The following is a 62,022-nucleotide window of genomic DNA, read 5'->3' as shown; positions in this document are numbered from 1 at the left end:
GACTGATCAAGCCATTTCAAAGACTGGAAGTGCAAATGGGTCATATGGCAAAGGAGCTGAGTGAGAGGAAGTAGGGAGAATTTCCAGCTTAAACAATACCTAATTCAGGGGATCAACAGCAGCTGAAAGCGATCATAGTTCTCAGAAATGGCAAAGTCATAGGAACTGAAGAGCCACCTCAAGCATCTCCAGATGAAGCATCAACTTCCATGGTAAATAAAATGGAGAAGGTGAATGCACCCCCCTTTCCTCAAAGGTTAGTCAAACCGAAGAAAGAAAAGCTCATCATGGATATCTTTGAGACCTTACGGAAAATAGAAATCAACATTCCTTTATTAGATGCAATTAAACGGATTCCTTCATATGCTAAATTTTTAAAGGATTGTTGCACTAACAAAAGGAAGTTTCAGGAATATGAGACAGTGGCCTTAACAAAAGAGGTAAGTGCAGTCTTGTTAAGAAAATTGCCACCAAAGCTAACAGATCCAGGTAGTTTTACCATTCCTTGCAGGATAGGAGACCATTCTTTTGAAAAGGCACTACTGGATCTAGGAGCAGGGGTGAATTTGATGCCTTACACTGTATATGAAAAGCTGGGATTGGGGGAGCTTCAACCAACCTCTATCACCTTGCAATTGGCAGACAGAAGCATCAAAAGACCAAGAGGTATACTTGAGGATGTTTTGGTAAAGGTAGGCACATTTATTCTACCTGCTGATTTCATTGTATTAGATGTGGAAGAATCTCCTATGTCATCACCTTTACCTATTATCTTAGGAAGATCCTTTATGAGAACTGCTGATACTACAATTGGTGTGAAAAAGGGTATTGTGAGCATGAAGGTAAATGGTGAGACAATAGAGTTCAAAATATTTGATGCATTGAAATTATCTCAAGAAGATTTAGAATGTTTTGATATTTGTATGATCCAAGATGTTAGTGAGACAGTTTTGCAGGACCAACATAAAAATCCAGTGGAGGCCACCCTCACCTATAGTTTCACAAGGCAGGACATTGAGCCAAAACCTGAAGATGTTACTAATGACATCATTGAAACAGTGCATCATCTTGAGGCCTGTCCAAAATACTCAAGTAAGTATACTCTTCCCTTTGAGATTCTTAAGCCTACTAATACCTCTCTTGTTCCTTCTATTGTCCAGGCACCCAAGCTGGAATTGAAGCAATTGCCAGACCACCTAACATATGCCTACTTAGGATAAAACAAGACACTACCAGTCATAATTGCATCAAATATGAGCTATGACGAAGAAGAAAAGCTGTTGAGAGTGCTTAGAGAGCATAAAACTGCTTTGGGGTGGACCATTGCTGACATCAAAGGAATAAGTCCAGCCAAATGCTTGCATCAAATCTTTCTTGAAGATGAAGCCAAGCCAACTAGGGATGCACAAAGAAGACTCAACCCACACATGAAGGAGGTAGTCAAGGCAGAGGTATTAAAACTACTAGATGTGGGCATCATCTATCCTATCTCATACAGTAAATGGGTCAGTCCAGTCCAAGTAGTGCCAAAAAAAAGTGGGATCACAGTGGTGAAGAATGAAGATAATGAGCTGATACCTACAAGAGTAACCACTGAGTGGAGGGTATGCATTGATTACAGAAGACTGAACAAGGTAACCAGAAAAGACCATTTTCCATTACCCTTCATTGACCAAATGCTAGAAAGGTTAGCTGGCCATAGCCACTACTGTTTCTTGGATGGGTACAGTAGCTATAATCAGATTGCAATAGCACCAGAAGATCAGGAGAAGACCACCTTCACATGTCCTTTTGGCACATTCGCCTACAGAAGGATGCCATTTGGCTTATGCAATGCCCCAGCCACATTCCAAAGATGCATGACCAGCATTTTTTCAAACATGGTGGAGAAAACCATTGAGGTATTTATGGATGACTTTAGTGTCTTTGGGTCTAGTTTTGATGAATGCCTCAACCATCTGAAGAGTGTCCTCAAGAGGTGTGAAGAATGCAACCTAGTGCTCAATTGGGAAAAATGCCACTTCATGGTTCAACAAGGCATTGTATTGGGTCACTCTATTTCGAGCAAGGGCATTGAGGTAGATAAGGCTAAGATTGACATCATCTCCAAACTTCCTCCACCTCTGACAGTGAAAGGGGTGAGGAGGTTTCTTGGACATGCCGAATTTCTCCAAGATCTCCAAACCCCTCTGTGCATTGCTAGGGAAGGAGGCCAAGTTTGAATGGATTAAAGAATGTATGACTGCCTTCAACAAATTGAAAAAGCTGCTCACATCGGCACCAATAATGAGGGCACCTAATTGGAGTCTACCATTTAAGCTCATGTGCGATGCCAGTGACTTTGCCTTGGGAGTTGTCTTGGGTCAAAGAATCAATAAGGTACCTCATGCCATATATTATGCTTTTAGGACATTGAATGATGCTCAGCTAAATTATTCTACCACTGAGAAAGAATTATTAGCTGTCATATTTGCTTTAGAGCAGTTTAGATCATACCTAATTGGCTCTAAGGTCATTGTATTCACTGATCATGCTGCTTTGAGATATTTGTTTGCTAAGAAGGATACAAAGCCAAGACTGATCAGATGGGTATTATTACTGCAAGAGTTTGATCTTGAGATTAGAGATAAGAAGGGCAGTGAGAATGTGGTTGCAGATCACCTATCCAGACTACTTCATGAGGAAGAAGGAGATGAACTTCCATTGAATGAAAAGTTTCTAGATAAGCAATTATTTGCAGTTGAGGTCCAACTTCCATGGTATGCAGACATTGTGAATTATATAACTGCCAAGGTTCTTCCCCCAGGAATGTCTAGTCAAGAAAGGAAGAGGTTGATATCTATATCTAGACAATACCATTGGGATGACCCTTATTTGTTCAAATTTTTCCCTGATCAAATCATTAGAAGGTGTGTCTCAGAAGAAGAGCATTGGAGCATTCTGCAGCATTGTCATCAGTTTGCTTGTGAAGGACACTTTGGGGCTAAGAGAACAGCACTTAAGGTACTACAATCTGGTTTCTATTGGCCTAATGTATCTAAGGATGCCTTTTTGTTTTGCAGCTCCTGTGATAAATGTCAGAGGATAGGTAACATCTCATCCAGAAATTAGATACCGCTGCAAAATATTCAGGAGGTGGAGCTCTTCGATGTATGGGGTATTGAATTCATGGGTCCATTTCCTAATTCATATGGTTATTTGTATATCATTGTGGGCGTGGATTATGTGTCCAAATGGGTTGAGGCTGTCCCCTCAAAGACTAATGATCACAAAGTGGTTGTGAAGTTTTTGCAGGACAACATCTTCACTAGATTTGGGACACCACGAGCAATAATTAGTGATGGAGGCAGCCACTTCAATAATTATGCCTTCGCTTCTTTGATAAAGAAGTATGGCATCACTCATAAGGTTGGAACTCCATACGATCCCCAAACCAGTGGCCAAGTGGAGATCAGCAACAGAGAAATCAAAGGTATCCTTGAAATGACAGTAAACCCCAATAGGAAGGATTGGTCCCTACGCTTGAATGATGCACTATGGGCTTATAGGATTGCTTACAAGACACCTATCGATACGTCTCCATATCGGTTAGTCTTTGGGAAAGCATGTCATCTACCAGTGGAGTTGGAACACAAAGCATATTGGGCCATCAAGCAGTTTAACTTTGATATGAAACAAGCTGGCAACAAGAGGAAGCTACAACCCAATGAACTGGAGGAATAGCGACAGGATGCTTATGAGAACGCCAAGCTCTACAAGGAAAGGACCAAAGCATATCATGACAAACAACTAGTCAGGAAGGAGTTTCATGTAGGAAAAAAGGTGTTGATTTATAATTCAAGATTGAAACTTTTCTCTAGTAAGCTTAAGTCAAGATGGTATGGGCCTTGTATTATTACTAAAATTTTCCCTCATGGAGCGTTGGAGGTTCGCAATCCAGAAAGCAATCGCATATTCCAGGTTAATGGACACAGAGTAAAGCCATATCTAGAAGTGAAATTGCTACCAAGAGATGAAGATTTGGCACTCCAATCTGCCCCTATGCACCACAACATTCTGGAGCACTACTTCTGGATAGCACTGACAGGGGACCACCGTCTGGCTGAAGACGTAAAACTTAGCGCTTATGGGAGGTACCCCATCGTTTATCCTTTTCTTTTGTTTAGTGTGTTTTCAGTTCAATTTTTATTTAGTTTTAGTTTTGTTCCTTTTTACTTGTTTGTGTGTTTTCTTATTTTGCAGGGACAAGTGTGCTTCACTTCAAGTTTGGGGGTGTGCTATGAGCCATGCTTTCCAAGATCATATCGACCATCTCCCAGGTACATTCTTTCCTTTACTTAGACACATTGGAGACAATGTGTCGTTTAAGTTTTGGGGTATGGGCACACATGATTGTTCACACACTTTGTCCCAATTTCAAGTTATTTGTTTTGTATGTTTGTTTGTTTATGTTTAAAAAAATAAAAAATAAAAATAAAAATTTACGCATGTTCATGTTTGCTCTAAAATTTTAAGTTGATCTAAAAAAATTGTGGCTTGAATTCATCAATGAACTTAAAATTTTGAACACATGATCTGATGAGTAAATCCGTTAGTTTGATTACTTGTTAAGGATAGTTGAAAAATCAAATGTTTGATCTGATCACACAAAGCACATTAGCACATAATTTGTGAGGTATGACATGAAGTCTGATATGTGTATTTTTGCATCTTGGATGAAATTTGATGACTTATTAGATGACATTTTGGCATATTAAAAAAATAAAATTAAATTAAAAAAAAAAAAAAGAGAGAAAGTATGAAAGAAATGATCATTGATGATTTTTCACTGAGTAACTGGACCTCTTGTCTCAAAGCATTGAGCGTTCACGTCAAAAGGTGAAAAATGTTGATTTGATCAATGTCATGGTTAGTTGGTTTTATAGCCTTTTTGACTTGAGTTAATAGGTCCTTAGGGGTGTCTCTACACCTAATGCCATAAAACCACCTGGTTTGGCAGTCATTGACTTAACACTCGCTACAAGGGTCAATTAAAAAGCTTAAGGGAACCAACATTGCACAACCTGACCAAAAATATATATATATATATATATATATATATATATATATATATATATATATATATATATATATATATATATGCCATTGTGTCATTCTAATAGGGATTTTAGTGAATTCTGAGATATGGAGACATTACACATTGGAAAGATTTGGAAGCCTCATAATTTTGTGCTAATTCACTTCACACTATTTTCAAACTTGTGATGTTTTAGCATGTCCTTTGAAAGTAATTGAATTTTCAGATTCCAATTCATTGTGAAGATGGAGTTCATTTTTTTAAGCTTGCTAATGAATGAGAATCAGGGCTTTGAGTGATATTATAATTTTTGAGATAACATGAACTGTGCATGATGTTTGTGGGTAACATTTCTGGAAAACTCTCACGAGACTTCACTCGTCCACTAGGGAATTCCTAGGGGTTTAAAAGGCTTGTTGCATACGCTAAATGCAATCGTACATCCCACGAAAGATGGATTTATCTTTTGTTTTCTATTTTTCCATTCTTGTTTTTAGTTTTGTATTGCTAAGGGACTAGCAATATGTAAGTTTGGGGGTGTAATAAGTGCTAAAATATTCATATTTTCAACCCTTAACTTGCATGTTTTAATCCTTTGGTTTTGGTTAATTAGGTCATTTTAATTCTTTTTTTGTGTTTTTCATACCTTTGTAGGCTTTTGGAAGAAAATAAAGTAAATCTCGATGATTTGGGCTCAGAGAGAGAAGATGGGAAAAATGGGAGCTCTCTAACACTGCGATCAATCACAGGGTACCTGCGATCGAGCGCAGTACCCAAGAAGATCAAACACAAATCAGGCCAGGAGCGATCGAGCGCATGACAAAAGAAGGATTTATCGCAGACCTGCAATCGAGCACACACGGGTTGCGATCGATCACACCCGTGCGCATGAGACACATCAAGTGGCGGCCAGAATGTTTTTCTTTCCATATTAGGGTTTTCCAACTCTCAATTGTAATAGGTTTTGAAACCCTACGAAATCCCTAGGTTTACTACTTTGTCAAGGACTTCTAAAGCCTATAAATAGACCCTTAAGCCTCTAGAATATATATATATATATATATATATATATATATATATATATATATATATATATATATATATATATATATATATACTTTGTAAGGAGAAGAATAGGAGCTCTTCAAGTTCAAGTCTCGGGTTTATTCTTTTCCTTTCTTTTCTTTTCTTTATGAAGATGTTTAACATCAATTTTATGTGTAGCTAATTTAATTAGTAGGGCTTGATTGAAGCCCTAGTTATGTTTAATTAATATTTCAATATTGGCGCCTTTGTAATGATCTTGTTGTGCTATTTAACTTGATTAACACCTACTTGCATGAATTCCTCATATGTGTGTGCATGATTAACATATGTAGGTGGCATGGACTAGTTAGTTAAATCAATTTGGATGGCCGAGTCCTGGGTTTCATAGAAGTAACAAAAGAATCCACACCACGATTCTTGGGTTAATCAACATGGGAAACTGGGAGTATATGCCATGCCCTAGGCCTCATATGTTCGTCGATTTCTATAGAATATATGCTTTCCTAAGGAACAACTTAGTATACATCATGCTAAATCCCTTAGAAAAGAAAAGAGTTAGAGTATACGCCATACCTAACTCGTTGCTTAGGGAAATCTATAGCCTAAGGAGTATACGCCATGCCCTTAGGTTGACAAACATTATATATGCATAACATGATCAAAGCATTGGCATATTGTTATATTAGCTAAATATAATTAGTGGTGGATATCAAAGCCCTACCTTTTATTATCATCACTTAGACAATCAATCTTTGTTTTACTTAAGGAATTTATTTGTAAACAAAAATCCAGCAATCCTCATGGGAATGATCATGTACTTGCACCATATACTACTATGTTGACCTTGTGCACTTGTAGGTAAAACGTACAATTATTTACCTATTAATTTAGGTAAATATTTGCACAACAAATGGGTCTAACCCATTTGCTCTCAGAAATCAACTCGAGCGGCTCAACTATTGATGAATATGGTGTGGAGAATGATATCTTAGTGGTTTACTAGTTTCCCCAAACTCCGGCTGCATCTCATGAATGGGATCCAAAACTGTCTGAGCTTGCTCAACCAACTCATCCAAGCCCAGATCATCTCCATCTTGAGTAAAGCTTTCCACCTCAAGGTCCTCCAAGCTTAACTCATTTATCACCTCATCTGTTATCTCTTCAATTAAGCACACATTGCTGACTTCATCATCGTCAAGTGGCCGCTTATGGATTTCAAATATGTTGAGCTCCACTGTCATATTTCCAAAAGAAATTTTCATCACCCCAGTTCTGCAGTTGATTAGAGCGTTAGCCGTGGCTAAGAAAGGTCACCCTAAAATCACCGAAATTTGGCTCCCAACATTATACACAGGCTCCGTGTTTATCACTATAAAGTCCACAGGGAAATAAAACTTGTCCACCTTGATCAATACGTCCTCAATTATTTTCCTTGGTCTCTTTACTGACTTGTCAACCAATTGGAGTGTCATAGATGTGGGATTCAATTCTCCCAACCGTAATTGTAAGTAGACTGAATAGGGCAAGAGATTCACACTTGGTCCAAGATCCAATAAAGCCCTTTCAATTGGCTGACTGCTATCATGCAAGAAATGGTAGGACACCCAGGGTCCTTATACTTGATGGGAAGCTTACATTGAAGGATGGAGCTAACTTGCTCGGTTAGAAATGTTTTCTTTAGTACGTTGGTCTTTCTCTTGATAGTGACCAAATCATTTAGGACCTTAGCATAAGGAGGCACTTGCTAGATGGCATCCAAAAATAGAATGTTTCTCTGAACTTGTTTGAATACCTCGAGGACTTCAACATACTGCGCATTCTTCTTCGGAGCCTTCAATCTTTTTGGGTAAGGAGCTTTTGGGATAAAACTCCTAGGGGGATCATCAACAATGGGCTGGACCGTGGTCGGCTCAACTTCTTTCCTCTCATCTTTGCCACTTTCTTGCCCTTGTGGCTCAGCAAGGTCCTCTTCTTCTTGATCCACTTTATTGTCCACTTGTCTCCCTCACCTAAGTGTGACAATAGACTGCACTTGTTCATGCCTGTGAGTAGAATTTGAAGAATTTCCAATCGCATACACCTTGGGATTGGGCACGGGCTGACTTAGTAACTTCCCCTTTTCTCTCTCACCCAAGTGATTTGCAATTTGACCCATCTGACTCTCTAGCTTGGCAATCGCTTGGGTGTTTACCATGGTCGCATTCCTCACTTCACTTATGGATTGCCAGTCATCTTCATGAAGTCCTAGAAGGTCAATGTAGTCTGAGAGTCGAGTTCCTTGATAGTGTCTTCCAAGGACGATTGGGAGGAAGAAACTAACACTTGAGTGGGGGCTTGGAAGGCATGATTTTGAGCCCGTGGAAGAAATCCATGAGGGTCTTGATTTTGAGCATGATGATGAGCTCCTCCCTGATTTACCAGTTGGTTCTGCTTCCATGAGAAATTTGGGTGGTTCCGCCAACCTGGATTGTAGGTCTCTGAGTATGGTCAACTTGACTGCTTCCAATAGTCGTTGAAAGCGCTCACTTGTTCCATAGGATACTCGACAAAAGCCGGCATAGATGGACAATTCGGTGTTAAGTGCATAGGACTAGCACAGATGGAACAACTATCAACATTGAAAGTGTTTGCAGCATTGATGGACTAACCCACAGCGATAGCTTCAACCTTCTTGGTGAGGGCATCTATTTTTAACCTCAAATCAGTGTTCTCCTTAACCTCATAGATGCCTCTTTTCTTGGGGATACGGGCAGATATATCTTGACAACATGAAAAATCCCACTATTGTGAGTTGTCGAACAACTTGTCCAATGCCTTATATGCTTCATTCTTGGTCAAACTTAAGAATGCCCCCCCATTCATTAACTCGATCATGCTACGGTTGGATTGGGTCAATCCTTGTTAGAAGAACTGAAAGAGTCTCCACTTCTCATATCCATGTGGGGTGCATCTTATCAACAACTCCTTGAATCTCTCCCAACTTTCTGAAAACTTCTCATCCTCCTCCTGAGTGAAAGAGCTAATATCCTTTCTGCATTCATTTACCTTTGACATTGGGAAAAAGTTGTTATAGAACTTACTTAACAAGCTTTCCCAAGATGTAATGGACTCGGGCGTGTTGGAATCCAACCATGCCCTGGCTTGATCGTGCAGAGAGAAAGGAAATAGTCTAAGGAAAAATTTTGAAATTTAAAAGTGGCGCACATACAAAAAAGAAAACAAAACAAAAAAAAAAGGGAAGAAAACAATGTTCACAAATTATTTTGAAGATGGCTTTGGAAATGCGTTCGATCGCAGGTAATCTGCGATCGATCGCAGACACGCTGGTGCGCTCGAGCGGCAATGGCTTGCACTCGAGCGTCGGTCTGCTGTGCGCTCACGCGCAAGTGTGGAAATGTCATGGATGATTTTCGAGTGGTGAAGTTGAACATGGTGATGAAGGTGGTGTAGGCAGAATTCAAGCCTCCAAGTATGTAGGAGATAAGATCATCATCTTCTACAGGCTGACCTGCTGCAGCAAGCAGATCTGAATATGATTTGGTTTCATTGAGGAGCTCTAAACAGGATTTGAAACCATAATTGAGTGTTTCAAGTTGTCTCTCCAAGTATGAAACTCTGGCCTTTGACTGTGATGCATATCTTGTGGCCAATATGGTCCAAACTTGTCTAGCCATTTTTAATCCATTGATAGAAGATAGGATACAGTCTGACACTGTGGTGTTGAACCCACTGAGAAGGCATTGATCTTTCTTCTCCCAAAGTGAGTAATCCGGATTTACCATGGTGGTAGTCTTACCAGTTTCATCAATGACAAATTTGGGAAGGCATGGCTCACTGCCATCAACAAATCCCATCAGTTGGTGAGCACTTAGAATATGTGTAAAATGAGACACCCAATTCAGGTAGTCTGCATGGCCATCAAGTTTGGTGGAGATGTGTTGAGTGATTGATGTGCAAATTATAATTATACTCGCAAGCGCACGAGTCTTGTGAAATATAGTGTGTGCAAGTGTGAGGTCGATCCAGGGCAATTTTTATCTAAACTAATTCTATTTTTACCTAGTTCCGAATTTTGGGATTTTTGTCATGCAAAATAAAAATAAACTAAAATTAAAAATGATTAAATGGAATGATAAAAAGGTACTAAGGTTTTTAGAATCCACCTCACCAAATTAAAGCATACATTCTCATGTTTTAGTTCATAAATTCGACAAACAATTAAACCCTATGCTTGTTCTATTGTTCCTATTGAAAGATTCAATGAATCCATCCATTTGACAAAAGACAATGCATATCCAATTTAGTTCAAAAGATCCAATGTATCCATGCTTTGCATAAAAGACAATGGATATCCAAAGTAAATCAAAAGATGCAATGTATCAGTCAGACGAAACACAATGAATATCCAACTTCGGCACAATCACACACAATTTTGTAACATAATTGAATTGAAATGAACAAACATTACATTAAGGTCGGAATTGTATGAACAAACATGAAAACATAAAACTAATCAATGGCGAGGCTTCATATTCAACCGTAGTTGAAGATTTTAGCCTCTCATGACTTCAAACAACATGATTAAATGGATTGAATTCATCCAAAACTAAAAACATACAAAGGGAAATCACGTTCAGACCTCAAAATGCCAGAAAAATGTCAAAAGTACAATGAACGATGCACCCTTGGTGCATTTTTAATTAAAAAAAAAATGGTATTTATAATAAAAGCTAGAGTTTCAGCGCTGTCAGGTCAGACGAGTGCCCTCGATCGCATACTAGGTGCGCTCAATCGCACTTGAGCTTCATGTCTTCTGCGGAGCAGTAGCGCTTGTGCGCTGATGTCCAAGCTCGAGCATAGGTGCGCTCGAGCATAAGGTTTTGCGCACGAGCGCATGTGTGCTCGATCACACTAGTGTAATGTGCTTAATCCTAGCTCCAGAAATGCCTTTCTTCAATTTCTTTGCATCTTCTACATTTGAACCACAATTTTCCTTTACCCACTTGCAAAACACTAAAGCACCAAAACTACCGAAAAAACATTAGAAAATAATAAAGCCAAAGGCATAGCAAACATAAATTAAGGGGCCCAAATATACAATATTCGGCACTCAATAGTGATGCTATGTATTGTGATGTTGGTAGTAATTGAGGATGAAGAGGAAGAAGAGGAAGAAGATTAAGAAGATAAAGTGGCCATTGGGAAAGGAGTTATCCTATAGAAGCTTTGATACCATAAAATGTTCAAAGGAGAATATAGAAACTTGCTAAAAAGGCTCATTGTATTCAATAATTCTTAACAATGACGCATGAGGCTTATATAAGTTGTTTACATTGTGATCAAAAACTAAAGAATAACTATACAAATCAAACATCAATTACAGCACTCAACCATGATATCATGGGATTGTGTATTTACAATATACTTTATAAATACTACATCAAATCTTTCCTTGTGAGTGCACATCTTCATATCTTTCAGCTAAGGGAAGCAATCTTCTTTCCTTTGCTGAATCATTGACTAATGTTAATGCTGGATATGTTGAATCACAAGAATCCTCAACTGCTACATGATCCCTGCCTTTATGATGTTTTGTTGTACATGCTAGTGAGGATGGGCTAGCTGCGTGCTCTGTAAGGCGTGGAGGTTGACCTGCAACTTTGGTGGCTTAGGTATGTCATGTAGTCTAACACCCTTGCCATCTTTAGAAAGTGCACTTGGAGAATTAATTTCAGAAGAGACACAATTCTCTACTATGAAGCTACAAAAATCTGAAATGCTCATAGATATAACTTCATGAGACTCCCCACACACGCTCTTAGTTCCATCGTAGCCACCTCCCTCCTCTTCTAGCAGTCATCTCTAATGTCACTACTATTAGAAATTAGGCCATAAGTATAGTAGATGTAGAAAATGATTTTCCCAAGCAAATAACAAATCTTTTTTTTTCAGAAAGCTATTGTTGTCACTGAAAAAGAGTCATCTAACTAGTCTTCCACTGATGTGACACCCCAGCCCATCACTCTTTCTCTAGCCAAAATTGAGACTCTTATCCATCAGATTTTGTCCAAGTCCATTCTCAATACGACCATGTCAACCATCCAAAGTAACACTTTTTAGTTTATTGACTCTACCTGTTTCAATCATATGACACATGATTCTTCAATATTCTCCTTAAAATTTTGCTTTATCTAATTCCCCTACTATTTGTATTGCTAATGATTCATATAGGTTCTGAATCCACTCGACAATTATCTATATCTAACATATATTTAGTTCCAAATCTTTTGCTAAACCTATTATCTATTGACTAACTTTGTGAACTTGGTCTAGAGTTACATTTTTCTAATCAAGGTTGTGATGTGCAGGATCCACAGACAGGTCAACTAGTTGGGACTAGCTAAAAGATTGCACATCTATCTAAGCCTTCATCTTCCCATCTTCTTTCCATAGTGTCTACTATCACTCCATCGCAATCATCATACACCACTCTTAATTTATGGCACTCTCATTTAAAACACGTGTCATTTTCACGTGTACATTCTTTAGTCACAAGTAGTCAATTAAAGTGAGTTAGTTCAAAGTCTTCTAAATGTGTTGCTTGTTAATTTAGAAAACAAAGTGCATTCAATTTTTTTATTATAATTATTATTATTATTATTATTATTATTATTATTATTATTTGCACTTTTTGATTTAATACATTACGATGTTTGAGGGCTCTATGCCCATTCTCACTATTGAGGGATCACCTTTTTTTTTTTTGCATATGGTTATTCTCAATACACATGGCTTCATCTTTTACAAAATCAGTCGGAACTTTCAAAAATTTATTCTGGGTTTTATAAAATGGTTCAAATTCAATTTTCTCAAACCATTAAAGTTTTTCACTCTTATAATGCCTTGGAGTATTAGAAATATATATTTCGTAATGCATTTAAAAAAATGACATAATTGTCCATCGATCTTGTCCTAGTACCTCTTAGCAAAAGTGTAATACCCCGAGCTTTAATTAGGTTTAAGTGACATTTTCTTTGGCTTTAATTCTGCTACGGAAGATTTCATGGAAGAATCAAAAGTCAATATTAAAACAGTCTATGGGATTAATTGATTTATTCAAAACTATAAATTATAGTACAATTACAATTGCTTAGTAGAATCAATATAATTAAATAGTGACTTGCGAGAGTCAAGGCTATTTGAAGCTAGTTTTTATTTTTTCCCTTTGGGTCCCTCACCAAGCTAATTTAAATTAATCAGATCAGACCTTTTATTTATTAAAACATGGGCTAAAGAGAAACAATGCATGAAATGTTTAGGATCTTTCATATTGGGCTTAGGATAAAACCCAAGCCCAAATCCACTACTACTAGTCCTACATAGACTAATTCTCTCATTTCTCCTAATATTTCAAGCTTATAAATAGAGAAGTTTGTAGCTCTTGAAAAAAAAAAGAAAAAAAAAAAAAAGAACTACTTTAGCTCTTTAGTATTTACTAAGAATTCATGTCAAAAAAAAAAAAAAAAAGTATTTACTAAGAATTGAATAGTCTTGAGTGATAAGAGCCTCCACTCTTGGTTATTCTTAGTCATTAGTGATAAGATCTAAGGTCTTATAATTCCTGAGGATACACATGAGTTTCATTGGAGAAGCAAGAAAAAACAGTTTTGCCCAATAGCCAAGGAGTGGCCGAAATAGCAAATGGTTCTTGCTTTGTAATTTACTTTTTAAAAAAATATTATAGTTCTTCACATGCTCTTCTTAAAGTTCGATTTTGGTTTAGAAATTTTTATTTTCCACTTAGTAATTTTGTTTTTGCACTCATAGTCCCACTCTTTTGGTCATCTCCGATAATGAAGGAGAAAACTTGAAGGGTTGCTCATTCATGTTCTTGGTGTTCTTTTTGATTCTTCATGAACATGCAAGGAGAAGAAAATTCAAATTGCCCAATAAGCCAAGAATTAAGTGGCAGAAAATTCTGTTTTAATTTAGTTTATGCATGTTTTAACTTAGTTTTCTTAAAGTATAAGATTAGGAGATTATTTTCCACTATTCAATAATTTTATGCACATGATCCCAACAGTCTAATCTATCTTACTGTCACAAGACTAGATATTACCTATGTTCGTGGTTCATCTCATCAATTAGTTCATGACTACACCGCGCTCATTTCACTACCTTGTTGTTCTTCGAATTTTATGTTACTTGGAGGGCACACTATTTCATGGTTTGTATTTCTCATTTCATTCATCTTAAACTTACGTGTGTATTCAGATGTTAATTTGGTAATTGATCCCATTCGTTGCAGCACCATGGGCTATTGCTTTCTCTTGAGTTCTTCTCTCCTCTCTTGGTGTATCAAGAAACAACTTGTAGTTGCTCACTCCAGTACTGAAGCAGAATACCTTGCACTTCTTGACACCATCTTCAAGCTTCTCTAGCTATCCTAGCTCCTATAGGATATAAGTGCCTTTCAAACTGCCCATAATAATGTCTTCTATGAACGCACCATACACATCAAGATGAACAACTATTTTGTACGTCTTATCTCTAACAGGGAACTCTCCACCTCTGTTCTATATTACATTTGCTGATCAGTTGGCTGATATGTTCACCAAAACACATCCACTTGAACATTTTCAAAACCTTTTTTCCAATCTCCAGCTGGCTTATACGTTACCACCTTAAGTTTTGTTGGGAGAAATAGCAATACACAAAACTCCCTTTTTGTGTGAATCTGCAGGAAACTATAAAATAGAGCAATATATACGTGGAAAATATATATCCAATCACCAGAAGCACAAGACACACGATTTTCTACGTAAAAAAACCTTCCCGATGTGAGAAGGAGAAAACAATGGAACCGTAGTCCACTCAAACAATTCCACTATCAACAATAATGGGAATACATGAGTCTTCTCTAGTCTCAACTAAAGGCATGCAATCAGCAACTATCTTCAAGAAATACAATTCCTTGGCACTAATCAACTTCTACAAGAATTAAAGAAAGATCTCACCAAAACAGACGTTACTGTTCACAGGCTCAAAAACTGATATAGAATGCTCAGAATCCAATCTCCACCGTTCACAATGAAGAATCATGTGTCATGAACAACCTGCAAAATTTCAGCTCAATTAGACCACAAACACTTGTCAATCGGAGGTGTAGATCAAGGCTAGAAGGAATTTCTAGATTCTGGCTTTTAAAGCTCTTTCCCTATCTTTCTATGGCGGCTGCTTGTATCTTCTTCTTTTTCTTATTATTCTCTCTTCGCAACAACAAAGGATATTAGGTTTAGGAAACCCTATCTCAAATGAGCCTCTTGATATGGGTTTAATAAAAACACACATGGGCTACATAAGTTTAGGCCATCCTCCACTTAAGAGGGAAACCCAACCTAACAAATCCCCCCCTTCCCGACTAGGTGAAGGGATTCGCCATCCCAGCGATCGAGCAACAAGTCTCAAGCTTCTCCCTTGCTAGACTCTTCGTTAACATATTAGATTCATTATCATCGGTGTGAATTTTCTCAAGTGCTAGCAACTTGTCAATGAGAGTATCTCTTATCCAATGGTACATTACATCAATGTGTTTCGATCTCGAATGAAATGAAGAGTTCTTAGCAAGGTGAATAGTACTCAGATTATCATAAAACAACACATATTATTGTTGCTTGAAACCAAGCTCCCTCAAAAACTTTTTCATCCATAGCAACTCTTTACAAGCTTCCATTGCTACAATCAACTCTGCTTCAGTTGTAGAAAGTGCAATACATTTTTGTAACCTCGACTGCTAAGAAATAGCCCCTCCTGAGAAAGTGATCAAATAGCCCAAAGTAGACTTATAGGTATCCACATCTCCTGCCATATCAGAATCTGTATAGCCAACCAACATTGGTTTGCCACTCCCAAAGCTAAGACTCAACTTGGAAGTGCCTCGCAGATATCTCATAATCCACTTTACCACATTCCAATGTTCTCTTCCCAGATTTGAAAGAAACCGGCTAACAACACCAAGTGCATGGGCTATGTCTGGCCTCGTACAAACCATTGCATACATCAAGCTTCCTACTACTGAGGCATATGGAATTCTTTCCACATCTTCCTTCTCTTCATCTATAAAAGGGCTTTGCTTTGTGCTTAACTTAAAGTGTGTAGCAAGAGGAGAGCTAACCACTTTAGCTTTGTTCATGTTGAACCTCTCAAGCACTTTCTCAATGTATTGCTCCTATAATATAAACAGCTTCTTGTCATTTCTGCATCTATGAATACGAACCCCAAGAATCTGCTTGGCTTGCCCCAAGTCCTTCATTGCAAATGACTGACTTAACTGCTTCTTCAACCTATCCATTCTGGAAGAATTCATGCCAACAATCAACATGTCATGAACATAAAGCAATTAAATAATAAGGAAAATTACAGTTTACGCCCTCAAAGTTGACAGCGTTTTTCAATTTGAACACCAAAGTTTCAATTTTTGCAACCCCCCCCCCCCAAAGTTTCAAATTTTTGCAATTTGACTAATTGTATCCAAAACTTCCCATATTGCCCCTAATTTTTTATTTTTTATTTTTTATTAAAAAAATTTAAAAAAAAAAAAAAAAATTCGGGGTGGCCGTAGCTACTCCTTTGGCCATCTGGCCATTTTTGCACCCTCAAATTTGGTTTTTTATTTTTAAATAAAAATTAGAGGCAATATGAAAATTTTGGGATAATATTTGTCGAATTGAAAAAAATTAAAACTTTGTGGGGGTGAATTGCAAAAATTAAACTTTGGTGTTTGAATTGAAAAATGCTGTCAACTTTAGATGAGGAAACTGTAATTTTCCCTAAATAATAAAATCACTATCAGGAAATTTTTGCACAAAAACACAATGGTCAGAAGTAGCCTTCCTGTAGCCTTGCTCCTCCATAACAGACTCAAACTTCTTATACCATTGCCTAGGTGCCTGCTTCAAACCATAAAGGCTTTTCTTAAGCTGACACACATAGTCCTCTTTCCTTTCACTATGAAACCCTTTGGCTATTCCATATAAATCTCCTCCAAATCACCATGAAGGAAGACAATTTTCACATCCATCTGTTCAATCTCTAAGTCTAGGCTAGCTGCTAAACCAAGAACAACGCAAATGGATGACATCTTCACAACAGGAGAGAAAATCTCATCAAAGTCAATACCTTTTCTCTACCTAAATCCCTTAACTACTATTCTCTTTGTACTGTGGTCATGAAGTGTTTGTCAAAGCTTTTTTGCCCTTAGGCAACTTCACCAACTCAAAAGTGTGATTGTCATGCAATGACTTCATCTCATCTTGCATAGCATCAACCCACTCTAACTTACGTTCATCTTCCATGGCTTCTACATAACACTCGGGCTCTCCCCCGTCAGTTAGTAACACGAACTCATCTACAGAATACCAAGTGGAAGGATGTCGGTCTCTGGTAAACCTCCTGAGTGGAACATCTATTGGTATCTCTAGTATTGACAACTAATCATGAGTCTCATCTTGTAAAGGAACATCAGTATCACCAAGACCCTGCTGGTCATTTTGAACATCATGTTCAACCTGTGCTGGCAAATCTGTCAAAGGAGCCGGATCCAAGTCAATCAAACCATCACTGTATTGAGGCACTGCCTTTTCTGTCTTCTCAATCTCATGTATGGTTTGATCTTCCATAACACAACATCTCGGCTTTTCACTAGTTTCTTCTCAACTGGATCATACAATCTGTAGTCAAACTCATCTAGGCCATAGCCTAGGAAGATACACTATCGGGTCTTCACATCCAACTTAGACCTCTCATCTTTGGGAATATACACAAATGCCTTACATCCAAAGATGCGCAAATGATCAGAAGAAACATCTTTGCCAGTCCAAACTTTGTCTAGTACATCAAACAGATGGTGTGAGATTAAGAACATGTACTGATGTACTCAAAGCCTCCCCCCAAAAGGAGCTTGGCAATTGTGCTTGTGACAGCAAGCACCTTACTCTCTTAACCAGTGTTCTGTTCATCTTTTCAGCTAAGCCATTCAACTGAGGAGTCTTTGGAGGTGTCCTTTGATGCCGAATACCCTGTTGCCTGCAATATTCATCAAAATGACCCAAATACTCTCCCAAAGTCACCGGCTGTATAGGACATGAAGAAATCCTGTCGAGATGTAACATGAGTTGAGGCGCCACTATCAATCACCCAACTGGTCTCATGTCATGCAAAATTAATGACATCATCATCATAAACAGTGAAGAAGTCTCCGGAAGTAGTGGTGGCAACTCGATCATCATTCTTGCCATCATCATTCTTTGTCTCCTTCCCTCTCTCTCTTCAATTTTCTGCAATGCTTCATGATGTGCACTTTCATGCCACAATGATGACACTCAACATTAGTAAACCAATTTGACTTGTTTATGTATTTATCTCTATTCTTCGGACCTCTGCTCTTACTCCTCCCCTTTCTTTATGTAACCAAAACTTCTGACTGTAAAGATGATCCTTGTAATTTTCTTCTCATTTCTTTTTTTAATACACTACTTTTAGCCAAATCTATATTGATTACCCCATTTGGAGCTGAGTTAAATAATGACATTCTAAATGTCTCCCAAGAGTCCGACAATGTACCAAGTAAACACAACCCCTGAACCTCATCATCAAACTTGATACCCATCCCAGCTAGCTGATTAATAATTCCTTGGAAAGTGTTCAAGTGATCTGTTAAGGGAGTTCCATCTTGGTATCTCAAATACATCAATTGCTTCATCAGAAACATGTTATTATTTCCAGTCATACGGGCATATAACTCCTCAAGTTTTTTTCCAAAGTGTGTGTGCATGTGTCTCACCATCAATATGATTCAAAACATTATCATCTATCCACTGCCTAAGATATCTACAGACTTGTCTATGCATCAAAGTCCATTCTTCATCAGATTTACTGTCTAGCTTCTCAGCAGCAAACACAAGTAAATGAAATTGCTTCACATAAAGTAGATCTTCCATATATGATAATTCAAAGACATCATTCTACTTAGATTAGCCTCCATAATTCAACACAAGATATTTAATAGAATAATAACCACTTAAGGGCACTCGATTGCACCTCGCTCTGATACCACTTTGTTGGGAGAAACAACAATACACAAAACTCCCTCTTTGTATGAATCTGCAGGAAACTATAAAATAAAACACTATATATGCGAAAAATATATATTCAAACACTACAAGCACAAGACACAACCGATATGGAATAACCCCAACAAGTTTGAGAAGATGTTAGAATATATTTTGAAATACATACCTTATTAGCTCGATATCATAATCTAGTTATGTTGAAATCACTTGTCATTCATACACCATATATATTTTCCTGTATAGTTTGATATTATATTGTAATATTTAGTATTAATTTTCCGATTTTATTTTTGTTGCATTTCCTATTCAAACCGATCTTATTCTTCAATAAATAAGCCAACTTATATTTTTACTTTCATATACCTTCTTTTTTTTTTTTAGTAATTTCTAGGTAAATGAAAAATTACGATAGACAGTTTTCACTATTATCCCATAATATTTTATCATTGTTTCGAACAAACGTCTTTTTCAAAAGAGAAGAAGGCTAAATAACGCGGGAGTTATATATGGCGCATTTTAGCCAAACTAGAAATAGAGAATTGGCCACGTCTCAAAGAGAGAGAGAGATCCAAGACAAAAATAAAATACTGCCGGCCAAAAAATATGAAAGGATAACACAAAAAGCTTTCCCTATGGTGGCGCGTTACAAGCACTGCCATGTCACTCTTCATTCTACATCAAAATACCAAAACTCTCAATAAAAAAACATAATAATAATAAAATTAAAAAAAAAAAAAAAAAAAAAAAGGAAAAATTCACTTTACCCATGAAATTTAAGGGGCTTTTCAATTCGAGCCTAATATTTAAAAATTGGCAATATATCTCCTAATGTTTCAAAAATTTTCAATTTAGACTCTCCGTTATTAATTTTCATCTAATTGGACAGAAATCATCACACGTGAGATTTTGATGCCTTCTATTCTAATTTTGTCTTCATTAAAACCTATAAAATTACGTAATTACCTTATTAAAACCTATAAAATTAAAGATAATTACGTAATTACACTCATTAAAATCTATGGCGCGAATACCATGTCACTCTTCATTCTACATCTAAAGTACCAAAACTCTCGATAAAAAGAACATAATAATAATAATAATAATAAATTAATCCATAACTTCTTTCTTTTCGTTTTTTTGTTGAAAGGCATAATCTTATTTCTCACACGACTACAAACTACAAACTTTTTTTTTTTTTTCAACTTATATTAAAATTTACTTTCAATGAGCTTCAAATTATAGAAGGTTACCACTCTCAAAGTATGGTACCTAAAACAGTACAAAATTTTCTTTCAATTAAATGCTACACCTTTTTAATTACAATTTTTAGTATAAGTTCATTATAAATTAATGTAGTAGTCCATGTACATAAAACTTACTACATCAAGCACAAAAATGCGAATTGTCATATGACCGTTTACATAACATTTATCACGTTTACAAACTGGTGTGATAATTTGCGTAATATAATAGTTCACGTGACAATTATCACGACAGTCACAAAAATGTGAACTACCACGTGGCACTCATTTTCATAAAATATAAAAAATAAAAAAATAAAATACAATATGAGTCCTCACAATTACTCTGATTGGCAATAAGTTCCATATGGTGTCAAAATGTTCAGAATGGTAGGATACAGTAACCTATTTGTTACTTTTGCATACCACAAGAACTTCTTAGAACATTTTTTATACCACAAAAAAACTTATTGCAAATCAATATACTCAAATAGACTAATTTTATATTTTTCCCTAAAATATAAACCCATACATGATTTTATAAAAAAAGTTATATAGTAAAAACTTAAATACCTCAAATATTTTCTTAAATTATTAAAAAGCATCTCTCTTGGGAAATAAGAAGCAAGAGGAACCGTCAACAATGGTGGTTCAATGGCCTAAAGAAATTTTTAAGTGGTTAGGGCATGTACTAGGGCATGGGTTTGAATCTCTGCAATGGAGAATCCTCACATATGTTTGATAGTATTAGCAGCTTTAGATTCCCATTGATGTCCTGGTGGAGCTGGGTCAGGTTATGGCTTAGCCAAACTTGATAGAGCGCCTGCAGTTCCCAATGTCTAAGCCCCTCCTATGCAGCTCCCAACGTGTAGGTACTACTATGGTCATGCCCAGGTAGGATAGCCACAATTGGTCTCTCCGGCTTATCCTTTTAATTAAAAAATTAAATTAAATTAAATTAAAAAAAAAAAAAAAAAAAAAAAAAAAAAAGTTAGGAGGATAGCGTGAGCATAGAAGAGCGTGGCTGATAGCACATGTGATGATGGGTAGTTTGAAAGATTCTCTGGGCCTCCCCTCCCTATTTTATGAGCTCCATGATTGCAAATATGTCACCACCAAGTGAAAAAGATGGCAGTCACAAGATTTTTATTTTATTTTATTTTATTTTTATCGCTAAAGTCTTGGGAGCATGATAGAATGAACATGACAAAAGAACCCATCCCTTCAATTTCCATTGTGGTCCTCTCAAATTGATTTTTTGATACCCACCTCACTCCTTATCCTACACCCATTCTGTCCCACTTCCTCTTATCCTACGCACCCCCCCTCTCCATTCTTTCTTTCTATAATTTTTATTTTTATTTTTTTCTTTCTCAAATAAATGAATTGAACCCATTAATTAACCATCTTCAACCCACAGCATGTCAAGTGCAACAGCTTGGAGCAAAGAAGAAGAAAAAGCCTTTGAAAATGCCATTGCAATGCATTGGGTGGAGGATGATGAGGAGGAGGGCAAAGAGAAATGGGAGAAGATTGCTTCAAATGTCCCAAGCAAAAGCATGGAGGAGTTGAAGAAACACTATGAAATGCTTGTGGAAGATGTGCTTGCAATAGAGGCAGGAAATATCCCACTTCCAAGCTATGTGGGAGAGGAAGCAACTTCTTCCAACAAAGACTCCCATGGCTTGTCTTCTTCAGAGAAGAGATCAAGTAATTGTGGTTATGGAAGTGGGAGTGGGTTTTCAGGGTTGGGAAATGACTCAGCTGGCCATGGAGGGAAAGGAGGATCCAGGCAAGACCAAGAACGCCGGAAAGGGATTCCATGGACAGAAGATGAGCATAGGTACCTTTTTTTTTCAATTACTTTGAATTTATTCACAAGTTATACATCTTAAGTATGGATATCCAACCCAAGAAAAATGGTTTTTCTTATGAATTTTGAGTAGAATTTACTCTTGAAAACCGGCTGCAATGACAAGGTGTTCACGTAAATATGTGAGATGTACACTTTCGCAGCCGATGACTCCGATGACCCACTCTATCGATATTTCTTTTGACAGCTTCATTCATTTATTAGTATTCAACAACTTTATTTTAATCCAGCTTAGTGGGTCTTTGGCAAATCATATATGGATAAAGAAGCTATGGTTTATGTTGGTTTTTCTTTTTTAGGTTGTTTTTGCTTGGTCTTGACAAGTTTGGAAAGGGAGATTGGAGAAGCATTTCAAGGAACTTTGTAATTTCCAGGACTCCCACACAAGTGGCTAGCCATGCCCAAAAGTACTTCATTCGCCTCAACTCAATGAATCGAGATAGGAGGAGATCTAGCATCCATGACATTACGAGCGTCAACAATGGAGATGTCACGACTTCTCATCATCATCATCACCATCACCCGCCAATTACCGGCCAACAGACCACTATGAACATGTCAAGCGCAACCGCTATAGGACCACCGGTGAAGCATAGGCCGCAGGCGCCGCCCATGCCCGGTATAGGCATGTACGGAACGCCGGTTGGGCATCCAGTTGCTGCTCCTCCTCCGGGGCATATGGCGTCGGCGGTCGGGACTCCTGTGATGCTTCCTCCTGGACACCATCCACACCCTGCCTATGTTGTCCCAGTTGCTTACCCAATGGCACCACCGCCAATGCACCAATGACATAATTAATTCCTCTTTTGAGATCAGAAACAAGTGGGATTGTGAGATTGGGAAAATCACACTGCATGCATGGGAGACTTATTTATGACGTTACTGATCAAATCTGTGTATCAAATTCTAATCAAATCAAGTTTCATACATTATAATTCCTACTTTTATTAGTTGCATTTCGTTTGTATATATACCAGATAAGATATTTTTGCTATATTTATATATAAATTCATGAAATAAAAGAAAGAAGAAAATGATTGATGGAAAGGTGTTATTTACTGTTATTGTGTCCAAAACAAAGTGACCCCATGCATTTATTTCTCACGCTTTATCCTGGACCTCCTTCCTCCACAACCACAAACTGCAAGAAGCTAATACTTTCCAGTGGTCCTCATTTCCTCAGGAACCTGTGTCCCTTAATTTACTTCTTGCAATTTTTGTCAATTTTTCAAAATAGATCGGAAATTGTTTGAGCATATTATGAAGTTCAAAAATCAAAGTCATAGTTACAATCTACAATCTAACTACAGTTAAAGACTATCACCTAAGTATAGTTGAAGACTACCATCTAACTACAGTTAAAGTTTAATTACAGTTGAAAGTCTATTATCTACCTAAAAGTCTATTCGTATCTAACATAATTCTCCTATAAATATTACATTGTAAATATCACTAAAAAAAATAAGAGCAAAATGTAGCCCTTTAAAATTTATCATGTGAACGTAATTTATAGACCGAACAACGTAATTCTATATCTATTTATTATTCCGCTTTATATTTATTTGTCTATCGCATTATTAGTTTCTATAGGAATCGTAGCAATTATTCAAATCCAGACCATTTCTTTTGTAATTTGATGGCTGGCAATGTCAGTATTCGAACTTAAAAAATCATTTCTTTTCTAAAGTTACCAACGTCTCAAATCTTTGCCACCTCCTCCTACTACTGCCTCTTCCGGCATTCTCACCGTAGAACCTCCCCCTCCCGCCTCCATCATCTTCATCTTCATCACCAGCCGCCACCAACTGGGCATCACTTTGGCTGTTTGAATAATATGGGTTGTTGAGACCACCAGCACCAATCACCACACCAGCAACGATACAACAATGATTGACGGCCACTGGCCATAGGGTAAGATGGACAGGAGCTGTATTGTGGGTTTTTTTTTTTTTTTTTCTTGAGGTTTCTTACTTTTTACATGAATTGCTGATGTGGCACATTTTCAAATGTCTATTATAACTAAGGTTGGCAATTTTGACACGACCCACGAACTCGACACAAAGTTATAGGATTTGGGTTTAATTTAAACGAGTTTGGATCATAATCATTTCAACCTGTTTATTTTTCATGTCTGGCAGGTAAACACGCTTCACCAGCGGGTGACCCTTGAGGGAAAATAAAAAAAAACCCTAAACTAAAGCCCAAGTATTATTATTATTACATTATTTTTCCTACTTTTCAATCAAATGGGTCGGGTTGGGTCGATACACCTTATAAGTAAATAGGTGTGCCAGATCGTGTAAACCCAACACGGCCTATTATTTTAAATGGGTCAAATGAGTCGTATCAAGTTACCCAACTATTTTTCGTATCGAGTTACATGGTTATTTTTCGTATCAAGTTATCCAATTATTTTTCGTGTCATGTCCATATTTTAGAGTTCAACCCGTTTATATAAACGGGTCGTGTTTGTGTTTAGGCTAATCAGGTGGCGGGTCACTCGGGTCGTATTCAGGTTGACCCACCAACCCATTTTGCCACCCCTAATTTACAACACAACGGCTGGATTTGAGAAATTGTAGGGAATCTCAATCCTTTGAGTAACAATTCATTGCTGTTTTATGAGCCAAGTAATCAGTCCAGAGAGCTTGGAAAATAATTGTCTCTTTACATACACTACATCTACAAATGAGGGGAGAAAGTGGGAAATCTGGTGCAATTAAAGCCGCCAAAACATAATGGGAATGCCAAAAAGTACATTATCCTCAAACTAGATGGTAGTATACAAGGGGTGCGAAACGTTAAGAACTACAAAATCAATCAGCAACTCTTTGATTTTACATGGAGATGCCCATTTAGGAGATGATACAATAAACTTTTCTGTCCCCATTTCCACCATAATGGTGCCACAGCCCGCCGTCTCTTTTTAATCCGATTCTCTGCACGTAAGAGAGAAAAAGGCTATTAGAAACTTTAAAATGACCCATTTTCAAATCCTACACAGGTTCTGCATTGCTATCGAGTTTCTCTTCGTTTTCTAGAAGAGGATCTAAATTTTGGATGAAAATACTCTATGCATTTAGAGGAATGGATAGAGAGAGATCCTCACTTTTGTTTTTCAGACAGTACATTCCCCATTGCGCCTGCAAATCCAAAAATCTGGATCCTAGAGTAGGCCAGAAGTTCATCTGAATCTTAAGGACTTCCAGAGCAGTTTGCGCGCCAGCTTTGGAAGGTAAAGCGTTATCCAAATTGCATCCAGGACTTTCACCCAGTAATACCTTTTCCAAGGAAAGCCAAGTCAGAAATAAATCGCATTAAATAAATAAAAGATAACAATGAGCTTGATTTTTCATTATTGCAGTGGTATAGAATAAATTGCCTCAAATGCTGGCAACTATGACATCCCAAACACCTAACACTAACATCAAAGCAATTTCTTGTTGGTGATAAGTTTTAAACAGATGAAACCAAGCAGATCTGTAACGCCCAAGTGGCTTCTATCTGGTCCGGGACCATTTAAATTTTACAATGTCGTCCCCAAACTTGACAGACTATTACAACATTAACCATCAACCGTCTGTCACTAAAAGTACGTGTAAATGCGCATGAAATAAGACACGTTTCCACCAAAACAGACATGACCCTCACATTGACCAAGCCAGATGCCATTTCCTACTGAAAGTGCCCCCAAGTCCAGCACATGACAAGAACGTCCATTGCATTTATAGGCCGGAATTGGAAGTTGGATTGGTAGGAAACATGTGAGGCTCACGTGTGTATGTTTCATTGGCTCAGATGATGTCTGACATATTTTCTGTCTACTCGTACTAATAAATGGTTCACATTTGTGGCATATGCAAAGTTTCCGGTTAACATTACTATAATATGATCAAGAGCCAAATAGAAACAAAATCAAAGTTGGATGATTTAAAATGTAGTTAAGCCTCACAAATAACACATTGCAGGTATTGGAAAAAATATTCACCTTAATCACTGCAGTAGCAGAAGATGATATTGAACGTAGATTATAGCTGCAACCAAATAGATTATTCAAGTTAACTCAAATGAAGTGCACGGGTGATGATAGTAAAACCAAGTATCAAAAAGGAGGGACTAGGGACAAACCCGCCCTCAAGAATAACAAGCAACTTTCCACTAGAGAGGGCATACAACATGTGAGTCATCTGTGCATATCCTGCAGGCGTAACCTATATAAAAACAAAAATTACTTTGTGATGCAAGGAACACAATAAGTTAAAACAATGTAACACTGACAAACTCAGGAGTGCTAACATCTAATTAAAACAAGCAAATGACACAAGCCATCCATTGCTCAAGTTTAACGTGACAGTAAATTTAAGCAGTGAGTTTTACCCTTTGGATGCAGCTCATTGCACAGTTTCACTAGAAACACCAAAGAGGCAACCAAAAGGTTCTGGCCACACTGCTTATCAAATTGAATAATCTAAAGTGAAATGACTACAAGCACAAAAATTCAGTCTGCCGATAAGAGAATCCTTACATCACAGCATCCTAGGGGATCACCCCTTGCAGCATCAAACCCAGCTGATATGATGGTGAAATCAGGAGCAAACTCAGAAGCTGCAAATTTTCCATTGGAAAACCATTAAATGAATTTCAGCTAATAATCAAGAGAAGAAGATTGCACTTGTTTCAAAATATGAAATTAATGTACTATACTAAACAGCAAAATACAAATATGAAAGTCCAATAAGCCTGTATCAAGTGAAAGCTCCATCTACCAGGAGAAGAATGGAAACTTAAAAAAGTATAAACAAGTATAATATGTCCTGGATAATTTCACTTTTATAAAAAAGAACAGAAAGAAAAATATTGCAAGCACAATTGATTGTGTCAGACATTCTGCATCTTAGCTTAAGCGAATTATATGAAAACATAAAAGGCAAACTGGTAATCATAGATTAAGAATCCAGAGCACTTTCAGACATCCTTTTGCCAAAATGTAATAACCACTGTTTGCACCTCAATCTTCCAGTCCAGACTTATCAAATAAATTGCTTTATTTAACAAATGTGTGGGTAATGTTGGGGGGGTGGAAGAACGGAAATTCCACGGTTCAAGTAAAAGCAAGAAGAAAATAGAGACAATAAATTGGTGTAAATCAAACGGACCGAACAGATTTTGCAGTTTGCAGGTACCAAAAATCTAAAGGAATCCAGATAACCATCAAAGCACATCCATGAAATCTATACTAAAGAGCATGATAATTCTGCCCCAGCCATTATCATGGTCCATTCACAAACCATCAATCAGTTTGTTCCATCTTTACCAAAATTTATTCTTCACTCCAAGGAGAGAAAGAGAGAGAGAGAAGAAACTATGATATAATCACCTATAGGAAGCACAATATGCTGAAAGGCAAAAATATAATCGTTATCGCCAACACCCCCACAACTCCATGGAATATTCACACAGTATCCTTCTGCCCCCATCGTACCAACCTGAAAAAGGTAAAAATATCATCTATGAACATTAGTTTTAGTTCACATACCTACTAAATAGCGTAATGAAATAATCAATAAAACAAAACTATAGCCATAAAACAATTAGCAGAGAATCGTAAATCTAGACAGAGCAAAGGACCAATAGGATTTGAGGGAAAAAGAACGATATACAAAATCCTGATTCATGCCAAGTTGCCAAAGGAATTTGTTGAAAACACAGGAATACTACTTAAATACTGGTTGCTTGATATGAATCTGTATTAAGGGTTAATCCATTTTACATACATCAATGTCATTTGAGGCATCCAACAACAGATGTAGGGAATTGAAATTTATTCACTAGAAGAAAAAGTTATTCAAGGGTATGTGCTACAGGTTACATGATTGCCCAAATAAATTTGGGAATACATGAGACTAGAGAATTTACAGAAGTGGCTCGATGAATTCATAGCTGTCTGTCAATATATTCATAATCTATCTAATATAACAATATAGTGATAATATATCTACTTTTATAAGAAACCATCAGCTTTCAACCTTTCACAGGCTTATGCTGTATGGCAGTTTGATGTTGCCATGCCCAATTTTTTTTTTTTATAAGTAATTGAGATATGATTAAAAGAATATGGGACCCCTGGGTACACATGAAGTATACTAAAAAAAAAACATCTAACTAGAAGAAAAGAAAAAGATTTAAGGAAATCATGGTAACTAACCATCAAAACAGAAACAACTGCAGTCGTCCAGAGATACAAAATAATGAATAACAAAGACTTAAGCTCCTCCAAAGTCCTCTCACGGTCCTCAAAACTTCTATCATTCACTTTTCTCCATTAACACCACAAAAGACACGAGGGCACCATCTTTTACATAGCATCACTCCAAGTGTTGCCAGCAGTTCACCAACAATCATACAAGTCAATAACTTGTCTAAGCATAACCCAAGACAGCCCAAAGAGACTAAAGAAAGCATTCCATAAGGCACCAACAACTTTAGAATGAAGGAGAAGATGGTCTAAGGACTCCCCATTTCTTTTACACATGCAAGACCTATCAACCACAATGGCATATTGCTTCCTAAGAATGTCCATGGCAAGGATCTTTCCTAAAACTGCCGACCAAGCAAAAAAGGCCGCCCTCAAAAGAGCCTTACTCCATCAAAACACTCTTCCAAGGGAAGAGAAAGCCATCATTACAACCCAAGACACTGTAGAAAGATCTAACATCGAACAACCCTCTCTTGGAGGGGGCCCACCAAAGATATCCACCTCCCAATCATGAGCCACTCTAGCAAAGCTTACGTTCTACTTATTTGAGCCATAAGAAAGCTCCAAGTGAGCCAATAGAGAAGCATTCTCAACGAAAGCAATACCATATAAATATGAAAAGGCTTCCTTTAGGTCCATATCCTCACACCACAGATCATGCCAAAATCTAACCTTGGAACCATCTCCCACTTTAAATATGGTATGACTTCAAATACTCCAGCCCCTCCTAATATTTTTCTATAACCCAACCCCATACACCTCAAGAGGCTCATTAAAACACCACTCACCCCACAAACTGCCAAACTTATAGTCCACAACAACTATCCACAAGGCCCCTCTCTCATGCACATAGCACCATAGCCATTTTCCTAAGAGAACACAATTGAAAATCAACACATTCCAAACCCCCAACCCTTCCTCAGAGATCGAAATACAAACCTTGGACCAGCTTGCCAAGTGATATTTGAACTCTTCACCTAGCCCACCCCATAAGAAATCTCGTTGAAGCTTCTCAATACAGTTTGCAAAGGTGCAAGGTGAGGGAAGAAAGACATGAAGTATATAGGCAAGTTGGAAGTGTGCTCTTAATAAGGGTAACCCTACCACCTTTCAACAAATACATCCTTTTTCAACTAGCCAAATGGCATCCTCTCTTTTCAATAACACCATTTCAAATAGACTAGGCCTTCTAGGAGGCCCCCAATGCAAGACCAAGGTACTTCATAGGCAAAGAAGAAAGCCCATAGCCCAGAATGCCAATCAATCCATTCACATTATCAACATTACTCACATGAACCAATTCCAATTTAGCCAAAATGATCTTCAAACCAAAGACAGCTTTGAAGCATAAAACTAAAGCACACAAATAGCAAAGGTGATCAGGCTTGGCCCCACAGCAAACCAAAGTCACCCTCAAACAGCATATATGATATGTTAGCCACACAAAAATGCCTGAACCTCACGGTCAAGCCTGAGAAAAAACCCCCATCATCATTAGTTGTAGAACAAAGAGAAAAGGCAACAAAGGATCTCCTTATCTCAAATCACGAGAACTACTGAAGAAACCAATTGGATTGCCATTCCAAAACGAAAAAGTGCACAAAAGAAATACAATGTGCTATCTTAGTGTGTCATTTCTCCCCAAAATCACACCTCCTCAACAAGTAAGAAATCACAATTGAGATGATCTTAGGCCTTCCCAATATTCAACTTGCACGGTGCCCTTAACTCACCAGATTTGATCTTGCTATTCAAACATTCATTAGCAATGAGCATTGAATCAAGGACTTCCCTACCTCTAACAAAAAAGCGTTCGGGGCTTCAAATCAATTTTCTCCATGACCCTTTTCAACCTGTTGGCTAGGACTTTAGCAATAATCTTGTAAACTCCACTCACAAGACTGATAGGACAAAAGTTCTCAAGATCAATGGCCCCAAAAATTTCTTCAAAATGAGGGTAATGAAAGCGGCACCGAAAGTTTTATGAAACTTGCTACTAACATGAAAATCATGGAACACCCCCCATGATATTTGCCTTGATCACCTCCCAACATACTTGGAAGAACGCCATAGAAAACCTATCAGGGTCTGGCACCTTCCCTCTGTTCATACCTTTCACACCATCAAGGACCCCACTCTCCTCAAATGGTCTCTCTATCCAAGAAGCCTCCTCCACATTAATGGAATCGAAATCAAAGCCATCCAACTTGGGACGCCAACTAAACTATTATGATAAAAGCTTGTGATAGAATTGCACAATGTGATCTTTGATTGCCAGTTGATCAAAAGATATTGAGCCATTGAGTGACGACGACTCAATAGAGTTGTTTCTCCTATTCGAGTTGGCTACCCGATGGAAAAACTTCATGCAATTATCACCCTCTTTTAACCAAAGAACCCAAGACTTTTGCCTCTAACTTATCTTCTCCAATTCCCCAGTGAAAAAGGTCTTCCTTAGTTTCTCTTCATCACCTAAGACTCTCACTTCCTCTAATCCATCAAGAACAAGCAACTCCTCCAAAAGAGTTTTTTTTTTTTTTTTGGGGGGGGGGGGGTGTTTGGGGGTGGGGGGTCTGGGGGATTCTACACCTGCTCATTCCAGGCTCTTAAATCAACTTTCAAGGCCTTAAGTTTAGGAGCCTAAATAAAGCTAGGGGAGCCTTGAAACCAATTAGATGACCACTACCTCACCTTGTCCACAAAACCATCGGCCTTAAGCCACATATTCTCAAACTTAAAGCATCTGTTGCCCCCTTGAATACCACCCAATCAAGAGGAATGGGGAAGTCCACTGAGCATAATATATTCATCCTTTTCTAAGATAAATCAAGGAACTTGGCTTCCCATTCCAGAGAAATAAGAAATTTATCAATTCTAGATCAAGAAGGGGACTCCCGGTTGTTGGACCACAAAAAACTCCCTCCTACAAGGGGAAGGTCCATGGGATCCTGCTCAGAGATAAAATTAGAGAATTAGCGGGACAAAAACGAACTATACCCAAACTTTCACTAGGAAAACGGGTGACATTAAAGTATCCCCCAATGCACCATGGCAGATTTCACCACACGCCAGCCATATCCTCCCATAAAAATCTTCTGCCACCATCTAAGTTGGGCCCATAAACCCCCGCAAAAGCCCAAGAGAACTCATCTTCGACATTTCTAAACAAGCAAGCAACAAAAAATTCCCCCCCATACTCTTCAATCTTCTCCACAATCCTCCAACCCGACATGAGCAAGAAACCACTAGACCCTCTAGAGGTTGAGTAGCACCAATCCACATGATGACACCCCTACAAATTACGCACAACATTGTTGGAAATGAGTTCCAAATTAAATCCTACAAACAAATAATATCCACCTTCCACTGTCTAAGCAAATTTTTGACTCTCAAACGCTTGTCACCCTCATTCAACCCTCTTACATTCCATGATAGCAACTTGGGCTTCATAAATAATCACCCGCAGCCCTCCCCTTGCCATTGTCACGGCTAGCGAAACCGCTATTTGCCTCAAAATTAATGGAGCAAGCAACCTTCTTAATTCTCTACAACTTTTTTTCCCCTTTTGAGCACAAGGTCAACACATGTTTAGTGAGGCTGGCTTCAATTGCTGTAAACAAGGCCAAAAGTTGTTCAAAATTCACACGAAAGCCCCACAATATGGCAAATTTCCTTCACTATATGCAAGACCCAATCAGAATGCATGGACTTTGTACAATTCTATTTGGCTATAGCCGAACAGGAACTTAATGGAGAGGTCTCCTCTTCAAAGAACAAGCCCACCTCCAAGCAGAGCAGGTTAACTGGAGCATCAGTACTGGCCACGACTCCCCCTACGCATCCAACCAACACAAAAGGAAGCAGGGCCTTTACCCTTCTCTGCCCTAGCACTGCCACCCTGCTCCACTAAAAGGGGAGGGAGGAGGGAAGGGAAGAGTGGGGAGGGGGGGGGTCTTTTAGAGCATTCGAATCAACAAGGTTCCTTGATGCTATTAGCCCTCCTCACACTATGCCAACGACACCAGAGTCGGGATGCCCGAGCCCCTGCCCAACCAGCATTGCACCTTCCTAGCAGCAAAATGGCATGAAAACGTTAGGGAATGAGGCGGAGATATGATTCCAACCTAATCACCTCACCAACTAGGTTCCCCTATGCCAGTTGCTCTCATTGGATCATGACAACGTCTCCAGAAGGACCCCCGACGAGGTCCAAATCGGGGATAGGACTACTGGCGAATTATGGGCAGATCGTGTTACCCTCCCCACATGGCAACGAATCCAAACCATCCCCGCTTGGGCGACCCAACAAAGGGCCTCTAGGTTGTGGGTGATGGGCACTCAAGCCTGTCTCCACAGCCCAGCCCAAAGGATGTGGCCCAAAGCCTTTCTCTAAGCCCATACCTTTCAATTCCCACTTAACCGATCTGGCTTTGAGCTTCAAAAGGTTGGCCCATGGAAAAGGGCCAAACACCCCTTTACCTTTTGAAGCTTGGCAGGATGCGGGCTTGAGCTGCAGGCCTTTAAACCAAGGTTAAAATGGGCCACAAGAGTTGGGCCAAGGCTACAAGCATTTGAAAGGCTCTTGGAAAGGCTCAAAACAGAAGGGTTAGGAATGGGCTCGGCCGACAGATCCAACTCAAGCAACAGCCTAGGACCTAAGCCAACAAGGCCCAGCCCGAGTCAACCCACTCGAAGCATTAGTCAACTTCTACTTTCAGACGTTCCAACATTTTTCCAAGAGCCCACAAATCTAGACTTTCACCAAAATGGTTCCTTGAGAAAACTCCGCCCTCAAACAAAGAACCACACACAATTTTATCAGTCACCTATCCCTTCAGCAAAAAGTGCCTTTTCCAAGATGACCATAGGCAATGGAGGCATCATCGGACGCCACTTCAAGGCCTCCACAATGGACCTAAACCCATCCACCTTCTTTGGTGACGACACTGCCTACGCCAACGCACTGCCACCCAAATTAGACATCTTCCTCAAGGTCGCCAATGAAGCACTACCAGCCAAACTGTCGTAAGACTCTCTCATCCAGGTATCACTCGACGTGGTCTAGGTATACGCCAAACAGCAAAGATTCACCATTGGGCCATCATGGAAAAAGAGCTACGCTCCCCTTGCCAAAAGGCCTACCAAAAATTCAACCATCTTCCTGAGCTCCAAAGCACATCTTCTCCAGCCACGCTCATCCTGTCCCTCCAAGAAAAAAATGAACCCACACCTCCACCACGTTTGTACTCCACTGCCAAATACTAGTCAGATTTGTTTGCACATCTCTGTGCTCAGAAAAGATTGTTCCCATCCCTCGGCGACTTTACGAACTCGCACGTCACCTCACCCTTGACCAACTTCACCATTGACAACAGCCAAACCACATTCATCTTGCCTACATACATTGCCCGAGGTACCCCTCAGCGCCTAAAGCCCCTTCTGCAACCGAGAGCTCATACACTTTGTTCACAACGCCAAACCAACTCAAAAACCCCATCATACCAAATTATTAAAGAGAACCTAAATAAAAGAAAATGAAAATCCAGCAATTGAATCTCATACAGGAACATATACTAAAAACTTTTTTTTGATAAGTAATGATGATATATAAAAGAGCGCAGAGGGGCGCAACCCATATACACGGGAACATATACTAAAAACTATTGGACTTAAGTGAACCTAGTGACACTTTCTTCTAAAAAAATTAAGAATGGTTGTTTTCTTTTTCATTAGAGTACTAGCAACAAACACCCAATGATTTTCCCTAAATTTAGGGAATCAAACTACTTTTTGTCAATTAAATACTTTCTTTTTTTTATTCTTTACACTTTACTTTATTATATGAGAGGAGAGAGGAGAGAGTACGGTTATTTTAGGATTATAATAAACCATTGGGTAGTACTATAGCTACCCAATGGTTTAGGGAAGCTGTAGGGTGTCTGTTGCAGGTGCTTTTGTAATTTTTTTTTTTAATTTTCCCTATAATATAAGGAAGGGAACAAGCTATAGTATGTATATTGCTAGTGCTCTTAATCGATTATATATTATCTTTAAACATGAATGATTTACACTTGAGAGCTTGCATGCATCCACGCAATTGTGCACTACCATGCCCAAATAATCAACACATTCAACGAATTCAGAGTAAACTAGATATTCATGTAAAAATAAATAATTTCAAATACGAATAATACGTAGGACGTAAAAGGGTTGGAAAAACACATAATCATTAAGGAAAAATAAGTGACCCCAGTATACTGTACTTTTTTTCTCTCTCCAACAAAGAACATCACATTCACATAAAATTGTGATTAAAAAAAATAATAATAGTAAGTCCCCTAGCTAAGTTGGCAAGCAAGAGACGTCTATTTGTTTCTGAAAAAATATAAGCAATCAAATACCTCAAGTGCAGCTCCAGTACCAGGATAGAACTTTCCTCCCTCATGTCTATGCAACGATATATACAAGACCTACAAAGTTGACCCAACTCATCAGCACTAAAAAGTAATTAATAAATAACCAGTACAAACACGTGAAGTATTCCAATAAAAAAAATTCAATAAAAGCATTAATTTAAAAAAAAATAAAAAAATAAAAATGTAATCAAAATTTCATTAAAGGGCAAAAAGTGCTACTCAAATACACAGGGAGTATACACGAGAAGTGGAAGAGGGCAATTAGTAAAGTGCATATTTCTTAATCTTATAATACACTTTTTATCCAATATCCCATCACTAGGACATTTTCTAGTTAAAAAGATATATCTACTTTTGTAATATCAAGTGGTAAGAGCATTGGTCTTTGTGGTAGTCCATGAGGTCTAAGGTTCGAGTCCCCTTTAGTGCAAACAATTCTTTGGGGCCAGCCCACCTGCGAAGTCGGAGTATTACCCGATCTGTGTGAAGGGAGCGCTTTATACGAGTTCGAGGTTTACCTAATAGGGGTGGGTACACGAAGTGGCCTTGCCTTGGAAGGGTTCCTTGTTATCAAAAAAACTATTGCCCAAGTAAAAAAAGTTTCCTAATAGATATAACGCACTAGAGTCAATTGGCTTACGCTTCATCCCAACTTCATAAGTGACATCACTGACTCCATAAAAATCATTTCATTGAAAATAAGTAGTGCATTAAAAAGTTGATGTGCATAGTGAGATGAAACTCAATTATTACAAATCTCACCGATTTGTTCTGGTCAAATATTTCCTGTGTGCCATTTCCATGGTGAACATCCTGCAGGGATAGGGACAAAAAAAATCAGCATGCAGTTTAATTGCATAGCACTTACCAAATTCAACAGCTGACTAGAAAGTTGAAAGAATAAAAGAATCACACAAATAATGCACTTAGAGTATGGTCATAAGAAGCGTAATAAAAAAGCATCGTGTATACATTACCCAATCAACAATAAGCACTTTCTTAGCCCCTGCAACCTGAACTGCTAATGCAGCAACGGCTGCATTATTGTGGAGGCAAAACCCCATGGCATGTCTTACACCAGCATGATGACCAGGAGGCCGAACCTGACTCATACAAAATAATTAACTTAAAGAAGAATAGAGTTTGCAAGAGTTCCCTGAAACTTCAATAACACTTAAAGAGCCCATATTTAAGTTATAGATTTGTCATACCAGAGCAAACCCATTTTTGGCACGCCCAGAAAAAATTTCTGTAGCAAGATCAGCACACAAACCTGCTGCAAGCCTAGCAGCACGTGCTGAATGCTCATTGGCATATGTGTCAGGAGTGAAATAACTGCAACCATATATAATTAATCAACCAAAAGCCCAATCTCCTGTCAAGATCTGTTATCTTGTATTTAATAAAAACCTATGGCATTTGATGTATTTTATTCCAGATATTTTCCATGAAGCGGGGGAGTGGGGAGGAAGATCACTAACTGCAAGGGTTTTTGAATCTTTTGTGTAGATATCACAACAGGGTTCAAATCAAGGGTTTTTATTTGCTTTTATGCTTCCCCAGATATATGATTCCTTTTCCATGGGAATTATTACTATATCAGCTTTCTTTACTCTTATCTATATCTTTTATCTAAATAAAAGTAGCATGCCTTATAAACTTCCACAGTGCCTTAAATTTATGCTCGATCTGCTAGGATTCTATCATTTAAAAAAATAAATAAATAAATAAATAAAAATAAAAATAAAAAATTGCACGCTTGTATCATCATAAGAGCATGTGAACTAGGCCAGTATGCTAACTTAAATCTTCACAGCCTTTCTGAGTACCAATAGTGCAAGCCTTTGTGTGTGTGGACACACAAGCAAAAAAATGCACAAGAACCAGAAGCAAAAGGGTATGAGAGAGAATTGAGAGCCTGCAGAGATTAACATACCTAGAGAGAATATGGCTTGTCAGTTCAACAGTTTCAATATGCTCCAAGGAATGGACCTTTAATTCCAAAATGCAAAACCAATAACTAAAAGGAATTAGAATTTATTTCATAAACTAAAATATAATGTTTATGTTTCATTTCAAAATAACCGAAAATGAATTGGTTAATAAGTCTGATTATCATTATTATCATGGCAGCACAAAAGAGGCCTTTCAAGTCAGATCAAACCATAAAACTGTAGACATTCCACGAATTCAAAGATCATGTAAAACACTTGTTCATTTGTCCCACAAATTTCCAGACAACGATTTCAAATAAACATCTCTGATACCATCCGCAGATATAATTGACAGCGGACAATAACTTGACCCTCGCATGCCTTCAAGATACTCAGATGTCACTTACCATCTGAAGTTCTTCTTTTGTAATTTCTCTAGCAGAAATAGGATAGCATCTTCCAGGAAATATACCTGCACAAGTTAACATTTGTCAGTGCTTAACAATCTGATGAAGGATTAATAACCAGTGCTAACTTACTGACCAGCAGTAGGTACAATGAAGTTTCATAATTATCAAATGTCAACTTTAATTAAAATCCCTAATTCAATGACAAAATTTGCAAAACAGGTAAATACCAGCTGTAGCAAGGCTAGCAGCAATAGCACGGAGACGATCAGGTCTTTCTGGATGTGGATGTGACTTCATTTCAACCTACTCTAGCATAGCAAACACCAAAAAAAGGAATGTAAATTTGCACATAAGCAGCAATAAGCAGTGTTCTGCAACTGCAAGACCTACATCACAAATTATTTGGATGGTATGCGAGCTGAAATCACAAGAGAAAAATGTAGCTCATTGAAGTTATTTCTGATCAATTGTGCAGACAAGGAATTAACTTGAAATTCGGAAACAGCGGAATTTGAAAATTCCTGCTATTCTGTTACTGTAGAACTTATTTTTTGGGGAGCTTGGCTTTAAGGAACATAGAATTCCATGAGGGAAATAAAAAACAAAGAAAAAAAAAAAAAAAAAAAAAAGGAAAAGAAAAAGAAGACTTCCTAGCCAGAGGTAATGACTTAACCAAGATGGAATATAACCAATTTGCTCCAAAATAATTGCACGTTGAATATCAAGACCTGACATAGTAGTTGGGTTTTGAGATCCATACCCAAATCTGTAGCACTGCCTTGCTCTACACCATATTTTACAAATTACTGTGTACCATGTTTCATTCTTCAACTCATACATCCATCCAACCCAGCACACACCATTATTGCACAAAAAACTGGAAAACATCATTGCCCGGAACAATCAATTATGTACAACATAAAACCAATTGCAATATCATGTCTATGGTCACACAAAAATCACAATTCTAAGTCCCAAATTTACATTTTCCAATGGCTTCAAATCATGCATGCAGTGATTGTTGATTACAAGTGTGCAAGTCAACAGATACTTGAATCATTTCATGAAAGGCCTGACACCAAGTGGAGAAGGCACTAATAAGGAGTGGATATTCATTGAAAATTGACATTTCCATCAATTGTACAACTAGAAGTTAGTTCTTTTTTTTATGATAGGAACCCCTCTAGGCAAAGCCACTTTGTGTATCCACCCCTGTCACGCCAACAACCCCGTATCCATGCAAAGCACCCCCTCCATACAGATTGGGTAAGACTCCGACTTCACCGGCGAGCATAACCCCAATGAATTATTTGCACCCAAGGGAATTCAAACCTTAAACCTGATAGGGATTCCTCCATTGCACTCCTCTATTCCAGGTACATATTACTTTACTTATCAAAAGATATCATTAAAAGTATAAAATGCTCCCAAATATACGAGAATACAACAGAAGCCAGAAACTAATAGGAGCAAAAAAAAACAAGAAATGCATGAAAACTAATTACCAAAGGAGAAACAAAAGCAGTTGTCCAAAGATACAGGGTGTTGAAAAATAAATAGTTAATCTCCTCCAAAGTTCTCTCTTTATCCTCAAAACTCCTATTATTTATTTCCCTCCAAAGATACCACAAAAAGCACGAAGGTACCATCTTCCATACAGCAACATTTCGAGTGTTGCCGGCAGTCCACAAACAAGCATACAAATCGACTACTCATCTAAGAATAACCCAAAACAGACCAAACCAACTAAAGAAAACACTTCGAATAGCACAAGCAAGCACACAACGGAGAAGATGATTCATACTCCCCATTCTTTTTGCATATACAACACCTATAAACCACCATGAGGCACCGCTTCCGAAGATTGTCTATTGTAAGGATCTTTCATAGGGCCACCGACCAAGCAGAAAAGGTCACCCCCAATGGAACCTTAGTCCGCCAAACACTCTTCCAGGGGAATCAAAAACCGTCATTACAAGTCATGACATTATAAAAATATTTGACACCAAACAACCCTCTTTAGGAATGAACTTACCACAACTTTTCCTTGCCTTCCCGACTCACTCTCCCTAAATACAACACCCGAAAGAACAAGCCAAATAATCCATCTCCCAATAGTGAGCCACTCTAGCAAAGCTCACGTTCCACTAAATGAAACCTCCAGGAAATTCCATGCAATCCACAACAAAAGCATCATTTGTACATGCAATACCAAATAAACACTAAAAGGCTTATTTAAAAGTCATATCCCTACACCCCAGATCATGTCAGAATATAACCTTAACGCCCTCTTTTTTTTTATGATGAGGAACCCCTTCAAGGCAGGGCCTCTTCATGTACACACTCCTGTCGGGTAAACCTCAGACTTGTGCAAAGCGCCCCTTCCACACGGATTGGGTAATACTCTAACTTTGCCCGTGGGCTGGCCCTAAAGAATTGTTTACACCCAAGGGTATTCGAACCCTAGACTTGATGGAAATACCACCAAGACCAAGGCCCACTTGAGCCAACCCCTTGGAGTGACCTTGAAGGCCATCTCCCACCTCAAATCTAGTATGACTTGTAAACTTCTCCCAACCCCTCATAATATTCTTCCATATCCCCACCCCATACGCCCCAACAGGCTTTTTCTAGAGCACAAACCTCCCCATGAACTCCCATAATTAGTGTCCACCACCACTCTCCACCAAGCCTCTTTCTCAAGCCCATAGCACCAAAGCCATTTACCTACGAGACCATGATTGAACCTCAACAAGTTTCTAATCTCCAACCCTTCCTCAAAGATCAGCATCCACACCAAAGATCATATCACCAAGTGATATTTGAACTCTTCGCCTAGCCCACCCCATAAAAAATCATGTTGAAGCTTCTCTATACAGTTTGCAACATTCATGAGGATAGGAAAGAGGGTCATAAAGCATGTAGGTAGATTGAAAAGGGTGCTCTTAATAAGGGAAAGCCTACCACCTTAGATAGACACAACCTTGTCCAACAAGTCAACAAATGTTCTATCTTTTCAATAACACCATCCCAAATATGCTTCGTCTTATGGGAAGCCGCCAACGGAAGACCAAGATATTTCAAAGGCAAAGATGCAACCCCACAACCCAAAATCCCAACCAACTCAGACACATTATCAACATTTCCAACAAGAACCAATTTCGACTTGGCTAAGTTTGTCTTCAAACCTAACACAGATTCAAAGCATAAGAATAAGCCTCATATATTAAGGGTAGGGCTGCCAATTTTGACACGACCCGCGAACCCGACATGAACACAACACGAAGTTAGCAGGTATTGGGTTTTGGCTTATCGGGTTCGGGTCTTAATCGGGTCTACCTGATTAAGACCTGGCTAAATTCGTGTCTGGCGGGTCAACCCGGCAAGTCCACAGGTCGACCCACCAGACACGTTTAAATTAACGGGTCCAGACCCGGGTGACCCGCCAAACCCGTCACCCATTTAAATTATAAAAAAAAAAAATCCCCAAGCGTGTAAGTGTTGTAACCCGGACCCGATAATGGTATAACCCTAAAAGTCCTAATTCCTAAACATACTCTCACGACTCACCCCACTACCCTAGCAGGCAGCAGCCGCCAGCCACCCCCCCCCCCCACCCAAACCGGCGACGCCGAACGACCGGACTGTCTCTCCTCTCTCCCTCTCGGCTCTACCGCTATCTCCCTCGGACCCTCTCTCATCTAAAAAGTGTGGTTTACACACCCTTGCAGCCGCCAGCTCCCCCCACCCAAACCGGCGACCGAACTGTCGCTACGCTATTAAGGTTACAACACTTTTCTCATTCACTTTGTTTCCCATAATTTCGTTTCAATTTTCTCTCTATTTCTCTATCTATCTACCTATCTATCTATATCTATCTCTCTGTTTGGTTGCCGAGAAATCTGACATTGGTTTAGAAAATGTGAGGGAAAAACTGGGTTTCTGCAAATCCGAGGGGTTTGCGTTTAATTTTTGGATTTGACCTGTTTTAAGATCTGTGGGGTTTGACGATCTCCAAAGCCATCATTGTTTGTGTCTTATGAGTTTGTTGGTGTTTCTTTGTATGGGTTTCTTAGATTAAGTTTGGAGTTGTTTGCTTCGAGTGAGTAGCTTCTGTTTGGTTGCTGAGGAAAAAAGTGGGAAGTAAAAGGACACAGGAATTTTTTTTTCTGTTGGTGTTTCTTTGTATGGGTCGGGTCGTGTCTACCCAATCGTACCCGATTGTGTTAAACAGGTCGGGTCGGGTTACTCGGATATTTTCTATGTCATAATCGTGTCAGACCCGTTAACCCAATTAGCTAAACGGGTCGCGTTCGTGTCTTGGGTAATCGAGTCGCGGGTCCTAATCGGGTCTACCCAATTACCCGTTTTGTCACCCCTAATTAACGGTCTTTTTGGGATTGCGTTTGAGGGGCCTAAAAATGCTTTTAACACTCAAAAAGTTCGTTTGAAGAAAAAAAGTATTTGTTTGGTAAAAAAAATTAAAAGCGCTTTTTAAGGGTCCAAAAAGCCTAAAAATGGCCAAAACATACTTTTGGCCAAAGCTTAAAAATGAGGCTTTTGCCCAAAAGCTCTTTTTGACTTAAAAGCTCTATTTTTCAAACGCAATCTCAAACAGACTCTAAGTAGCTGATTAGGGTAGACCTCACAAAAAATCAAGGTATCATCAGCAAACAAAAGGTGAGAGATGTTAATCCCTATCTCCATAGAGAAGCCTAACAACAAACCTCCACTTGAAGTAGCAGAGATCAACCTACCCAATGCCTTCATGACAATGACAAACAACAAAGGAGACAAAAGGTCCCCTTGCCTTGAGCCACGAGAGATGCTAAAAAAGCCAATGGAAGAGTCATTCACCAACATCGAGAAGCGGGCCAAGGAAATACAAAGAGCTATCCAAGAGCACCACCCAAACCCACACCTCAGCATATACAATAGAAAATCTAAATTTTTTTTTTTTTTTTTTATAAGTAATAATGCATTAAAGAGCGCAGAGGAGCGTAACCCAAGTACACAGGTAGTATACAAGAAAGCGACTAAGTAGGGGAGAAGGAAAAAGAGAACATAAAAAGAAAATCAGGAAAATTAATTACTAAAGGAGCAAGCCAGCCTGCAATCCATGTGAAAAGCGTGTACAAAAAGAAATGAACAAGGTCCTTAAGTTTCCTCAACAAATCCTCAAAGCATCTCGCATTCCTTTCCTTCCAGAGGCACCATAAGAGACAAAGGGGAGCCATCTTCCATACCACGGCACTATGGGTTCTTCCGCCCGACCACCAACTAGCAAACATCTCCTTGACGCTTCTAGGCATAACCCAACTCATGTTAAAACGAGCGAAGATAACATCCCACAACTTGCGTGCAACCTCACAATGAAGAAAGAGATGATCCACGGACTCCCCATCCAACTCACACATACAACATCGATTAATCACAACGATACCTCTTTACCGAACATTGTCCAAAGTGAGAGATTTCCCAAGGGCGGCCGACCACGCAAAAAATGCCACTCTCAAAGGAGCCTTGGTGCGCCAAATACTTTTCCAAGGGAAGTGGTTAGGCTCTTTAAAGGCAAGCATCCTATAAAAAGATCATACCTCAAACTTCCCTTTTCTCGAAAGGATCCACCACATCCGATCCTCCCCTTCCCCACTAAGCGAAACCGAATACAAGAGCGAGAAGAAAGAGGCTAAAACCATCTCCTCCCAGTCATGAATACTACGAGTAAAAGTAACATTCCAGTGAACCATGCCATTTACGCACTCTAGGATATCCGCGATGGAAGCATCCTTATTGCTAGCAATATTAAAAAGGCCTGGAAAAGCATCCTTAAGGGGCATCTCGCCACACCATAAATCCTCCCAAAATTTGACTTCCCCCCCCCCCCCCCCCCGAACCAGGATCCAATCTAAAGTGGCACTGAAACGACCTCCAACCCCTACAAATGTGTTTCCATAAACCCCACCCCATGCGTTCCACGAGGGACTTTAGTACGCCAACCACCCCAAAGCACCCCATACTTTGCCACCAAGCTTCTTCCTCATTAGCAAATCTCCATAACCATTTCCCCAAAAGAGCTTGATTAAAAAGACACAAACTCCGAATCCCTAGACCACCCTCAGCAATCGGAGAACAGACCTCGTGCCAACAGACCAAATGGAACTTAGGCTCTTCCTTGAACAACCCCCCCCCCCCCCCCCATTACAATAGAAAATCCAAATTAACATGATTATATGTTTTTTTTAAGTCCATTTTACAAATAACCCCTAGAACTCTTGATCTTAATCCCAGACTTCCCAATTACATATTGCATCCCTTAAACTTCCTCAAATTGCAAAGAAAAGCTCCTGTGGTTCATTTGGATGGAAGTATTTGAAGATAAGGGTTTGAATTTTAGTTTTTAATTTAAATGGCTTGAATAAAATTGGAAATGTAAAATTTTTTTCTATTGATGATATTCATGGATGGATTTAATCCTTATTAATATGTGGATTGAAAATGATAAGATGTAATTTCAAATTAATAATACAGCTGCTTTTATTGGAGCAAAATCCTCAAAGCTGAAATGAATCATGTGTTGTTAAAATTCATATCACACAATTTACAATAATTTTTTTTTTTTTTTATGACGGGGAACCCTCCAAGGAGGCGTTACTTTGTGTACCCACCCCTATCAAGCAAACCTTGGACCCGTGCAAAGCACCCCCTCCACACAGATCGGGTAAAACTCCGGCTTTTCAAGTTGACCTAGCCCCAAGAACCTTAGACGTGATAGGAATGCCACTAAGACCAATGCCCTTACCAGTTGAGCCAACCCTTTGGGGTTACAATTTATATTAGTAATTAATCTTCACTTCCCTCGATTTAAATTCTAATATTATTTCTACAATATAATTGATAGAAAAAAAAATAACCAATGTAGGCTAGGTTTTTCCTAGAGCAAACTGTAGATTAGACAAAACAAAACTTGAACCATATCATAAAATATTGAACAAATGAATGCATTATTTTTTTTTTTTTTTTTTTTTTAAAGTAATGAAAACTTTATTGAAAAAGGGTGACAAATGAATGCATTATTATTTTATACACACACACACACATTGCTGATAGAAATTCAAATTTTTCATTTCATATTCAAGATACCTTAATGTACAAGGATATAAAAGCACAACATAGCACATATGATTGTGAAGTCAAAGCAATAAACACAGAGGAAAACAAAAGCTTTATACATGAGAAAATCTAAGCAACATAAAGAGGTTGAAGGAGAAATGTAGAAAAGCAGCACCATACTTCTGAGTGTAGCAACATTCTCTCATCAAAACCTACTGCCGTGGAACTATTCGAGGTTTGAATTTGGGAGCCCAAGTCTACATAAACAGACAAAATCATTATGGCCACACCAAAAAAGGTTGTGCTAGATGGTAATATACTCGATCTCAATTAATGTACAAGAATAACCAGGAAAAGAAACTAAATTACTAAGAGTCTGTAATGCAGAATAAAAATATTGTTGCACATGACAATATCTAACATAAAATCCGCCTCCCATGCTTTCGCTAAAATGTAAAAAGCAAATAAAAAGGTTATGCCAAGTGATTCAATATAAATGTGTGATATTGTAACATGTTAAAGATGAGATCAAGAAGAGAGAGCTCATTTATTTGCATTTTTAAGAGACTTAAAAGTTTTTCAGCAAGTCCATCCAACTAGTATAGTCGATTTGCTTGATATAAGCTTGAATTACAAGAGGCCTGAACAAGTACCAAATCTGCAAATTGGTACCAACAGATTCTTCTCACTCAGGATTGATCGCTTGTACTAGAACCTTAAATGAATGAACATCAAGTAACTTCAAAAGGACTACGGAAAATGGAGGCTTAAGAAAATTTAATAAAAAAATGAGAAAAAAAAAAATCAGTAAAAATCTGTCTGCATTTGGAGAAAGACACCGACTCACTGGTAAAATAATAGCTTGATACAGAATGATAAAATATGACTGCCGATATTGAGTATCAAATCAAATGGTTATTCATCTTCAATACATTGAGAAGGATGGTGAACCATAAAAAATAGTCCAGGCATTTGAAACTTCGAAGATTTGAAATGGGGATCAAATATCAGTGTTAAACGCCCATGTAGAAAACCCTCAGATATTCATGAGCACTCTAAACTCTAAATCTCATTGCCCATACCCTCTCAAATTTCTTTTTCATTATTTTCTACTGGATTTACAAAATCCATAGGCATGCTCAATATTGCAAGATGACAAAATAATATGATAATTTCCCCATTACAGAGTGAGGCACCCTTCTTGATGCTGTTTACAGTGAGAATGTTGATTATGGAGTAAAATAAATGAAAACCGGTGGACCATGCGTAGTCTTTATGATGTGAACTAAATGATGGTACCTATGTTGATATGCCACTGCTGCAGAGCATGTAAGCCACATAGTAAGCAAGATTTTAAACTATTCCAACAAGTTTTTCCAACTTTTATTTCAGCAAAATTATCACCTCATGTAAATATAGTAGTGATTACCCATATAAAGGGCCTTAGCACACCAACGACCACCCAAACAACTACAGAATAAGAAACACTACACCTGCATGATTCTAATTATAGGTAAGCGAAATAATGCCACAAGAACACCGTAAAGTCAACACAAAATCAGCTACCAATTTGAGTGCATTAGATTACTTCTAAGAAACCAATGGCCTTTATGATAAGATTGGCTGAAAGGAAATAAGAAGCCTCATACATAAGATTTCTTACCAAAAACATTTGCAAGTCAATGATAACCATATGAAACAAACCAAAGAGCCAATCATTGTACCCACCTTTGTGTCCTTTAGTTTCATATTCAACTTCTATAGGGCCTACATCATTTGAAAAGGGAGATGCAAAATACCCATGTCTTAGAATTCCGGATTCTTTATGTTCCCCACAGATCTGCATGGAAAAGATAGCAGTAAACCCTTTCACCCACCACTATAAAAACAGTAACAAAATGAGGAATCATATCTCTAAAACTTTTATTTTGTGGCAAGTTAAACCTAACTCACTCACTCAAAATAAGTTCTCTACATTGCACAAGAACCAAACAAAAGATAAATATCTAAATTTTCAACTACGACGAAGTAAAGAAATTTAGCAACCTTTACTCTTCACCCGGCAACAAAAATAAAATAAAATAAAGATAAGAACAATATCAAGAAAGAAGCATAAAAGCATAAACATACATCACAACGGGTAACGTCATCAAGGTTAACCATAGTGCAATTGGTGCAGAACCACTTCACAGTTTCTACATGCTCTTGTGCGGGCTCCCAGTCACCATCGTCATCGTCATCTTCATCAAAGAGGCCTTGATTGTTATACATATCTTGGAAAGTCATTTCCTTTTGCTGCTTTGCCTTTCTCTGCAGTGCCATTTGTGAAGTGCGTTGCAGTTGAGGGGGCTCCCAGTCACCATCGTCATCTTCGTCTTCATCAAAGAGGCCTTGATTGTTATACATATCTTGGAAAGTCATTTCCTTCTGCTGCTTTGCCTTTTTCTGCAGTGCCATTTGTGAAATGTGCGATCGACCATATATACAGAAGCCATTGAAGCAATGAATCACGTAAAAGAAAACCATAAATTTCTTGACTATAAAGAAAACCATAAATTTCTTGAATATAAAGAAAACCATAAATTTCTTGAATCTTCAAGTGTTCCACTTACGCGAATAACATCAGAAACTTCTCCACCATTTTCATCAGGACAGGGTCTAGCACTGGCTCCTTCAGACCCCAAGTTCGCACATCTTCTTCCATTGATTGCTTGATGTGGGGTTTGGTCACTCTTCTTGTGGTGACTGTTCTCAGCCTCCCCGTTTGCCAAACGACTCATTTGAAGCCTCTCTGTTGCCATGATGAGTTGAGAGCTCACATGGAGAACCATTGCTTCATCCTTGACATCCCAATCATCAGCCAATTCTGTTAAAAACAATGCAGAACAAAAAGAAAAGGCAAGGGATGGGAAAACCCTAATTATAAAATAAATACGAGCATTTCTATGGAAAAAGAAAAATTATCGACAGACCAATTGGGAGCAATGTGAAATGAGAAAGACGATGAATTTCGAGAAATTTAGTGGACAAAGAAGGTGAATGTTACCTGGAACTGGGAGTGGGGCAATCGGGAAGGGTTTCTTCCGATGCAGAGAGAAAGGGGAAGACTGAAGATTGCGACATGCGACCTACAGGGATTTAGCAATTTTACTCGCAAAAAAAATAAAAATAAAAATAAAAAATTATGGGAGGTTTCACTTCTTGCGCTCGTGCCCTTTGTCTTTTAGAAAATTCATAATTAACACCTAAGTTTTCATATGATTTAAATGCAGTAGTCCTTAAGTTTTCACAACATATAAAATATATATATTGTTAGAATATAATCAGAATATATTCTGATTATATTATGATAATCACCATAATTGTTGATTATCACCATAATTGCTGATTTGATATATTTTTCATGTATATACATTAATATTATTTTGTAATATTGTACATTAATTCCTTGATTGTAATTCATATTCTGTCTGACCTTATTCAATTATAAATAGGCCTCATTGTATACCGTTCAAAACACACAGAAATACAATATTCAATTTATCCCTATATTCTATAGTTTATTTTAACATGGTATCAGAACCAAGTTTTGGCCTTGTCTAGAGAAGTAGGAAGTCAGTCCGTTCTAAGGCTTTTTCGATCTTGTTTTGGTATAATTATTATACCAACAGGCTCAAAAAAGGTTTGATCTGTCCTGTGAGATCAACGTTCTGAATTTCAACACGCTCTCACGCGCCGCTTGAAGTCTCTGTGTCACTATTCACGCGCCTCACTCGCCGCCCCAATCAGCCGTTTTCAGAAAATTCCGCCAGAATCCAGATCGGAGGCTGCCGATCTACTGACCTGCCGAAAGAACGCGCCACCAGGAGATTCCACGCGCTGCCACAACATTCGGTGGAATTTTGAACCACAACCGCGCATTGTTTCCGGCCACCACGCGCCGCCCCTGTCGGCCGTTTTTCGAAACAAATCACAGATTCGTGATCGGAGGCTGCCGATCTATTGAATCAGCTGAAGCACGCGCCGCTCAGAGCCGCCACGCGCCACCACCTTGTAAGTTGTCCTGTTGAGCTCATTTTTTTTTTAATACAATCTGCCACACTAGATTATTCCTACTTTTTGAGCTCACACACCTACAGTACACCTAGCCACACTAGATCTCAGCCCTCTTGAACCAAGCCTATACTCCTTACTATACACTCAGCCACACCAGATCCTAACCCTTAAAAACAAGCTTATATCCCCTATCATACACTCGACCACACCAGATTAATTCTCGCACCAGGCTCACAGAACCTACCCTACACCCAACCACACCGGATTATATCCCAAAAAAAAAAAAATGGTCATACCTCCTACCACTCTCCCAAACACCAAAGATATTACCCAACCTATCCCTACTATTCTCGATGGCTCCAATTACCCGGCTTGGTCTCAAAATATGAGTAGGTGGCTCAAAGGACATTGTCTTTGGGAGTATGTTTCTGGTGAAGAACCTAAGCCTCTTGCTGGAAAAGAGGAACCTGCTGCGGCTTTCTCAACCCGCCTCTGCACATGGAAAAGTGTCCATTACAGGATTATTTCTTGGTTCTCCAACACTTGTGTGGTCTCCATCAGCATGACATTTGGCAATCTTGACAATGCCAAAGATGTCTGGGATATGTTAGCTCAGCGTTATAGCACTACTGATCTTGCTCAGCGGTTTCAGATTGTGACCAAGCTCCATCACATGCGCCAAGAACCAGGTCAGAGTATTACTGATTTTTATTCACAAATGACTTGTCTTTGGAATCAATTAGCACTATGTGAGCCAAAGTGGAGGGATAAGGTTGATGCCTCTGAGTACATCGCTTTTCGCGATAGCATGCGCCTAGCCGAGTTCCTTACGGCAATTCGAGATGAGTTTAAGCATACTCGAGCTTCTCTTCTTCACCGCTCACCACTGCCATCTTTGGAGAGTGCTCTTAGTGAACTTGTTTCAAAAGAGACTCGATTCTCTATTATGAAGTTACACACCTCTGAGATGGTCATGGCCACTGCATCCCGCAATGCGCGTGCTCCTATTCCTGCCGGGTCTTCCTCATCCAATCGGAACATCCAGCGCCACTATTGTCAGAAGTTTGGCCACAGATATAGTGAATGCAGGAAAAGACTTTCTCGTGGGAATCATCAAGCTCCTAATCATAAGGCTGTTGTGGTCACTCATACTGATACATCAGATATGTCTTACACCGATATTGCACCCCAACCCAGTACTCTTTCTCCTGCAGAAATCAAAGCTCTCATTCATCAGGTTTTATCTAAGTCCAATCTTAATACCGCCATGTCTACCACACCAGGTAATTCCTCTTGGTATATTGATTCTGCTTGTTGTAATCACATGACACCGACTTCTTCCATATTTTCTGCAAAATCTGTGTTACCTAGGCCTACCACCATTTACACTGCTAATGGTTCCCATCTTGCTATTAGTCACATCGGGTCTGTTTCAACTCATCAGCTATCTGTGTCTGATACATACTTAGTGCCTAATCTCTCGTTAAATCTTTTATCTGTTGGTCAACTTTGTGAACTTGGCTTAGAATTGCACTTTTCTAACCGAGGTTGTGATGTGCAGGATCCACAGACGGGACAGCTAATTGGGACCGCCCGTAAGATTGGACATCTGTTTAAGCTTTCATCACTCCATCTTCCTCCTGCTGTGTCAGCTGCCACTCCATCTCGGTCTCCTTCTACCACCCTCAGTTTATGGCACTCTCGTTTAGGACATGCATCTATTTCTCGTATTCGTTCTTTAGCTACAAGTGGTCAATTAGGGTCTGTTGAGTCTGAGTCTTTTGATTGTGTTGCATGTCAACTTGGAAAACAAAGTGCTTTACCTTTTAATAATAGTACATCTGTTTCTTCTGCTCCTTTTGATTTGGTGCATTCTGATGTATGGGGCCCTGCGCCTATTCCCACCATGGGTGGATCCCGCTATTTTGTCATTTTTGTGGATGATTTTTCTCGATACACATGGCTTTATCTTTTACAAAATCGGTCTGAACTTCCGAAAATTTACTCTGAATTTCAACGGATGATTCAAACCCAATTTTCTCGCAACATAAAAAAATTTTCGTTCTGATAATGCTATGGAATATCGTGAATCTACCTTTCTTACTACTCTCAAACAAAATGGCACTCTTCCCCATCGCTCATGCCCAAATACTTCTCAGCAAAATGGTCGTGCTGAACGTAAACACAGGCACATCTTAGACACTGTTAGGGCTTTGCTCCTATCTGCTTCTATCCCTGAACACTTTTAGGGAGAAGCCGCTCTTACCGCTGTTTATACCATTAATAGGGTCCCGTCTCCCACTACCTTAAATAGGTCCCCCTATGAGCTTCTGTATGGTTCTCCTCCTGATTATCAATCTCTCCGCCTCTTTGGTTGTGTTTGTTTCGTGCTACTTTCATCCCATGAACGAACAAAATTAGAACCTCGTTCTCGTCTATGTTGTTTTCTTGGGTATGGCATTGAACACAAAGGATATCGTTGTTATGATCCTATTTCCAAACGGCTCCGCATCTCGCGGCACGTCACTTTTTGGGAACATAGGCTATTTAGTGATATAGAGTCTTTTCCTACTCGTCCCTCTAGTTCTTCTCCTATCTTCACTAATGTCTCACTTGATTTGCTCTCCGACACTACTAATCTTGATGCAGGGATGACAAGCTCTCCAGACGACATTCCGACGGTCGACCCCAATGACACTGCCCTGCCTGTTGATCCATCTACTTTTGAGCCCGCTCCCTCTATCCCTCGTCGTTCTACTCGGGTAACATCTCTTCCTTCCCATCTTTATGATTATCACTGTTATTCTACTCTTGCTACTCTCCATGAACCTCACTCCTTCCGTGAGGCTCATGCTAACCCTCTTTGGCAGAATGCTATGTCTGAAGAACTTAATGCCCTTTCCAAAACTCATACTTGGGACTTAGTTGATTTACCTCCAGACAAAACTGCGGTAGGGTGCAAGTGGGTACACAAGATTAAGACAAAATCTGATGGGTTTATTGAGCGATACAAGGCACGTCTTGTGGCAAAGGGGTTCAATCAGGAGTGTGGTATTGATTATGAGGAGACTTTTGCACCTGTGGCTCGCCATACTTCTGATGGGTAGGGTGCAAGTGGGTACACAAGATTAAGACAAAATCTGATGGGTTTATTGAGCGATACAAGGCACGTCTTGTGGCAAAGGGGTTCAATCAGGAGTGTGGTATTGATTATGAGGAGACTTTTGCACCTGTGGCTCGCCATACTTCTGATGGGTAGGGTGCAAGTGGGTACACAAGATTAAGACAAAATCTGATGGGTTTATTGAGCGATACAAGGCACGTCTTGTGGCAAAGGGGTTCAATCAGGAGTGTGGTATTGATTATGAGGAGACTTTTGCACCTGTGGCTCGCCATACTTCTGTTCGATCACTCCTTGCTGTGGCTTCTGTGCGTCGTTGGGATCTTTTTCAAATGGATGTGAAAAACGCATTTCTCAATGGTGATCTTAGTGAAGAAGTTTATATGCAGCCTCCTCCTGGGTACGATCATCCGCCACACAAGGTTTGCCGACTTCGCCGAGCATTGTACGGTCTGAAACAGGCTCCACGGGCTTGGTTTGCCAAATTCAGTTCCACTATTGTGCATATTGGGTTTGTTTCTAGCCCTTATGACTCTACTCTTTTTATCCGGCGATCTGATGCTGGTCTCATTCTCCTCTTACTATATGTTGATGATATGATTATTACTGGAGATGATACTGTTGGTATTCGTAACCTTCAACAGTTTTTGAGCCAACAATTTGAGATGAAGGATTTGAGTTTTCTCAGCTACTTTCTTGGATTGGAAGTGTCTTCTGATCCAAATGGTTACTATCTCTCTCAAGCCAAGTATGCTTCAGATCTCCTCTCACGAGCTGGCCTTACTGATTGCAAAATTGTTGATAGCCCTCTAGAGACAAATGTCAAACTTCGTGCCACTGATGGTGAGCTACTCTCTGATGCCACTCTCTATCGACAGTTAGTTGGCAGTCTCATCTATCTTAATGTGACACGACCGGATCTTGCCTATGCAGTCCACCTTGTTAGTCAGTTTATGACAGCGCCACGCTCGGTTCATTATGCGGCTGTTCTTCGCATCCTTCGCTACGTGAAGGGCACCATGTTTCATAGTTTGCATTTCTCTTCTCACTCATCATTAGACTTACATGTATATTCAGATGCTGATTGGGCAGGTGATCCCACTGATCGTCGTTCCACCACGGGTTATTGTTTCTTACTTGGTGATTCTCTCATCTCTTGGCGTAGCAAGAAACAATCAGTTGTTGCATGCTCTAGCACCGAGGCTGAGTATCGTGCTCTTGCCGACACCACTTCTGAGCTTCTCTGGCTTCGTTGGCTCCTACATGATATAGGTGTTCCTCAGACCTCCAGTTCTCCTATCTTTTGTGACAATCGAAGTGCGATTCAAATTGCGCATAATGATGTATTTCATGAACATACTAAACACATTGAGATCGATTGTCATTTTGTGCGCCATCATCTTTTGCAGGGGACTCTCCGTCTCTGTCCCATTGCTTCCGCTGATCAGTTGGCCGATGTGTTCACCAAAGCACATCCACCTGGACGGTTCCATGATCTTGTTTCCAAACTCAAGTTGGCATCTACATTACCACCTTGAGTTTGAAGGGGATGTTAGAATATAATCAGAATATATTCTGACTATATTCTGATAATCACCATAATTGTTGATTATCACTATAATTGCTGATTTGATATATTTTCCCTGTATATACATTGATATTATTTTGTAATATTGTACATTAATTCCTTGATTGTAATTCCTATTCTGTCTGGCCTTATTCAACTATAAATAGGCCCCATTGTATACAGTTCAAAAAACACAGAAATAGAATATTCAGTTTATCCCTATATTCTCTAGTATTCTATAGTTTATTTTAACATATATATATATATAAAGTTCAACACAACATATAAAAGAAGTTCAAATAAAACATTAAATGATACGAATAAAACATTAAAACTTCATCAATCATCTCATTTGGTCCTCTAGCAAATCCTGTAGACATCAAAAGAAGAAAAGTTATAAACTTAAACATAATAATATTAAGGCATAAGCATGTACACATATCAAAACGTGCTTAATATAATTGTATTGTAATCAAAATACTATGACAATTCAAAAAATGATAACCTTTGTTACTAACAAAGCTCTAGGCAAAAGATGAAGCAACACTTGAACTTGAAAGTTGAATCACATCTATGAATAAATAATTAGAATAAATTAATAAATAATGAAAACTAAATAAAGTTGCAAATAACTAATTTATAAACATTTACCTAGCTCATCAAATTCTGTCAAAAACTCCTTCAACTCGGCATCGCTTAGGTGGTTCTTTATCTAGTTGTGTGTGCAAATCAAGGCCTCAGCGGTAAGTGGAGATAATGAACTCCTAAAGCAATCTAATACATGCCCACCGGTGCTAAATGCGGATTTAGAAGTAACAGTGAAAATAGGAATGACAAATACATCACGAGCTATCTCTGCGATGATAAGGTATTTGGACGCATTAACCTTCCACCAACCTAAAATATCAAAATCTTTTATTGTTTTTTCACACGCATCCAATGAATACCGATCAAGCTCCAACCTACATGCCAAATCATCCTCTTCCTCAACGTGTTGGAAAAACATATTCCTAAATTGGTAGTTGCTATCTTCCAAGACATCACAACCAACATTCAAATTATCACTTGAACTTCCTACATTTGCCTGAATGGTAGACGACTCACTAGCATTAAACCTATTGTATTGGTTCATCAAACGTTTTATGAAGGATTTCACTATTTTCACTATGGCTTCCGCTCGCTTAGGCCCATGGTATTTTATCAACCAATACGTTAACGCCCTTATCTTGGAACGCGAGTCAAGAACAAAAGCAACAAACATCAAGTAGTTGATGTTTGTATTATTCTCTATATCCCTCCAATACTTTTCATACTTCTCTTTCATACTAAGACTCACACTCCTTATGATAGGATTAAAACTAAGACACCCATCATTCAATGTATATTGAATAATACAAAGTTGTATGAAATATGAATTGGAAGTGACACAATTTGAACTTAAAACATAATATAACTAAAATGAATTAATACATAATAAAAAGTAAAGTGAATTTGAAAATAACTAACTTCTAAACATTTACCTGAAAACTTCAACGTGGTATAATAAAAAAAACTTCACAAATGCCCTATCATTTTCCTAATCAATAATAGAAGGAACAACAAATTGATGATCTTTTTCACCTACTAGCTCAAAAGCTTTTTCATATTTCTCAGCTGTAAACATTAAGTATGTAGAGTTCCATCTAGTTTTAACATTTAGACACACCATCTTCGCACATGTAATATTTTTTCGCTCTATAGAATCTTTAAACTTTGCCATCCTAGACGGTGAAGACATCACATATTCTACCACATTCTTTATATTATCTATACAATCACCCAACTCATCCAAGCCTTCATGTACAACAAGATTTAAAATGTGAGCAGCACACCGCATGTAAAGAAATTCAGCTCCCAAAACAGTATAATTCTTATTCTTCAACCTCTTCTTTAAATAATCAATCCTCGATTTATTGGCCGAGACATTATCAACTGTAATAGTGTAAACACCACCAATCCCCCACTCTAGCAATGTACTCTCCAACATTTTTCCAATTTGCTCACCTGAATGGTTGGAAATTAGACAAAACGTGATTATTTTCTTATGTAGTATCCAATCTTTATCTATGAAGTGAGCGGTAACACACATGTAGTTCAAATTTTAAATCGATGTCCATGTGTCAATAGTGATGCAAATCCTTTTACCACGCAAAACATTCTTCAACGCAAACTTTTCTCTTTCACACACTTTCATGCAATCTTTTTGTAAAGTATTACGACTTGGTACATTGAACTTAGGTTCAACTAAATTCATCCATTTTCTAAACGAATGACTCTCAAAAAGCCTAAAAGGCATCTCACTCTCAATGAAATATTCAGCCAACCCATTCCTTAAAATTTTCGGATCATACTTCTTGAATCCCAATTGGTTGCCAGTAGTGTCTTCGACCGATTTCTTAAGTGACATTTGCAATAGAGTTTTAGCCTTTGGGTACTTTTGATTTCAAAAGTGGAGATGTTGGGCAACCACGGGTGAGGTGGGTCATCATGGGTGAAGTACCATTTCTCCTATAGTGACACCCTATCAACTTGCTACAATGATTATACTTAGCTTTAGGGTTGTCATTGTCAATTGGTTCCACTTTCTTGAAGTGCTCCCACACAATAGATTGATTTGTAGGTAATTTTTGGTTTGTTGGGAAGGTGAGGAATTTCTAACATTTTCAGAGTAATGTGTTTCAACATCTTGCACTTCCATAACAAGGGGAGGGCTACCCGTTGGCGAGATACTTGCATCACTGAAAGTGTCCTCCATCTAATTAGGGCTGAAATAGCGGTTGTGGTTAGCGGTTAGTAAAATTACTAACCGCTTCCGCTAACCGGGTAGCGGTTAACCGCCCAGTTAGCAGTTAACCGCTTTTTTGGGCTTTTTTTTTGCTTTTTTTTAGACCGATTGTGGGCTGATTTTGGATCGATTTTAGGCTAGTTTTGGGCCAATTTTGGCCCGATTTTGAGCTCACTTTAATCTTTTTTTTTTTTGCTCATTTTGAACCTTTTTTTTTGTTTTTGTTTTTTTTTTTTTCTCTCTCTTTTAATGGCCATTTTAGCATTAAAAATTGCTATATACCAAAATCTTGTTGGCCATCTTCTACAAATCTACATATCATACAATATAATGATAAAATTACAACAAAATCATTACTTCACTTGTAGTCTTCTACACAATATACAAATAAAATAAAACACAAACAAGTTCAAAAACTCACAAGCAACCAAAAAAACAAACACGGTTGAACTTAAGCTTGAGGCCCATTTCAATCAATCAAAAAAAGTTCATCAAAATTCAATCAACCAAAACAACTCATTTCAACCAACATTTTCAAAGAAATTCATGCCAATCTCCACCTGTGCAAAAATTGGAAAACATTAGCAAGTAGCATCTAGCATAAATAAATTAATAAGTAATGAAATAATAATCTTAATTACAATGACAATTCAATTAAATATTTATTCAGTCGAAAGATGATTCGGTCGTTGAACTTGAAGCTTGAGGCTCATCTACAATAGAATAAGTTAAATGAATTAGTAAGTAATGAAAAATAAATAAATTTGCAAATCACTAATTTAAAAACATTTAGGGAAAACTTCACTAAGGCCCCCTGAACTTCCGGCCGATTTTGCAGACCCCCCCTGAACTTTAAAAACTCTCATTTTGGACCCTTAAACTTCCATTTTCTCTCACTTTGGACCCCTCCGTCAGTTTTCAACGTTAGATTTAACTGTTTGACTTTTTTATACCCATTATACCTTTCGTTAAAACTACACCGTTTTGGATCTCTAAAAATTACAACTCACCCAGCCCAAAACGACGTCGTTTTGGGCATTAACTTTTTTTCTTTTTTTTTTTTAAAAAAAAAAAAAGAAAGCAAAAATTAAAAAAAAAAAAAAAAAAAAAAAAAAGAGTAATATCGGGGTGGACCACCCCATTTTTGGCCAAGGGGGTGGCCGGACCACCCCCTTGGCGAAAAAAAGGGGATCGGTGCATTTGGGGTGGCCGGACCACCCCCAAGGGGCTGGGGGTGGTTTCGGCCACCCCATACGGCCGGTATGGGGTGGCCGAAACCACCCCCAACCCCATGGGGGTGGTCCGGCCACCCCAAATGCACCGATCCCCCCCCTTTTTTTTTTTTTTTTTTTTTACCAAGGGGGTGGCCGGACCACCCCCATGGCCATGGGGGTGGTCGAACCACCCCCAGATCGGCCAGGGGTGGCTCCAGCCACCCCCTTGGCCAAAAATGGGGTGGTCGGACCACCCCATTTTTGGCCAAGCCCGATCCTTCTCCACCTTTTTTTTTTTTTTTTTTTTTGCTTTTTTTTTTAAATAAATAAATAAATAAATAATAATAATAATAATAATGCCCAAAACGGTGTCGTTTTGGGCTAGAGTGGGTGCCGTAGTTTTGGACATTTTCAAAATTTCAAGTGGGCTGGGTAGGGGTATAATGGGCATTTAACATTAAAAACTAACAGATGGGTCTAAAGTGAGAGAAAATGGAAGTTTAAGGGTCCAAAATTAGAGTTTTTGAAGTTCAGGGGGGGTCTGCAAAATCGGCCAGAAGTTCAAGGGGCCTTAGTGAAGTTTCCCCAAACATTTACCTATATCATCACAGCTTTCCAAAAAATCTTCAAACTCATCATGGCTTATGCGGTCCAATAACTAGTTCTGTATGCAAATCAAGGCCTCAACAGTAATTAGAGACAATGAATTTGTAAAGGAATCCAACACATGTTCACTGGTGCTAAATGCGGACTCAGATGCAACAGAGGAAATAGAGATGGCCAATACATCACGAGTTATCTCTGTGAGGATAGGGTAGCTGAATGCATGAATCTTCCACCAGGCCAAAATATCGAACTCTTTTGTTTCTACTACAGGCTCATCATGTAAATACCGATCCAACTCGGACCTACACTGCAAATCATTCACTTTCTCAACATGTTGGGAGAACATTTTTCTAGATTGCGCCTCGTTATCTTCCAAGTTATCACAAATAACATTAACATAAATATCATTTGAACTTGTGATATTCACATCAACAAAGGACGACCCCATTTGAAATTTATTGTATTGGTCCATCAAACGTTTTAGAAGATCTTTCACAATTCCCTTTATCTTATCTGCCCACTAAGACCCATTGCATCTTTCCAACCAAAACTCCAATACCATCATTTTAGAACGAGGGTCAAGAATAAAAGCAACATAGATCATGAAGTTGATGTTATCCATATTCTCCCAATACTTTTCGTACTTAAGTTTCATATTCATACTCACAGCACTCAAGATAGAATCAAGACTAAGACATCCAACATTCAATGTATGTTGAATGATACAAAGTTGCATGAATATAAGTTGGAGGTGACATGAGTTGAACCTAAAAAGTAATAAATAACTGAAATGAATTAATAAATAATGTAAAGTAATTTGAATTTGCAAATAACTAATTTATCAACATTTACCTGAAAACTTCAACGTGGCATCATAAAAAAACCTTCAAAAATTTCACAAGTACTCTTGCATTTTCCCAATTAGTAATTGAAGGAACAATAAACAGATGGCCATCATCTTCACCTAGTAAGTCAAAAGCTTTTTGGTATTTCTCAGCGGTGCTCAACATTAAATATGTAGAATTCCATGTAGTTGCAACATCAAGGCACACCATCTTCCCACATTTAATATTTTCCCGCACTATATAACTTTTAAACTTGGCGAACTTGGCGAACCTTGATGATGAAGACCTCACATATTTCACCGCATTCCTCATAATACTAACACAATCTTTCAAGTCATCTATACCTTCCCTTACAACAATATTTAAAATATGGGCAGCACATCGCATGTAAATGAATTAGCCTCCTAAAATAGCTTTAAGCTTTTTTTGCATCCTCCCCTTTATATGATCAATCCCCCACTTATTGGCCGAGACATTATCAACTGTAATAGTGAAAACACTCTCAATCTCCCACTCTAACAATGTAGCCTCCAACTTTCTTCCAATAGATTCACCCTTATGATATGAAATTTGGCAAAACTAGATTATTTTTTTATGCATTTTCCAGTCACTATCTATCAAGTAAGCAGTAACACACATGTACCTCAAATTTTGAATAGATATCCATGTGTCGATAGTTAAGCAAACCATTTTACCACTCAAAAAACCCTTCAACACAAGCTTTTCTTTTTCATACATTTTCAAGCAATCTTTTTGTAGAGTAATACAACATGGTAATTTGAACCTAGGTTCAATTCCATTCATCAACTTTCTAAATGAAGGACTTTTAACATGCCTAAAAGGCCTCTCACTTTCAATGAAATACTCAATCAACAAAGTCCTGCATCTTTCTTGATCAAACTTCATGAATCCAACTTGGTAGCTAATAGTGCATTCCGCTGATTTTATAAGTGACAGTTACAATAGAGTTTGGCCTTTGGTCACTTTAGATTTTTTAAATGGAGAGTTTTGACAACTGGAGATAAGATGGGTCATCATGGATGACGTTCCATTTCTCCTATAGTGACACCCTATTAACCTTTGGCAGTAATTGCAACTAGCTTTAGGGTTCTCCTTGTCAATAGGTTCCACTTTCTTAAAATGTTCCCACACAATAGACTGATTTATAGGTGGTCTTTTGGTTTGTTGTTGTTCAGGGTTGAGGGAAGAAGATGATTGGGTTTCAACATTTTCAGTAGAATCTATCTAAAGATGATGGATACTTGTGTCCGTGGCCTTACTTGCATCACTCAAAGTATCATCCATCTGTTATTATATAGATAATAATTAGCAACAATAACATTTGCTTAATACATGGTAATTGTGTAAATGGTGTAAGTATACCAAAATCAAAATCACACTTGACACGGCATAGTAGCTTCAAGTAAAAAAATCTAGGGAATAAACCACACTTGACAGCGTACACCATATGGAACCAAAAACTCGTTCTTGCTAGTAAATATTTGCCCCCCCCCCCTCCAAAAAAAAGGCAAAAATTTCAATCCAAGCATCACAAATAAAGGCATAGTAGTTCTCTTGTAGAATCCAGTTGATCATAAATTTGGGAAATGATGAAGATTTCAACAACTTAGAAAAGGTGATAGCCACCAAATTCATCAAGATCAGTTATCCTAATCATAATATTAGGAACCCAAATTTATTTTCATTAATAATCTGTACTAGCACTTTCCTTTCCTTACTATGTTAGGATTCCTATATGTTAGAATATATTCATAATATAATATATTAGGCTTCCTTATTACTCTAGGTAACCCTAGATTTTCCTCTATAAAATTAGTGTAGATGCCATATGGTTACTCACCGAGAAATAATTCAATCAATTGTTGTCTGCAATTTGTGAAGGACGACCCCTAGAAGTGCTCAAATCTCTCCCTCTTTCTATTTCCTTTTGGTTTTCTTCTGATTTCGTTTGCATAACAAAGTCTCAGTCAAAAAATAAGCCAAACCAAGTGAACTATGAAAATAAAATAGAGGACATCATATTATTATTTAGCAAGAAATAAATATTTGGATTTACAAATTTTGAAGGAATTGTAAGCCAAGAGTATTATAATTTTTATTTGACCTTGCATTTGACAAACGTTAAATTAGTTATTTATTTCAAAATGATGGAAAATATCATATTAGGTAACTATTATTCTAATATTGATCCACACCCCAACAAATAGGATGTTAAATTTTTGTTTTAAATAAGAGATAGAGTAAAATTAGAAAATATCGTTTATTCTAATTAATGTTATGTTAAATTAATATTTATCTTAAAATAAATAAATAAAAACTAAAAATTGATAAATCTAATTATATAACTATTATTTTAACCAAAAATTTAACACCGAATTTAACGGTTTAAAATTACGCATACCCCCACCCCTCTTTTCCAACCTCTTTTCATGTCATTTTCAGAGATACATACGTTGGAATAAGTTTTTTTTTTTGTTGGACAAATGCAAGATGTAATTTGCATGAAGACGTAATTTGTAATTTGACAATATTGTTTTACTTACGTACACATAGAAGTGCTCAAATCTCTCTCTCTTTCTATTTCCTTTTGATTTTCTTCTGATTTCGTTTGCATAACAAAGTCTCAGTCAAAAAATAAGCCAAACCAAGTGAACTACAAAAATAAAATAGAGGACATCATATTATTATTTCGCAAGAAATAAATATTTGGACTTACAAATTTTGAAGGAATTGTAAACCAAGTGAACTACAAAAATAAAATAAAATAAGTGGACATCATATTATTATTTAGCAAACAAATAGAATAGAGGACATCATATTATTATTTACAAATTTTTATTGTTTGATTTCTAAGTTGTTGCAAACAATAAATATTTTATTGTGTAAATGGTGTAAAAATCAAAATAAAGTTACTAAACTTACCTTGCTTGGCGACGAGAGACGGCGAGTTAAGAGAGGGAGCGACGAGTTGGAGGAAGAGAGAGAGAAATCTGGAATTTTTTTGATACAGTGATGCAGCGTAGTGTGTGAGAGTGAGGCAGGCTTGAGAGTTGAGAGGTAAACGGCTTGATGTAAGGAGGCTGAGGAGCTTCGGATTTAGGTTTAGGGTTAGAAAAGAGAGGAATATATAGAAGTGCAAAACGACGTCGTTTTGCACTTCTATATGATAAAAAATTAAAAATAATAAAATGAGGTTAGGGGGAATCGAAACCCAGAAGCCTTGTTGAAAAACTAGCGCATGTACCACTATGCTACAACAACATATATATAT

The 62,022-nt window shown here is 38.2% G+C and overlaps 3 protein-coding genes across 4 annotated transcripts; 1 reads left to right on the top strand and 2 right to left on the bottom strand.

Moving 5' to 3' along the window:
- Positions 1 to 21,745: 21,745 nt before the first annotated feature.
- On the top strand, positions 21,746 to 23,374 carry LOC132184526 (Duplicated homeodomain-like superfamily protein). Its single transcript, XM_059598195.2, has 2 exons — positions 21,746 to 22,338; positions 22,668 to 23,374. The coding sequence occupies exons 1-2, from the start codon at positions 21,917 to 21,919 to the stop codon at positions 23,155 to 23,157; spliced, it is 912 nt and encodes a 303-aa protein (XP_059454178.2). The 5' UTR covers positions 21,746 to 21,916; the 3' UTR covers positions 23,158 to 23,374.
- Positions 23,375 to 24,944: 1,570 nt separating this feature from the next.
- On the bottom strand, positions 24,945 to 47,643 carry HDA15 (histone deacetylase 15). Of its 2 annotated transcripts, none has more exons than XM_059596967.2 (18): positions 47,544 to 47,643; positions 47,110 to 47,363; positions 46,628 to 46,942; positions 46,226 to 46,337; positions 44,678 to 44,754; positions 37,612 to 37,687; positions 37,382 to 37,446; positions 36,977 to 37,032; positions 36,252 to 36,375; positions 36,018 to 36,143; positions 35,803 to 35,853; positions 35,026 to 35,094; positions 27,746 to 27,854; positions 26,894 to 26,973; positions 26,497 to 26,579; positions 26,357 to 26,402; positions 25,478 to 25,649; positions 24,945 to 25,307 (listed from the first exon to the last, which is right to left on the bottom strand). In XM_059596967.2, exons 2-18 carry the CDS (start codon positions 47,326 to 47,328, stop codon positions 25,189 to 25,191), a joined length of 1,899 nt encoding a protein of 632 aa, XP_059452950.2. In that variant the 5' UTR covers positions 47,329 to 47,363; positions 47,544 to 47,643; the 3' UTR covers positions 24,945 to 25,188. The 2 variants fall into 2 exon arrangements, with proteins under 2 accessions (XP_059452950.2, XP_059452951.2); XM_059596968.2 differs by having other exon boundaries at positions 47,110 to 47,337; positions 47,544 to 47,636.
- Positions 47,644 to 54,817: 7,174 nt separating this feature from the next.
- LOC148584461 (zinc finger BED domain-containing protein RICESLEEPER 2-like) lies at positions 54,818 to 55,687 on the bottom strand. The gene is made up of 2 exons (XM_088518460.1): positions 55,426 to 55,687; positions 54,818 to 55,284 (listed from the first exon to the last, which is right to left on the bottom strand). The coding sequence occupies exons 1-2, from the start codon at positions 55,685 to 55,687 to the stop codon at positions 54,818 to 54,820; spliced, it is 729 nt and encodes a 242-aa protein (XP_088374586.1).
- Between the last annotated feature and the right edge of the window lie 6,335 nt (positions 55,688 to 62,022).

The sequence above is a fragment of the Corylus avellana genome, chromosome 7 (assembly GCF_965113065.1).
Source record: "Corylus avellana chromosome 7, dhCorAvel1.hap1.2, whole genome shotgun sequence".
NCBI classification, from domain to species: Eukaryota; Viridiplantae; Streptophyta; class Magnoliopsida; order Fagales; family Betulaceae; genus Corylus; species Corylus avellana.
Note: the sequence above shows the minus strand (reverse complement) of the source record. Positions and strands in the feature narration are given on the sequence as shown.

Coding starts and splice junctions, on each gene's coding strand:
- LOC132184526 (XM_059598195.2), top strand. CDS start 21,917: ATGTCAAGTGCAACAGCTTGGAGCAAAGAAGAAGAAAAAGCCTTTGAA. Junction 22,339..22,667: donor TGGACAGAAGATGAGCATAG/GTACCTTTTTTT, acceptor TTTCTTTTTTAG/GTTGTTTTTGCTTGGTCTTG.
- HDA15 (XM_059596967.2), bottom strand. CDS start 47,328: ATGGTTCTCCATGTGAGCTCTCAACTCATCATGGCAACAGAGAGGCTT. Junction 46,943..47,109: donor AAGTTTCTGATGTTATTCGC/GTAAGTGGAACA, acceptor ATGGCACTGCAG/AAAAAGGCAAAGCAGCAGAA. Junction 37,688..44,677: donor GAATGTTGCTACACTCAGAA/GTATGGTGCTGC, acceptor ATGCTAGAGTAG/GTTGAAATGAAGTCACATCC.
- LOC148584461 (XM_088518460.1), bottom strand. CDS start 55,687: ATGTCACTTAAGAAATCGGTCGAAGACACTACTGGCAACCAATTGGGA. Junction 55,285..55,425: donor GTTGAAGAATGTTTTGCGTG/GTAAAAGGATTT, acceptor CCAACCATTCAG/GTGAGCAAATTGGAAAAATG.